The sequence below is a fragment of the Papaver somniferum genome, chromosome 4, assembly GCF_003573695.1.
Source record: "Papaver somniferum cultivar HN1 chromosome 4, ASM357369v1, whole genome shotgun sequence".
In the NCBI taxonomy this organism is placed as follows: domain Eukaryota; kingdom Viridiplantae; phylum Streptophyta; class Magnoliopsida; order Ranunculales; family Papaveraceae; genus Papaver; species Papaver somniferum.
In genome coordinates this window covers 35,298,824-35,370,912 of record NC_039361.1, presented here as the reverse complement: position 1 = coordinate 35,370,912, position 72,089 = coordinate 35,298,824, and the positions used below count along the sequence as shown (strand labels likewise).

The 72,089-nt window shown below is 36.2% G+C and overlaps 3 protein-coding genes across 3 annotated transcripts; all 3 read left to right on the top strand.

Annotated features, from left to right (window-relative positions):
- The first annotated feature begins 38,913 nt into the window (after positions 1-38,913).
- On the top strand, positions 38,914-41,856 carry LOC113273724 (peptidyl-prolyl cis-trans isomerase FKBP53-like). Its single transcript, XM_026523354.1, has 10 exons — positions 38,914-38,980; positions 39,103-39,204; positions 39,324-39,397; positions 39,665-39,899; positions 40,059-40,113; positions 40,641-40,794; positions 40,956-41,043; positions 41,143-41,184; positions 41,338-41,386; positions 41,517-41,856. The coding sequence occupies exons 2-10, from the start codon at positions 39,192-39,194 to the stop codon at positions 41,614-41,616; spliced, it is 810 nt and encodes a 269-aa protein (XP_026379139.1). The 5' UTR covers positions 38,914-38,980; positions 39,103-39,191; the 3' UTR covers positions 41,617-41,856.
- Positions 41,857-43,129: 1,273 nt separating this feature from the next.
- LOC113275138 (alkane hydroxylase MAH1-like) lies at positions 43,130-44,750 on the top strand. Its single transcript, XM_026524580.1, has 2 exons — positions 43,130-43,314; positions 43,519-44,750. The coding sequence occupies exons 1-2, from the start codon at positions 43,138-43,140 to the stop codon at positions 44,686-44,688; spliced, it is 1,347 nt and encodes a 448-aa protein (XP_026380365.1). The 5' UTR covers positions 43,130-43,137; the 3' UTR covers positions 44,689-44,750.
- Positions 44,751-50,607: 5,857 nt separating this feature from the next.
- Positions 50,608-52,462, top strand: LOC113273723 (alkane hydroxylase MAH1-like). The gene has a single exon (XM_026523353.1). It carries the CDS (start codon positions 50,608-50,610, stop codon positions 52,162-52,164), a length of 1,557 nt encoding a protein of 518 aa, XP_026379138.1. The 3' UTR covers positions 52,165-52,462.
- Positions 52,463-72,089: the final 19,627 nt, after the last annotated feature.

The window sequence follows — 72,089 nt, the reverse complement described above, 5'->3', positions numbered from 1 at the left end:
AATTAACGACTCTAGATGACCTAAAAGATGGAGTCGTCATCTTTTTCGTACTAGATTAACGATTTTTCATAACTGAAGATTGGAGTCGTCAATTGTTTCAAACTTGGTTGACGATTTTTCATATCCTGCACATTGGAGTCATTTATTTGGGTGCTAAGTCACTGACGACTCTACAGAGTCGTTAGTTAATTATACTCTCGACCTAACGACCCTCACACTGAACTGTTGCATATTGACCATGAATCGACCACTTGGAGCACCATTCATGCGATTTGAAGAGTATAGGAAGTTTACCTGATTGTTTTGAGCTCCGGGTTCTTCATATGGAGAATTGGTTCCTTCATTTTGACCAAAGAGATCTTCATTTCCACCATTATTCAAGGCTTCCTCTATTAACATCTCTTCATCAAACATCCAATCCATAGGATTAGTTGAGACAATCTCACCATCAACACAATCATGTATGTTGTTTGAATCTTCACCTACCCATTTCAAATAACCCTAAATTTTCCCCCAAAACTCACTTTCTTCCTCTCTCCAACACAAAAACACAAAATTTCTATTATCAAAATTGAACCCTTAAAACTGATTTTAATCTAACTAAATTAATTACCAATTAATTAACTTAATTACTAATTACCACTAATTATTAGGGATAGTTTAGCCATTTAAAAAAATGGGGATAAGGGATAACCCCCAATTACTATTTCATGACCTTTTTTGTCCTGTAGCTAGGGGCCCCCAATTATTTTTCAGGGCCCCCAATTAAGCGTTCTTAAAGAAGTATAAGAGATCTCCTAACGATTGTCCTTTCCATATGTTCTCGATCGATAATCTATTACAAATAACAGAAACATTTGCAGCCCATATTATCTCTAATCTATTAATCAAGTAAAGAGCTTATATTTTGAAGTTACAAAAACTTATAGCATTTCCGAAATCATGGCTAATGGCGTATCTTTGTTCCTTTGCTTTTGAATACATTTCTTTGATCAGCAAGAGAGTTGGTTTCGAATCACTTTGAAAGCTAAATATATGTCCACTCCATTCGGTTGCCCACGAAAAGCAGCTTCATCCGCCATCATCTCAAGTTCCTCTCTTGTTGATCAATTCTCATGTGTTCCCCTGGCTTCAATTGTGTAACCTACACAATTCACTAAAGTTAAACCAATACCTGAACTTGTTTTATGATCCGACATTGACAAGGCAATGTTAATCTTATAACTTAAGAAAGGAATATCAGTTTGTATCTGAATGCTGGTTATCTGCAGGTTATTATCAGACATAGGATTATAGTAAAGAGATTGAGTACCACTGTAACCAGACTTGTATACATTTGTCATACTGTTAACGTATCTTACTATATTGTTTGTCGTTACTGCACTGTTTTGTGATTCTTTTCTAAAGGTTAGGTTACATCGTGCTTTCCACACATGTCATGTAATAACACTGCAATATTCTGCCCAACCTATTTCAATATTGTCTCTATTTGATTCTTAAAACCAATTTGTTAACCATTCATGAAAATTTGTTCTACCATTTATCAGATAATCCATATTGAAGTTCAAGTGCATCCAATCCTGTTTAGTAAAATTGCATTGCATAAACAAGTGTGTAAGAGATTCTTCTCCCATGTTACACAACTTACAAGTAGTATTTATATTTGGAATAACAACAGCTACTCTCACACTGTTTGGGAGAATGGTATGAGATGTTTTCCAAATAAAAATTTTGATTGTTGGAATTAGTTTCAAGTTCCATACTTTCTCCCAATCCTGTTTTCATTTCCACCATTTGAATTAATAGCATTATAAAGCGAATTGACAGTAAAATTACCCTTCGTTGTAATATTCCATTGTGCATAGTCATTCTCATTTGCAACTGGAATTTGAATCTTTAGAATATGGTTGATAACATATTGCTCAAAGAAAACTATTATCTTGTCCATGTCCCAAGTCTTGTTTTCTGTTAAAAGGTGACTGACCTTTTTAATGGTGTTTGTTCCGATTTCAGGCTTATTGATTGGTGGTGTGACTTCTGGAATCCAGTAGTCATCCCAAACATTGATGCATTCTCCATTACCTATTCTCCAAAAGCAATTCTTTTTTATTTGTTCAATACCAGATAACATACCTTTCCATACTCAGCTGTCTGTTTCATTTGATTTTGTATTTATGTGCATAATATCTGTGTCCGGGTAGTACCTAGATTTAAGTATGGAAGCACAAAGAGAGTTTGGATTTTCCTTTAGTCGCCACCCCATTTTTGCTACCATGGCCAAATTAAACTTTTCTAGGTTTTGAAATCCTAATCCTCTTTCCTTAATTGGTTTATAGAAGAAGTCTCATGCTTTCAGGTAAACTCCTTTTTTACCTTTATTTTTTCCGTTCTCATCCTTACCCCAACAGTAATCTCCTTGAAGTTTAGTCAACTTACGACAAACTTCCTTTGGGATTTTAAAGCAATTCATTTGGTAAACACAAAGGGAAGAGGTCACATTTTTTATCATCACAGTATTACCAGTAAGAGATAAATTCTTACCGTCCCAGCTTAAAAGTCTACTGCTCATTTTCTGGACAAGAGGTTCAAATTTTTTTATTTTAGATCTATTGGTAAAAAGAGGGGCTCCTAAATATCTACTCCCTCCGTTCCTTTTTAATAGGTTGGTTTTGTTTTAAGAGAAATTTAAGGAAATTAAGAGAACTAATCATTAAAAGTGGTCCTCATGACACTTGTCAATAAAAGAAGTGAAGTGAAATGGTCCCCATGCCACTTGTCAGCAAAAGAAGTAAGTGAAATGGTCCACATGACGCTTGTCATCAAAAGAAGTTAAGAGAAAAGTGGTCCCAGAGAATTAAAGTAACATTTGACTTTCCCAATTAGGAACCAGCCTATTTTTTTAAAACATTTATTTATAGAAACCAGCCTATTAAAAAGGAACGGATGGAGTATCATTTAGAGGAATCGCTTTTACTCCTAAAATTTGTTTTATTTCATATCTTACTCTTCCATCAGTTTTGGGGCTAAAGAAAACCCCTGATTTGCTTAAGTTTATAAACTGACCCGAGGACACACTAAAATCAATAAAAAGCTTAACTAAATTGTTACTGGTGAAAGTGTTAGCTTCACAGAAAATCAAACGATCGTTGGCAAACAGTAAATGACTCACAGAAGGCGCATTGTTACAAATTTTTATACCTTTAATGAGGCCACTAGACTCCGCATGGGTAATGGTTCTAGAAAAGGCTTCAATGCATAACAAAAAAATATAGGGGGAAAGAGGATCCCCCTGTCTTAAACCCCTCGTTGGTTTAAAGAAATCAGTGGGAGAACCATTTATTAACACTGCCAAAGAAGTAGTTGAAATACATTCAAAAACCAGGTTACACCATTTTTCTGAAAAAACCCATTTTTTTCATAATTGTCATAAGGAAATTCCATTCCACCTTATCAAATGCTTTAGACATATCGATTTTTAAACCCGTAAACCATTTTTTCCTTTCTTTCTCCTCATTTTGTTAATTTCATGAGCTACAGTTATGTTGTCCGCAATCTTCCTTCCCGGAATGAAGGCAGATTGAAATGGGGAAATAATCTTGTTTAGAAGTCCCTTCTTTCTACTGGCCATTAACTTAGATATAATTTTATAGACCGTATTTCCTAAAACAATAAGTCTAAACTCTGCCGGGGTTGTAGGATTAATGGTCTTAGGAATTAGAGAGATAAAAGTAGCATTTATTTCTTTTAGAATGTGCCCTAAGTTAAAAAAAGATTGTATCATTTCAGTTAAGTCTGGACCTATTACATCCCAATTCTGTTGAAAGAATATGGGAGGGAATCCATCCGGACCAGGATTCTTATTGGGTTCCATAGTAAAAAAAGATTTTTCTAATCTCAATCATAGTAGGAATTTCACACAACATTTCATTCTCAGTATCAGTTATGCTCGCACGGATTAAATCAATCATTCCATCATCAATGTAAGGATGCACAGTTGAAGCAATATCATGACACTGTTTAGTTATGCAATTTGCAATATCATTTCTACTATGAAGCCATTCACCATCATGATTTCTTATTGTTTCTATTCGGTTTCTTTTAAACCTCTGTTTTGCTTTGCTATGAAAGTATCTAGTATTTCGATCTCCTAACAAAATGTTTAGGACTCTACTCTTATCCATCCAGAATTTTTCATGGATATTATACCATTTAGTAAGCTCAGCAGTCAAAGTTCTTAAATCTAAGGACTTTTCTGGATAACTGTCTCTTTTATTTGTTTTCTTTAGTCTTTGTTTTACATTTTCAATATTTGTTCTAATATTTCCAAAAATTGTCTTATTCCACAGCCTAAGAGTATGTTTCGCATTTTTTAATTTCTTTGTCACAGTGAAAGCCGAAGATCCCTATATTTGGGTGTCCCAACATTCTATAATCAAAGGTTTACATTCATCGTGTTCCATCCATTCTCCAAAGTATTTGAAATGCGTAGGCCCGTCATCCCAATTATTATGTGTATTCAAACAAATTGGCACATGATCAGAAGTTAAAGGATTCATATGCCTAATATTAGAGTTTGGGAAAGCACAGTTCCAAGCATCATTTATTAGGCTACGATCTAACCTTTGTCCGGTAAAGTGACTGCCATTTATACGATTGTTCCAAGTAAAGGTATAGCCAACAAATCCAAGATCTAAAAGGCCACAATCGTCTATTAATTCACTAAATATCCTAGTTTCTCTGTGGTTAAAGGTATGAGAACTCTTTTTTTCCTGTTCATGTAAGACAACATTACAATCTGCTAACACTACCCATGATTTATCGACAGAATTTGACAAATGTCTAATAATATTCCAAGACTCTTCTTTTTGATTTCTATAGCTGTACGGACTACCGTAGAAGCAGGTAAGGATCCAATTTAAGGCATTGTTTCTATTATGTATTTCTACATTGATATAGTTGTAATTGTGATCTAGAATAGTGAGATGTATATTATTTTTTCATACGAGGCAAAGACCACCTTTAACAGATTTTGGATTGGGTATGAAATGATATCCAGTTCGTTAATGAATTCAAACCACACCAAATGTTAGTTTGGTTATAGAATCATATAAATCATTTTCAATGGGTTTGGAATCATACTCATATTTTAAAATGACTTCTCTAATTTAATGCTAGACTCGTTTTGAAATCTGAGTCATCCGACTAATGGCGATAATTGCCGGATTTGTAGAGTATTGTGGATACTGGTTAACATCTCATGAGGGTCATCAACTCTTAAGCAGCTAGCTCATCTCCGTCGGGTTGTTACAGAATATAAGCATTCAAAGCGAGTTCATGCGCTTGTCATCCAATGACACCTTATCTAAGCACCTACAGTCTAATCACGATAAATGAATGTTCGATAAATAAATAATTTTTTCCGGTCCTGATTTGGACAAAGAGGCTAGGCGAATAACCTCGCTAAATGCATTCACGAAATAATTTTTGTAAGTCCTTAAAGGCCCAACGAAAATATAAATAAATAATCACGAAGTTCCATATAAGAAATGTAAATAATAGACTGAAATATTTCAGACACTCAACAATGCTCGTATAATTAAGAAGTCATTTCTTTTCAAAAAATGCATACCATATCCTTAATTTTTTTGTAATGCATGCACGACTTTTTGGAATATTTTGTTTTGTGTTGTAAAATGTAATTTTTTAATGGCGACTACTGACTGGAAAGTTTCATTTGATGACACAGTTGGTATGACATTATCATTCTCATCGTTTACTACAGACTCGATAATCTTTTCTATAGGTGATTTCATAACTATATCATTCTCGTTAGGATAGTTTTAAAGATGTTTGATGTCTATCATATTTCTATAGCATAAACCGGAGATGAGATCAACTAATAATAAAAAAGAATCCTCTAAATGAATAAATGTGATTCTGGTCCCAAGGGTACTCGTTAAACGGATATTTTATTCTGGTCCCAAGGGTACTCATTTATCGAGGTTAGACTGTATATTATTCTTTTTTACAAAAAAAGAAAAGAAAAGAAATGCAACTCTGTGTAATACGCTGTTAAGCCATGAACTTGTATGCTTTTATAATGGCTCGGGCTAGCTTGCCAGTACAGTTTTTATCCTTCTTTTTTCTCTCTTTTCTTTTGTACCCTCTTTTCCATATTAAACTGTATGAGAAGTAGAAATCATAGTTGGATATTTGGACTATGCCATTCGGTCGAAGTTCGGCAAAGGCCCATAAAAGGGAGCTAAAATGCCCCTAGCTATCTTTTGATGAGAAGTGAAAGATTTATTAAAAAGAGGAGAATATACAAAAGTCTACAAAAGGTAGACAAAACAAAGAAAGGAAGCAAAACAAACAAGAAGAACTAGAGACTCAGTCGAACACTGTTTCCCAGTTATAAACAGAGTTTGAAAAATTCAGATGAACCCTGTTTCCAGCAGCACTAGCCCAGGACAGCACAAGAGCCTTGACATCCACTGCAATTTCAGAATCAGTCTTGAAACTAAACTTGTCCTCAAAGATGCGACAATTTCTTTCTCTCCACAGGATCCAGACTATTTCAGAGGGAATAATATCCCAGACTACCTTACCGTTACTTGATAGAGAACTATGAGACTAAGAATGAGCCAGTGAATACATAGTCTCTGGGAACACCCACGCCCAATGCGTTTTAGGCATAACAGCCATCCAAGTATTATATGCCACTTTACAGTATAGTAAGAGATGTTCCTGAGACTCATTACAATTACCACAAAGAATGCAAGAGCTATAAACTTCCATCCCTTTTCGATTTAACATATCTAAGGAGTTTAATTTACCATGAACAACACACCATAAGAGGAAAGAGACTTTTGGTGGAACTCCATTCTTATTTACGAAATGATGTGGAAAATTATGAACACCAGCAACAACAGTGAGAGTATGATAAAGAGATTTAACTGAAAAACCGCCTGAGTTGTGAAGCTGCCAACGCCTAGTATCGGGAAGAGTGTCTATAACAGGAGGATCACTACCAATAACGTTGAGTAACCCTGCTAAATGAGTCACTTCCAAGTTATTAAGAATTCTCTTGAAATCAAATCTCCATGCACCGTCAGGAGTAATGTGATCAGCCAGACTACCGAATTGATGTCTATCCAACTTGCAAAGATGGCTAAAACAAATTGCCAGGGAAGAAGTACCTATCCAGTTATCATACCAGAAGGACACTCTAGTACCAGAATGAACGCACAAAGAGGAGTTATTAGTAATCATATCTCTTGTTTCAGAGATCGTTTTCCAGCAGGAGACTCCATAAGAAGAAAAAACTGGACCTGGAACCCAATTTGAGTAGTCGCAACCATATTTATCTACTATGAGCTTATACCATAAACTGGTTTTCTCTACACCAAACCTCCAACTCCACTTCGCTAAAAGAGCCATATTCATAAGCTTCAAGTTAATAACTCCTAACCCTCCTCTATCTTTATCAGCATAAATCATTTCCCATTTTATCAAGTGAGAACAACTATTATTTCCCCAAAGAAAATTCCTCATTTTCTTAAGGTATGAGGAATCTATCTCCATGTCTGTGGGTGAGTTAACAGCTAATGACAACTTATCAATCTTCTTCCATATGAGGTTTTGTCGCAGAGAGGTATGTGAACTTTTCTTTTTGGGCTTACTTTTCCTCCGTTTTTTGTTTACAGATCCATGATGACCCGTTTTACGTAAACCCTGCCTTGCTGGATAAGGCAAAGACATATTCGTTGAGTTCGGAGAATTTGAAACTTTCCTGGGAGAGTTTACAAAGTTACTAGAATTAGGGAGGATATCTGTAGATGCTCTTTGAATATCCTCCGAACCCGGCATGTGATTTGACCCCGAGAAAATTGCCCCTCTCATCAACGGTTCCCGATCTTTCGCCTGCTTTCTTTCTGGAGCAATGAAGCTAGCAACAGAGACGTAAGCCGTGAAGATACCATAATCTGTGATCAGATTAAGAACTCTCGGAATAGAGTTGATCCCATTGACATTACGTATCTTCATACGCATTGCCCTTAAATCTTCAAGCCTTAGTGTAACAGGATCAATCAGCAGAACTTCACCACATAGTTTTCCTATTTGATGCATAACACCCACTGACCATAATTGATAAGGGACTCCGATAATCTCTAAATTGAAATCTGTCGCTGATAAGCGAGATGTACTCCAAAATTTAGAATCCCATCTAAAAACTGAATAGGTAATATTTCCTGCAGAAAAGGTAAACTCGAAATCTGTAGATGATAGATCTTTGTCTGCATGAAAAATACCTTGTGAAGAATTCACGGGATAAACAGTACATAGGGTATGGAGCTGTAATTCATGACTGAGGGCTGAGGTCACCTCTGACCAATTTGTAATTGGGATAGGTGATGATACGACAAAGGCATCATGCCACTTTCCTAATAGATTTGAAGTAGTCTGTAGGTCGATCTGAATGTCAGCCCTACCAATACTTTTGAAAGACACTGGTGCTGCAAAACTGTCACAAATGAATGGTGAATGAAGCATTATTTTAGGATATATTGAACTAGATTTAGGATCTGGAAAAGATGGTTTGGGGTGAGTTGGGATGAACTTAGGATTTGGAAATGATGTTGATGGATTTGGAATAGATGGATTGGTTTTCAATACTGTAGCATAGGAAAGTTTGTGATTTGTGTACTGATTGGATAGAGATTTAGATGTTGTAGAACCTAAAGAGATAGAAAAAGCAATGATCTCTTCCAAGGCTAAATCCATTTTGAACCAGCCCTCAAAACACTCACCTGCAGGAATGAAGAAAGTTATCGGATCAGCTTTGGGATTTGGCTGAGAAAGGGTGATGTTTAGATAGAAACCATGTGTGTTTGATTGTTTTATTTCCATGAACCATTGCTGATTCACAGCATACTTCCATACACGACGACCTACATCACCATTTTTTGCAGTTTCAAATAAGACATACTGCAGATGTTTTGCTAAGGCTACAGGAAATGAACCATGTGTAGATCCAGAGGAATAGAATTCTGTTAAGATAATTGGAGAGGAACGAATGAATCTGTTGCAAGAAAATCTGAAAAATTTTCTATCAACTTGGATTAATCTATGTTCAGAGGACATGGTGCTAATGAAGATGTGATCTAACAAACTGATGATGCTAAAGGATAGGAACTAGGAAACCTAAGGAACTAGGAAAGCCTAAGAGAGCTAATGCTGAGGAAAATACTAATTAGGGATGAGATTGAAGGTTTCTGGAGATGATGAAATTTTCCTTGGAGAGAGAAAGTCCATCATGCATTATACCAAGAACCATGAAAATGCTTTCTAAAGGCATTGCCCCTAGCTATCTTAATCGAACACACTTCTCTGAGTTTCTCATTTCTCAAACTTTTATTTGTGTTCGAAGTGAAATTTCATTTTGGGGTAAATTATGCACCAACTTAGTCACTTGGTAGTTAGCAATGGAGCATTTGATTATCTTCTAAGGTTTGGAATTTTTTAGCAAACTAATGAAACGACGCTGTCTTGAGAGGTCAAATTTATTTTTTTGAAGTCGCTACATCATGATTTCTCACCTTAAATTTACGGATGACGATACTCTCATCTTTCTAGACGCAAATGCTGGAAAGGAGAATACTTCTTATAATTCTTGCTACCCTTCAAACTCTTACAGGTTTGAAGTTGTACCTTGAGAAAAGTTCAATGATTAAAGAATTGGATTATGCCAGTGGGAGCTCCATTTAGATGCAGTGGCGGATCTACAACCAGACTTGGGATGGCTTAAGCCACCCCTAAACTTAGAAATATTTTTAAAATAGGTAGTGGAGATTAGCCAACTCCAATGCAAACCCAGTTGAAGTTGTTATCAAGCCACTCCAAGCATGCATAAAAAATTTCCACTCCTAGTTCCGCTCCTGTCTAGATCTATTTCAATATGGGATTTAGTAATTGAGATAATGGAAGTCGAACTTGCTTCTTGGAAGAAGAATTGTTTTGATAAAGAGTTGTCTCAAAAGCTTACTGCTTACTTGTTTACTATCTTTCTCTTTTCCATCTTCCTGTTAGTGTAGAGAAAATGCTAAATAATCTAGTGAGGAGATTCATATAGGGATCTACGGGTAGCAAGATTAAAATAATATGCTGAAACTCTGGTTTAAATTGATACATTTAAATGTATCCTCACCAGAGAACCAAAGAATTATGGTTTGTTTAATAAGAACAACAGCTTCTGAAACACTTTTATGCGTAGAAATTGGACCATGAAAACAACTGGATTGTGCCACTCTATCTTAAGTTATACTGTAGTGACAATGGCCTAAATCTATAAAAAAAACATTGGAAGATGACAATTAGCAAGAGTCATTACTCAAGGTGATGCCACAAACATTCCTACAGCTGTAAATGGAACCTTACATGATATCCCTGGTGGAAGAATCAGAGTTATAATTCAAAGAAACAGAGATATTAGATTACACAATAAACTAATTGGGGAAAGAATTTCGGTTTGTATCCGGTGAAGAAGTTGGATCTGATGGACCTAGTGAAAATGGTGAAGAATTTGATGTTGAAGGAGAAGTATTGTATGATGATCTTCCATGTACTTGTTGTTTAGTTTTTAAGGCTGAGTGTAGTGGAGAGATTTTAGGTAATAACAATGACATATTTTCGTGGCTAAAACATCAAAAAGTTTAAATCCCCTTTCTCTCTACTCGAAAGCAGATAAGGTGAGCGGGGATTTAAAAATAGGCGAGAAAAGGATCCACGCTAGAAAATAAAAAAGCGAGGAAACGAACATCGCTTTAAGAAATTCAGCGAGGTCACCATCTCGTTTTCGTTGAGCGAGGTCCTGGATAACGCTGAAATCTTAAAGCGAGGATCGGCTACTCACTTAATATAAATACTTGTTTGAAATTTTTAGTCCTACACCCTGATTACACCCTACGACATAATTCACACTCTTACGTTCTAATTCGTGCTCTCCTTGTAAACCTTGATATTATAGTCGAGAATTAATGGTTCACCATGGGGATCAATGTGAACAAGCTTAACAAGGACGTCCAGGTGTTTTTATTAATTTCAGAGAGCTAAAATAATGGTACATGTATTGATTATAAAATTGTAAACGCCACTCATTCTGGAACATAATAATCTTCTTCGTTAGCAAAAAAACATTTTTTTTTAGACAACGTTAATTGTGGAGTGTTATTTTTAGTGAACTCAAATAAGATTTAACTTATTTCATTAATTTCAAACTTCGATACAAGATAATACATTGATCCAATATAATCACCAATTCTAATCCTAAGTCACTTTCGCCGGCACCGCAGATGCACTGAGCACGTGCAACAAGCCTTTAAACTGATAGGCGTCCTTGCCGGCCGAGTGGTGTCTGGGGGGATTTACAAGACATTAACCCACAAAACCTTTACTCTGTGTGTAGTGGAATTAATCATCTCCATCGCGAGCTTCATCTAGGTCACGAAATATTTGATCCGGATTGAACTCGGATATCATTTCTTTGAGCAGTAAATAGCACTCATAAAAGTTGAATTCTTTGTTGGTGGCGTCTAAGTATCTTTGTTTCGCCGCAATTTCGTACAAAAAAACAAACAATAACTTATAAGTGTTTCATTTAAATAGTTTTTTTTAACATAATTTGGTCCAAATTTTAAACCACTTACACAATCGTTGAGAATCCAACCGCTAGGTAAGTTTCTCAAATTTTTCATTGGGTCATATCACTTTTCAACACCATTATTTTCTTACATGTTTTGCTGCCATGTATTGTCATAATTTTTCATGCATTATTTCGAGTCATCAAATCATGTAGTCATTGATATGTGTTGGTATCTTATCATTTTCTTCTCGTCATATTGTGTTGGCATGACATTTCATTACATCTGTTTCTGACACAAAAATAAATAAATTACATTTTATAAATTTAACACAACTAAGGGGCATTATAATATCTTGTCGTATACATTAAGGGTTTTTCGAAAACAACAAGGGGCGATTGTAAATAGTTGGGGTCATTTTTCAAATTATCAAGGGCGGTCACTAACGGTAATTTAAAGAAACAAATTGATCAAGAGAACAATAAAGTTCCGCTATATTTTACTTAATAGCCGATTACACAAACGTATTCATTCTACATTGTAGGCCGGGACTACGTCCTTTAAGAGCTTGTATAATTGATTATACTTAAATGGCCTCTTTGAGTCAGCACGATATTCGATCCGAGCTCTTGTTTTCTGTAGCAAAAAAAAAAGAAAAGTATTAATAGTTTTTTTGGTTAGACCAAGTAATTATTAAGGTGATTTGTTTACTTACGCGAGCTTCGTAGAACACTGCAGGATGACCTATGTTTACGTCAAGCAAAAATGTAACAAAAGTATCGAATTCGGTGGTGATTAAAGCGAATATTTTTTTAACAGACATCTTTGTTCGGCCGTTTTCGTTTGCGGTAAGATCTTCGAAAGATTGAAAAACACGGCGCCAAAAAATAGATTGTTCATTTTTACCTTCTCCCGATGGACCTTCTTTTGTAACTGAAATCCATTCCCCCACAACCCCCAAATCTTCTTCACTACTAAAGCGCATGATTAATTTTATACAAAGTATAAATCTCTTTGTCTTACTAGTTATTGAAGAGAACTTATCCTTAAATAGGAAAAGTGAGTGGAAAAAAAACATTGACATAAAGTATGTGATTAAGCTGATCAAAAATGGACTGAGTGGTATTCTAGTGCGGAATTCAAATCCCCGACTGATAAATTTTATCTTCTCGAGTTGGATACTTTTCGGTAAAGAGTTAGGGTTGCTAGTTAACAGTAAACGGCTTTTGACAAAAGTTTATGTTATTTCAATAAGGGTTGTTCGTAAATAGTCAGGGGTGTTTTTGAACAGTTATGGATTTTTGAAATTATTAAGGGTCGTTTATATACAGTATAGGGTATTTCTCAATAATAAAGGCTATTCGAAATTGGTAAGGGTTGTTAGAGCACTGCTCGGTCAGACTCGCAAGCATTGATATCTCAAGATTTTTTGTTAAGTTTAGTTGCCAAAACTATAAGTCCTGATTTCTAGTCTACTTATAACTATGTCTCGGATTAGAATAGAATGTGTAGTTGAGATTTAAACTTCACGGCGTTCATCGATTGAAGAAGAAGAACTACCAAGGAGAGCCTATGGAACTTCATCAACAAAAGGTATGTGGAGATTTGAACTCATCTATCACTCAAAAGACTATCTACTCTATATCCTATTTGAGACAAAAGTCGTATAGCTATATAGACTTTGGTTATACACATTTGATATTTCGAGCTGAGTTTAACTCGCTTACATATTTCTCGAAATATGTGTTGGTAAGCTTTTGCTTTAACTAAGTTCATCTTATATTCTTGACGAAAGTCAAAAGGTGATCATGTGAAATCGCTTGGTAACATCTTACATGATTTGTGTGAGACAGTCATTTTATGTAGACTCGGAATGTTTCGTATTGATCATTTGATCACTTGAAAATTGCTTTGAAGCTAAGAGTTTGTGTGAGACAACTATTATCATCTTCTAAGAATGTTTCAATGATTAAAATGGGAGTTTAGAACACCTGACCATTGATTGGATATAGCACAGTATGCGTACTTGTATGCTAACTGTTGTAGATATATTCCAAGTCTGGGAATTTAGTATGCATACCCGTATGCGTACTAATTCAACAGTTGAAGTCCGGGAACCATAGTATGCATACCCAAATGCGTACTGATTTCAACTGAGATTGGTCGTGAAAGAAAGTATGCGTACCCGTTTACATACTGGCGAACAAACCAGGTCCGGGAACTCTAGGTATACGTACCCGTTTGCATACCTGAGTGGGTTAAGTTCTAAAATCGGTTTGTTCATGAAAAAATACATTTATATAATAAGGAGTGAAATCTTTGAAAACCGTGGCTATGATGTTCATGAATAGATTCGAGTGAATCAAAATCGATTTTTCTTCAATTGTGTCTTGTATACTTCTATGAGAATATAAAAAGTTGAATAACTCTATAACTAGTTTCATTTGAGTCATTTGAACTAGTTGTGATTAAGATGAAAAAGGTTGATATGAAAGTGTTCATATGGCTAACTTCGGTTAACTACTGTTGAGCCAACTAAATGTACACGTTTATGTACAGTTACCCATATCTAAATATAGGTACATTTCTTTTGTGTGTAACAAGCTAAGTTAAATCTAACGGTTGAAAGATATTAGCTTGAATATAATCAGGTTTTCATCTAACAGTGAATATTGAATGTTTTGTTACCAAGGTAAAATTGATTGCAAATCCTGATTTGAAGATTATATTAGGGAGAACTATAGCAACTGGGAAACTCAATTCCCACACCTCCTGTGTGATACTAGTTGCGACTATAGTCGATTCTCCTTTAACCTAGGTTTTTCTAAAACCATTATAGGTTAACGACTTAAAGACTTCATTGGGATTCCGAAGCCAGACCCAACTATTTTCTCTGTATTTGCGTGTTCTGATCTTACTGTGTTCTATCGTATTGAGTACTATCTTCTCTATGATTTGCTCGAGATTCAATCTCCGATAGGTGAGATAAAAAAATAATCACAAAGCTCTTCGTCTCATTCTTTGTGATTCCACAATGTCTTGTTCTACTACCATACGATTAAGATTATTGTGAGGTGATTTATATTACTAGGAATTTCTTCGGGAATATAAGTCTTGTGTATCAATTGGTTCATGTTCACCTTGATTTATCAAAAGACAGAACAAAAACTCGTAGGTATTTCTGTGTGACACGGATTTATATATTCAATAGACTTTTCTGTGTGAGACAGATTTGTTTATCAAGTCTTCGACTTTGGTTCGTAGCAACTCTTAGTTGTGGGTGAGATCAGCTAAGGGAATCAAGTGCGTAGAGTCCTGCTGGGATTCAGATGCGTAAGGAACGCGATTGTACCTAAATCAGAGTGAGATTTGTTAGGGCTCAACTACATTCCAGTCCGAAGTTAACTTGTAGTAGGCTAGAGTCTATAGCGTCTTAATACAGTGTGGTGTTGAAGTCTGGACTAGGTCCCTAGGTTTTTCTGCATCTGTATTTTTCTCGTTAACAAAATTTCCGGTGTATGTGTTATTTTTTTTCCGCATTATATTTTATATATAAATGAAATATCATAGGTTTTGCGTAGTTCTATCAATTAGATAATCCAACCTTTGGTTGTTGATATAAATTGATTGACACTTGAACATTGGTGTTTGGTACCGTTCAAGTTGTTTCTCATAATAATCAGGCTCGCGGATTTATATATGTTTGGTTTGCTTATTACATTGAGAAACAAATATATAACTCTTGGATGTATTTTCCTTGATTGAGTCTGACTGTCTAGTTGATTCTCTTGGAAATATATTGGAGTTAGTCCATATAGATTTGCGAAACGAAATATTGGGTGTGGTTGTTAGACCCCCGCTTTTTCAATTGGTATCAGAGCATGCAAACATGTTTAAGACCTCATAAGTCTATGCTTGTAGCAATCTGAATCTGGGGACAGAAGATTATCTCATTTTTTATGCATACAAAAAATGTCTTCCTTTTGATTATGCCAAATATCTTGGGCTTACCTCAAAGGATAACTCCTTAGATGATTCTTCTGAATCCCGAGGTAGAAAATTTGTTTTTATCAAATTCTGATGACATTCCCTCTGATGAGACATTTGACACTATGTCAGAAGCTGAAATGGAACTCACCAGACTGTTAAAAAAATCTGCTGAGATTATTGATATTAAAGATTCTAAAATAAAGTCTCTTGAAGAAAAACATGCTCAACTCATTGATGAACTTGAGAAGTTTCTTAATCAAAAGCGGGAACTCTACAGTATCGTTGAGTCATTCTCTAATAATATCGAAAACCTTGTTCAAGAAACTACCCTGCAGCGTGAAAATATTAGTGTTCTTGAATATATTGTTAAAGAGGATTCAATTAGAGAAAAACGTTTGATCGAGACTCATTCATCAGATCTGAACAACTTTCGTGTTGAAATAGAGAAACTGGTTGCGTACCTGCTTTTAGCCCAGGGACAGTACAAATCCTTGGAAAGGAAAAACTCTGTTTTAATGAGTAAACCTTCTTTTGTGCCAATCTCTAATTATCATAAGGGATTTCAATATATTAAGAAAAATGTTCCAAATGAAGCATCTACTAAGAAATGTTCACATGACTTGCAGTCTTCTAATAGGGCTACTAATTTAAAATAGGTTCCTTCCGATGTTTCTCTTCCACGAACATGTTCCTTCTGTGGGAAAAGAATTCATTATGATTCACATTGTTTTGCTAGAAAGAAACATATTTCTGATCTTCAAAATCTACTTCTTTTTGTTGTTGACAGAGTGAATTATCTAACGACATCTACAATGGATTTCATTCCTACAGAAAACCAGAATTCTCATGCACAAGGTTTCTAAAGTCATTCTTCTAGAAGTCTTTATAGGAATCTTGTCCCTCTTAATGGTGCTAATATTTACACTACAAATGTACACATTCTAAGTGCTAATGAGAAGAAGTCTGGTAGACCTAAGTCTAGAAGATGGAATTTTCTCAATTCTGACCCTTAGAACCAATCTCTAGAGGTCCTAGATTTAATCCTAAGAAAAATCCTTCTGATGGATACTTAAAAATGTTTATGTCTTATTTCTCTGGAATAAGAAATAACCGAAGGAAGGTAAGGAATACGAGGCTCAAACATTTAGATGGTATTGACAACTCATCTCTCAATGTTCATGGTGGGATTACATCTCACTTAACTACCTATCTCTAGGTAATTTCATCCTTGTATGCAGGATGACATTTGTGAGATACTCAAGTCTACTATAGGTTATCATCCGTCTTGTGTTTGAGTTAGTTGTTTTCTTCGTTTGTGAAGGTTGGGTCATTTCTTGACTCCTAGTAACTAATGTATCTTTTCCTTATGTTCTGATTAAATCTTTTGATTATTGAGCTATGAAGGTAAGATATATCTGAAAACAGAGAGTATTTCCTTATTCTTGGATCTTTTTTGATCCATTAATCTTTCATAACAGGTCCACTAACGTTCGTGTCTTTCTTGGGAGTTTTAGGGTTTCCATAACAAGGGTGTCCTTCTCTTGTTCGTAAACATATATATATATACATATATATATATGTTTATATATATATATATATATATATTCTATATTGTTTTGCCTTCCCTAATAAAAAAAATGGAAAACTCCTAAAGACCTCAGGAAGTGGTGAATCTTGAGATGGAAGACGACATTAAAGGATGTGATTTTATTCAAGAACTTGTCTTGAAAAAGATGATTGAAAGGAAAGAGTACAAATCCTGGATTGGAGAATCTGTCAAGGATTTAATTCTTTTTCAGAATGACTCTAGGGTCGAATTTGCAAATCTTCAACTGCAAATAAATCAACTCTTTGATGTTCAGACCAAAATCCTTGAAAATCAAAAGATCTTGATTCGGAATCAGAAGAAACTCATCCTGGATTGTGTCAAAGCTAGGAAGCTTGCCCGCATTGTTGATCGAAAAATTAATGTTCTAACCCACGAACATGGAGTCTCTACTGGTCAAAAGAATCAAGGATATCAGTGATACCTTTTATGATGGAGCCTTTCAAAGGTATGAAGCTATCGAAGAAACTTGATTTTGTCTAGGAAATTTCTTATGAGAATTTATTTTGTGTTTTAAGAAGGATAATTACGGTTTGGAATAACATATATTGTGATAATTACGATGAGTTCGTGTTCTCTTGTCTGTTCGACGAAGGAGTGTCTTGTTTTTCAATCATGATTCAGAGACTTATTTATATTGCAAGAATTGTAAACACCTTGATCCCATGAAGTGTGAAAGTTGCTGGAGTCGAAGAGTGGGGAAGCGGAAATCGTGTTAAAACCAGTTGCTCATCGTGCAGAGACTTGGTTGATTTTCTACCCACTAATTTGCTAACTCCTCTAACTGCTTGCACGACTTGCTCACATTCTCATCGTGTATGAACACGTGTTGTAGACCTCCAGACCAAAACCCTAGTTGATATCCCCCATGTGACACAATTGATATCTTGTGATTTTAGTTAGTCAGTTGCTGACGTGATGAAACGATGAGTCTTTGTATTCTTCAGTTCAACAAATGTTCTGGGACTCATGAATTGAATGTGTTTGTTGAGACAGAGGTATAATTGTCAAATAAGTGTTGATTATTAAGGTGACCAAATATTGTTCACTTTATGAATTGTTGAATATTGATAGTTGAACCAATATTCCTTAGTCTGAGCAAATATTGCTCATTTGAGCGAATGTTGCTCGTTTGATGAATTATTGGTAACATGACCAAATAAAATATTAATTTAAAATGCTGGCAACTGAACCGAGTACAATAATTAAAATGTCGATCACGGGATCAACGTAAAATTATTAGTGTTTGAATCTGCTCAGAATTATGTTTTGCAGAGCTTTGGGTTTGAAACCCTAACTTTTGATCAATTGCTGATTAATTGATGATTTATTGAAAATCAACCATGGAGTGAAGGAGGGACCGGCTACATGGGATGATGATTCTACCATGTAACGCCCAGATGTTCGAATGAGCAAAATACCAAAGTCTCTTTAAGACCAGTTGGTGAAAAGATGATGAAATGCTGGTTTAATCATTCATTAAAATAATGTTCGTTTGAACCTTAGGTGATAAAACCTAATTAATTATGAAGAGATGAAGGAACGACCAAGGGGTCATAAAACCGGCCCTGGTTGGTCATGGGACCGACTGACGGTCGTTTTATGAAATTCCAAATTGTTTGGAAGAGTTTGAACCTAATGTGAACAAATTAGGTCAAATGATGAAAAAGTGTGGGACCGGCCTCTTGCAAGCCAAAGAGCCAACCTTGGTCGGTCAAGGTAACATGCTTATGTCACCAAAGTGTTCGTGTCTCAGTCCTGAGAATTTTGATATTTTCCGATGCGCGTTTGAGCAACATTTTGAGGAAATATGAAGAAATCGAGGTTTTCGCTCAAACTGAGGAAACTTCATAAGATGAAGGAAATAATAATAAAATAAGGAATCATTAAGTGTGGGACCGTCTATGGCCAAGGCATGGCCGGCCAGCCAATGAGCCCAGTCCCAATGCACTTTTCCTAATTTTATATTATTTTCATGATTTTAGGAAAATACCATGAAATCAAGGAGTTTGTTGAAATAAAGGAGTTTTCCTTAAAGTGAAGGAGTTTCCATGAGATGCAGGAAACAATGATAATAAAATAATAAAATAAGGGGCGTGTGGGACCGACCACGGCTAGGGCATGATCGGTCGGTGATAGACGCATTTATGTGTCTATTATAGCTCATTTGTATATATTGTTAGTGCTCGATATCGTACTTATTTGGTTATTTTATTTATTTGTAGGTGTTTTTGGAAGAATAAGGCTTTGTGGCGAAATTGGCTAAAAATGCGGCATTTGGACCTCCGTTGATAACTACCAGAAGCACCCCAGAAATATCCCGGAGGAACCCCGAAAAAGTGCGGAAAACATCCCAGAAGAATTGTTAAAGGCACCCCTAAGTTGGATAAGGGGCACCCATTTCAGGGCATGTACTAAGGGGACATCAGGATTGGATAAGGGGGACACCTTCTTCACGGTTTAAAAGAAAAATTGGCGGGAAATGTTGCTGCAGTGAAGAACAACGAAGAGTTCGAATCATTGGGTTGCTTTTATCGTGGGAATCAACTGGGCTGGACTTCATAGAGGATAAAAGACCATGTACATGTGTTTGGACCCAGCCAACTGGGTGGAATAGCCGGAGAAACAAAACAGAACCCAAACATGTCACGTACGCTGCTGTTCAAGTTTCAAAGATTTGTGAGAGATATTTGGGAGAGTTTGACGCTGGAAATTCATGTATTTAGTCTTGTTCACGTCTTAAGAAGAGTTTGGTACCGATTTAATAGCTAACAGAGCGTGAAAAAGCAAAACAGAACGGATTATCGTTTCAACTGGCAGATAAGAGAAATCAGAGATTTGATCGAATTTAAGGGACTCTGTTGAGCTATAAATAGGTGGTTTCGAGTCTTAGTGAAAAAAAGAGAGTTTTGGAGAGAGTTTAGATGTCAGGAGAGACGAGAGAATCGAGTTACAGAGAGATATTGTTGTTGCTGCTGCCGCCATTGAAGACCTTCAAGAACACGAAGAACAGACAAGCTAAGGCAGTCGTTTTTCAATAGTCTTAAAAGAGAAACAGAGTGTCGTTGTTTTATAGCAACAAAAATATATCGTTTACAGCTACACTTATCTTTGTAACAGTGACGCTGTAACACCATTACAGCGTTGCAAACTTCTTTTTACACTATTTCATCAATAAAAACACCTTTTAAGTCATGAACACATCTTTTGATTATGTTTTTGGGATGAGGAGCTAAACCTTTTAGCCGAGGCAACGGAGGAAGCCATTGTCCCAGATTATTTGGTATAATTCTATTTTTATTATTTATTTACAATATTTTTTATATGATTATTTGCATGTAATTGAAATAGATAAATTGATTTTTATTGAGTAGTTGTGAATTATTTTGATGAAGCATGCTGGGTTTTTTAAAACTTTTGATGTTTCATACTCTGTGATTACAATTATTACTTCAAAAATTTATTATAGGCAAATATTAGAATCACTTGAAAAGGAAAAAATTGCATGAATATTGAATAGAATTTATCATTTAATGGGACAATGGTGGAATCCAGAGTCTTGGTGTTTTTCTCTATAACTTTGAAAAACTTTATTTAATTGTCTAGTTTAATTTAAATCTAAAAATTATTTTCTTCACAAGTCTGAAAAGAACCTTTTTACCACTACTACAATCACTTTTGAAACACCATCAGTCGGCTAGTGGCCCGGTCCCGTGAACTTTTCCTAATTTTATATTATTTCCTTGGTGTGAAGGAAACACCATGAAATTGAGGAGTTTCCTTAAAACGAAGGAATTTTGTTCAAATGAAGGAATTTTCATGGGATCAAGGAAAAATAATAAAATATGATAAAATAAAGGATTAGGCGTGGGACTGGCCACGACATGACTGGTCGGCCGGTGGGCGCAGTCCCCTAGCGCCTTAGCTAATATTTTATTATTAGTATTTTTCTTCCTATTTTGCATAGGTTCATCGTTCCTTCGTATTTTTGAATGTTCGTTCGTGTATTCAGGTGCTCGTTAGTGCATTATTGTTGAATACACTTGTACCATTTTGGTCGGGACTTACTCGATAGTGGCTCAGATGCCCGTACGTTGAATATTTATCACTAACCCATGGAATTCTGTTGGGAAGAACCACAGATTGAAGTAATGAAATATTATGAAGAACGCAAGATATTTCCGAATATTCAGTTAATGAATTTAAAGATTACAGATAATTAACTGATGGCTCTGTACTAGCAGGCATGCTGTCTAGGAGCATTAATTATCTGAGAGTCGAGTGATATGAGCTTGTTGAAGCGTCATATTTATTTTATATAGTCAGGGAAAACATTGTTACATCCTGAATACGTTATTGCTCTATACTAGCAGGCGAGCTGTCTAGGAGCCGTCCAATCTTTCGATTCTATATAAAAATAATTACTGAAATTGCTCAGTATTCATGAGATATGTTGTTGCCTCAGTTGAGAGACTGTACATCTACATATGCTCTGAGAGACAATATTCTCAGTCAGAGGTTCTTGCGGCATGAGCTTTCATTATTTAAGGATTAAAGATAATTAATTGATGGATCTATACTAGCAGGCATGCTGTCTAGGAGCATAAATTATCTGAGAGTCGAGTAATATTAGCTTGTTGAAGCGTCATATTTCTTTTATATAGTCAGGGAAAACATTGTTACATCCTGAAGACGTTATTAGTCTATACTAGCAGGCAAACTGTCTAGGAGCCGTCCAGTCTTTCGATTCTATATAGAAATAATTACTGAAATTGCTCAGTATTCATGAGATATGTCGTTGCCTCAGTTGAGAGACTGCACATCGACATATGCTCTGAGAGACAGTAGTCTCAGTCAGAGGTTCTTGCGACATGAGCTTTCATGCTTCGATGAGAGGCAGGAGCCTCAATACTCATCTGATTGCTGGATCAGGAGTATGTACAATTATGGTTTTACGATTTTAGCCTTTGTTGAAAATCCACCATCTACACAAATTCATGTTTCATGTAATTTGTTAATGTCGCTCTTGTTGTTCTTTCGGGAATGAAATTTTATGGGGGAGAGTTCTTAATTGAACTTGTGCTTAATTGCCAAATCTTTGTGGGGAGTGCGGCTGTGGAATATTATAGGAGTTATCTTGTATCTTTATAAACTCCTTGATGAATACACTAAGTTTCAACTATGTGAAATCATCGAAACAAAGTTGATAAGTTCTCTTTTAGTCATGAAGTATCTCTATGAGAATTTCGTTATGATCCCGTTAGTTTTCGTACCTTTGCCAATTTATATTTACAAAAAGGGGGGAGAATTATTGTGCAGTTCACACTACAAATACATATGGTTTACGGATCATTATGTAAGAGGGAGTGGTTTCATTGTGAGATGAAGTATTGACTAGGGGTGGGGGGGGGGATACATATTACCATAGTATTATTGTCAAATTTGTGATACAATTGACCTTTGATGCTGTGTAATAATACTATGGCATTGTATAACAACGATTGAGAACAACTGTTTTCTTATTGTTATGGCTACAGATCTTCAACAACTATGATGCTGAGTTGCACACGTTCAGAATCACTAGAGTACTTGGAAGTGACGAAGATTTCGAGTAATGTTGAAGAACCAAGGAAATCAAGCATTTGGATGAGAATCTACAAAGTTTATTTATTTTGTAATCCATATATATTGATAGTTTTGTCACTAAAATTGACAAAGGGGGAGATTGTTAGAACACTGCTCGGTCGAACTCGCAGTCGTTGCTATCTCAAGCTTGTTTGTCAAGTTTAGTTGCCAAAACTATAAGTCTTGGTTTCTAGTCTACTTATAACTATGTCTCGAATTAAGATAGAATGTGTAGTTGAGCTTTAGACTTCACGACGTTCATCGATTGAAGACGAAGAACTACTAAAGGGAGCTTGTGTAACTTTATCAACAAAAGGTATGTAGAGACTTGAACTCATCTATCACTCAGAAGTCTATATCTATTCTATCTCCTATTGAGACAAAAGTCGTATATCCATTTAGACTTTACTTTATACACATTTGATATTTCAAGTTGTGTTTAACTCTCTTACATATTTCTCGAAATATGTGTTTGTAAGCTTTCGCTTTAACCAAGTTCATTTTTTATTCTTGACGAAATTCAAAAGGTGATCATGTGAAAATCGGCTGGTAACATCTTACATGATTTGTGTGAGACAATCATTTGATGTAGACTCGGAATGTTTCGTATTGATCATTTGATCACTTGAAAATTCCTTTGAAGATAATAGTTTGTGTGAGACAGCTATTCCCGTCTTCTAAGAATGTTTCATTGATTAAATGGGTGTTTAGAACAACTAACCATTGATTGGATATAACACAATATGCGTACTTGTATGCTAACTGTTGCAGATATATTCCAAGTCCGGGAATTTAGTATGCATACCCATATGCGTACTGATTCAACAGTTGAAGCCCGGGAACCATAGTATGCATACCCGTATGCGTACTGATTTCAACTGAGGTTGGTCGTGAATGACAGTATGCGTACCCGTTTGCATACTGGCAAACAGACCAGGTCTGGGAACTCTAGGTATGCGTACCCATTTGCATACCTGAATGGGTTAAGTTCTAAAATCGGTTTGTTCATGAACAAATACATTTGTATAATAAGGAATGCAATCTTTGCAAACCGTGGCTATAATGTTCATGAATTGATTCAAGTGAATCAAAATCGAATTTGCTTCAATTTTGTCTTGTATACTTCTATGAGAATATAAACAATTGAAAAACTCTAAAACTAGTTTCATTTGAGTCATTTGAACTAGTTGTGATTAAGATGAACAAGGTTGATATGAAAGTGTTCATATGGATATCTTCGGTTAACTAATGTTGAGCCAACTAAGTGTACACGTTTAGGCACGGTTACCCATATCTAAATATAGGTACATTTCATTTGTATGTAACAAGCTAAGTTCAATCTAACGGTTGAAAGATATTAGCTTTAATCTAATCAGGTTTTCATCTAACAGTGAATATTGAATGCTTTATTGCCAAGGTAATATTGATTGCAAACCATGATTTGAAGACTATATAAGGGAGAACTCTAGCAACTGGGAAACCCAATCCACACACCTCTTGTGTGATACTAGTTGCGACTAGAGTCGATTCTCCTTTAACCTAGGTTTTTGTAAAACCATTATAGGTAACGACTTAAAGACTTCATTGGGATTCTTAAGCCAGACCCAACTATTTTATCTGTAGTTTCATGTTCTGATCTTACTTTGTTCTATCGTATTGAGTACTATCTTCTCTAAGATTTGCTCGAGATTCAATCTCCGATAGGTAAGATAAAAAGTAATCACAAAGCTCTTCGTCTCATTCTTTGTGATTCCACAATATCTTGTTCCGCTACCATACGGTTAAGATTATTGTGAGGTGATTGATATTACTAGGCTATTCTTCGGGAATATAAGTCTGGTGTATCAATTGGTTCCTGTTCACCTTGATTTATCAAAAGACGGAACAAAAACTCGTAGGTATTTCTGTGGGAGACAGATTTATCTATTTAATAGACTTTTCTGTGTGAGATAGATTTGTTTATCAAGTCTTCAACTTTGGGTCGTAGAAACTCTTAGTTGTGGGTGAGATCAACTAAGGGAATCAAGTGCGTAGAGTCCTGCTGGTATTCAGAGACGTAAGGAACGCGACTGTACCTTGGTCAGTGTGAGATTGGTTAGGGATCAACTACATTCTAGTCCGAAGTTAACTTGGAGTAGGCTAGTGTCTGTAGTGTCTCAATACAGTATGGTGTCAAATCTGGACTAGATCCCGGGGGTTTTACGCATTTGCGGTTTGCTCATTAACAACATTTCTGGTGTTTGTGTTATTTCTTTTCCGCATTATATTTTATATATAATTGAAATACCACAGGTTGTGCGTAGTTCAATCAATTAGATAATCGAACCTTTGGTTGTTGATATCAATTGATTGACACTTGAACATTGGTCTTTGGTACTGTTCAAGTTATTTCTCATAATATTCAGGCTCGTGGGATTTATGTCTGTTTGATTTGCTGATTACATTGGGAAACAGAGATATAACTCTTGGATGTATTTTCCTTGATTGAGTCTGACTGTCTAGTTGATTCTCTTGGAAATATATTGGATTCAGTCCATATAGATTGCCGAAACGAAATATTGGGTGTGGTTGTTAGACCCCCCCTTTTTCAATGGTTAATCGTAAAAAGTAACTTGCGGGTGTAAACAATAATAATACTTGAAGGTTGAGTGTATGTGAGATTTTAAACATTAGTCCCCACCAAAGAATAAGTATGATCCTATAAATGAAGGGTTACCAATAGGTATTTCACACACCAATATCTTTTGTTTCCTTATACATCTTCTGTAAAAAAGTAAAAATCTTTTGTTCGTTTGGAATCATTTAAAAATAAATTCAAATATAAAATGACTGCATTTGATTCTGCGGAAGATTTAGTTATAATGAAAACTTGGTTGGCCCAAAGCTCTCGTGAAGACGCTGAACGAGGCTTCGTAACTGATGCAGCTTTCTGGAAATGGGTTTTGCACTATTAAAAAAGAGAGTTCGAAACTGATTGCGTAACCTAACATGTGGTTTATAGTGAAACAGTTAGGGAAGTTTGTGAATAGTTTTGGTCGATTATAAAAATTTTGGGACGTTTTTGAATGTTAGGGGACATTTGTCTACAGTATTAGCCTCTGCCAAAAAGTTATAGGCATTTAGTGTTACTGGATGTGTTAAATTTTACCTATAAATAAGCTTCATCGTCCACCATTCTAGACACTTTCTTTTAAAAGTTATATATTCTCGTTTTGATAACTTTTATCGTTTAAGTATTATTTTGGTTTAATTATACATATTTTATCTATGTAGCATGGCATCCCGGTACTCCTTACAAGAAGATAAAACTCTAACACGGGCGTACTGCAACGTTTCGACCTATCCAGGCGTATTAACAGACGAAAAATCAAATGAGTTTTGGAACTGTGCCGCACAGCTATTTACCGATATAATTGGCAATAAGAACCGTCGGACATGCAAATCATTTCGGTCCCGGTTCTTCACCATAAAACGGGAGGTGAACATTTTTGTTGCGCTTCAGATACCGATGTATCGCAATGTGCCCGAAGGGTGGTCTGAAGAAATGATTGTAGGTGAAACTCTGTAAATGTAAACATGATTTAAAATTAATTTAACCTTTAAACACTAACCTTATATTTGTTTGTTTATTTCAGGATACACATGCGCGCCAGTTACACCTCCAAAATAAGGGAAAAAGATTTATGTTTCACAACTGCTACCTTAGCATGAGGCATCATTTTTATTATATGGACCCACAATTGTTATTCCGCCGTGAAGGATGATTACATCAAAGAGTTTGGATTTATGGGGACGCCTTTATGTAATCCTTCATGAAACAAAACTCGTCAATTAGGGCCACCTACCGGTTTAAAGGCTTGTTGCACATGCTAAGTGCAACCGTTGGTCATTCGAAAATGACATAGCTTTTTTAATATTTCAAGTAATTTTATTTTTATCATTTAAATTTCAATCAATCTTTGTCGGCACTACCTCATCAAAGTAATAAAAAGTTATTGTTTCATCATAAATATCTTAATCTTAAACAGTGATACAATAGTTTTGTGTTGTCACTTCCTTCCATCTGAGCTCTTTAACCACTTACTCAAAAAAATAATTCAAATTTAAAGGCACAACAGACTTCCTGTTAGAAATGACCAATCAATGACAATCACAGTATGGGATGCCTACTTGAATTATTAAAGCGATAACAATGAATAACATGATGGGTCTTGAACAATGTCGGGCACTATGAGCAAAAAAAAAATCTGAATCTTAAACAGGGAGCTCCATCAATATTATACATTGGTTTTGTGTTGTCACTTCCTTCCATCCGAGGTCCCTAACCATTTATTCCAAATAATAATTCAAATTCATAGGGATAACAGACTTACATTTTGAAATGACCAATCGATGACAATGACGGTACAAGACGCCTACTTGAAATATTAAGGTGATAACAATGAATGGAATGGTGGGTCCTGTAAAATGTCGGGCACTTTGATCCATATAATATCCGGATCTTAAACAGTGACCTCCATCAATGTTATACAGGGGTTTTATGTTGTCCCTTCCCTCGCATCCGCGGCGCCTTCGAAATAATAATTCAGTTTCATATGGACAAAATAGTTCCTGTTAGAAATGACAGGACGATGACATTCACCTAGTGGGGAGACATGTTGCACCTTTAACAAAAATAACATTGAATGAGACTACATATCTGTGAAGAGTGACAGGAAAGAAAGGACGACACATCCTTTATTTTTTTCCTATAAATAGAGTCTCTTGTACCAATATGGATTACACAACCTAACTGTGAACATCTTATTTTCCCAATATGAATGTTACATTCACCGTTGAAGAAGATACGACAATCGTAGCTGCATGGGTTAGTGTAATGAGAGTTCCGGTTGTAGTTGATGTTGTTGGACCCCCCAATAACTTCTGGGATCTGGTCCATATCCACTTTCTAGAAAACTTTCTGAATCCAAAACATAGATCGAAGCAAGCTATAAGATACATGGTTGGGAGTATAAAAAGAGAGGTGAAAACGTATGCTATCATCCAAGTTACGCCAATTAGAGACATTCAATCGGCATTCATTACAACGAAATCGGATATCATAAGTAATTTTAGTTTTAAACACTTTTTATTTAAAAAAGAATAAAATAAGACATACCAATTTGATTATTTGTTTACTTCATGTAGGAAACAATGACGAAAGCATATTTTCATGAAAAGCATGGACGCCATTTCAGGTTTTATGAATGCTACGTCCTCATGAATGGCGCAATGGATGACTACAATCCAAAGAGGTTGTTTAGGCACGAATAATCTATGAGTCAGCACCGGTTGTAATGGTTTTGTTGGTAAACCTCTTGTAAACCACCCCGAGACACCACTCGGCCCGCATGGACACCTACTGGTTTAAAGGCTTGTTGCACGTGCTAAGTGTAACCGTGATTCCTACGAAAGTGAGTTAGATTTAATAGTCGATAACTAATCACTGTACTATCTTCTCTCGCGTTTGAAATTAACAGACTTTGTCATTAATATTGTATATAAATTTTGTGCTTCATAGATGTTAACGGGCTTAATTCATTAATTTGAAAAGAGGATACACCAATTAAAGCCTCGAAAAAAAACTAATACAAGTAGGCACTTTTAAAATTAAAATCATAACAATAACATAGTTATCCACCTATTATTTCACTAAACAACGTCTTACATGGTTTTTTAACATTGGTGGAATTAAAAAGTAAGCTAATCCAAATTAAAAGAAAATTACAACTCTTGAAGTGTCATGAGTAACCTCCATAATTATCTTCATCTTCATCATCATCGTCATCTTCTGGAACTTGTTATGAATGTGTTGGTCAAGGTTTTTAAAATCGCACGATTCACGATTTGAATCATGTGATTCGCTTCAAATTTTTCTAATTCGCTTCAAAGCGTATCTTAAATCGGATCTTCCCAAGAATCGTAAAGATTCCATTTTATGATGCGATCCTTGACTTAAGAAAAGTTTGACCGCTCAAATTTCTTACATATAGAAAGTCCCAAAAATTGAAAAACTAGGAATATTTGAACCCCAACCCTTCCTTTTGTATATAGCTAACATCATCCACTGTTCTGTGACTTGTTTTTGCGATGCTCGCCAGTTTATAATATATTTATAAGGTTTTTTCAGTATATAAATTTACATTCCAACCATATTTCATTGAATAGTGCATATTCACTCAACTTAAATTTTATATACACATTCCTATTTTTAATTTATAATGTAAAGATAGCGATTTAATAATCACCCATGAATCTACGATTCACGATTCAATATACGTTTCGATTCTCAAAATTGAGAAACCGATTCGCGTTGCGATTTCGCAATCTTGGTGTTGGTAGTCCGAGTCAGGTCAAAATAGGATTCTGGAGTTTCTTCAATGCAACTCTTTGTAACGGATGCAGCTTCCTCATGTTATTCTCCACAAGGCGGACTTCTGTTTTTGTGCTTTTGTAAACCCAAATATTCACGAAACATTAAGTCACCTTCGGCTATCTTGGCCAATTTTGCGGTGTTGTTGTCCCTCATAACATCAGCGATTCTAATGGCTCCCCTGTCAACAACGTTAGCTTGTGAAAACGATCTCTTCAACTTGTCCCTGCCTGGAAAATCTCTCCGGTCGTCTTCTTCATAGAATCTCTGACGTATACCTTGGCTACTTGTTCCAGAACCATCATTCAAATCAACCATGGACTCCTAAGCTGAGCTGGGAAAAGGATCCGGTCGAGACTCAGGACGGTTTTCATTGCAAGTCTCTGGGTTCATATCCTCCATTGTGTTTTTCCATACTTGGAATACTTTCTCATGCTTCCAAACTTTGGTGGGCGGACCTAGCTCATATTGCCTTCGACCTTCCAAATACTGTAACACATATGTAAATCCCATTAGTAATAAATTTTGCAATAAAAAAAATATATAAATACAATAATCTATGTATGGTTTCCTAGACATTTTACCTTATCTACACATGCAACATAAAACTTAACCTCTTTTTTAAGGACACCCGCTCTGTGCTGGAGAGAAGTTATGTTTCGTGTGGTTGGAGTTGGAAATTTTTTGTTGTATTCTACTAAATTCCGATGCCAAAATCTCACACCCTTTTGTTGATGCCCAACAATCCCATCTCTTGTGATAGAGACTATGGCTCTAGCTAGGGAAACATCTTCTCTGGTGGAAAAATTAACCATTTTTGATGAAGACCAGTGGTGTCGGGAGATAGTAGGATATAGAGAGTTAGGTGCGAGTATTCCTTCACCAAAACATGCGTATATATAGTTTTTTTAAATTTCAAAAAGAGTCGTTGGTCGGTGTTTATGATAATCACATGATGCTTCCGTCCGTTGAGATCTTACGTCTGAAAACTTAAGAGAGGATTCAAACCTCTCCCGGCGAGAATGCAATCCTCGCCCAAGTATTCGAACGCTGGAGCCTGTAATTGCTGACTGACCGATTTTTCTTCCCATTGAGCATCTAACGACTCTTGAAAAAAAAAGCGAGGAAAGAATTCTCGACTAAGCGAGTAAGCAATCCTCGCTCAAATTTAGGCCACTGGATTTTCAACCGATCAAAAAATCGAACGACTTGAGATTCGTCCAAACTTTAATAGGAAACTTGAACAAAAAACCCTGCTCCTTTGTGAAGAAATGCATATAAATATTGAGCACATAACTTCAAATAAACCACACCCGATCAGTTTTCTTCAATCCTTTAATTATCATATTTCATATTTCAATTTTCAATATTCAATCATCATCAAAACTTCTTTATTCGAAATTCGGAGCTCAATGGTTTATTTCAGAACACTTATGAAAATGAAATTGGGGCTAATTACGAAATGGATGACTCAGACATCGATGATTCCGTATCAGCGTATCAACAAATTGTACAAGATGCTCACGATTATATCAATCGGTACCGGCTCAAGTCACGTCTAGGGAAATAGTACATAGGTACCGTGTCACTGCCGATGCCAGGATGATGCAAGACTACTTCAACTTCAATTGTGTTTACGGGAAGAAAAAATTCCATTGTCGTTTTGTTATGTACCGACCATTATTTCTCCGTATCTTAATCACAATTATAGATATAGACCCAGATTTCGAACAATGTCCCGATGCTGTTGGAATTATGGGTCACTCACCACACATGAAAATGATTGCCATAATGAAGTGCTTGTGCAAGGTAGTTCCTCCGGATAGCGTTGACGATTATACTGCAATGGGTGCCGCAACCATCTACAGATATCCGAAGAAGTTTCTTGATGCCCTCGTGTATGATTTTAACGAAATATAAATGCGTAGTCCCTCCCATGATGATACATAAAGGTTGTTGAGAGAGAATGCGGCTCGGGGTTTTCCTAGGATGTTGGGAAGTATTGATTGTCTGTAGTGGAAATGGAGGTCCTACCCAACGTATCGGTCGGGTCAACATCATTCGGGACATACAAAAGCACCCACGGTCATCTTAGAGGCGGTTGTTTCTTTCGATAGATGGTTTTGGAATGGATATTTTGGAAAGCCTGGGTCAAACAATGATATCAATGTTTTGAACCATTCAGATGTGTTTGACGACGTCAATAATGGTGTTGTTGCTCGTTGCGAATACTTTGTAAATGGTCACAAATATGTTGAAGGTTATTATATGGATGATGGTATATATCCAAAGTATAAAGTACTCGTGGCTGCTTACAGTGAAGCGACCCTAAGTCGAAGAAAGAATCTTTTCAACACATACCAAGATCCAAAGAGGAAAGATGTGGAAAGAGCTTTTAGGACTATGAAACGTATCTATTGGAAAAAATCAGATATGAAGTCAATAATGAGAGGATGCATGATAATGCACAACATGGTTGTGTAGAATGAGTATCACGCAGAGGATTGGGGAATGATGGTGGAAGAACCAACTCAATCGGTTGAGGGTAAGCTGAGAATTCCTGCCGGTGCTCTTGCGGACGTTATTGCATGGGAAAGGATGAGGTTGGATCTCACAAGGCACATTTGGGAGCGTCACGGGACAGGTTTTCAAGAAAACGCTCTGATTCATATAGACAATCCTGAAGACGTCCACAATGATTCAGAAGACATTGACGTAGATTATGATGCATATCCGCCCGAAGATGTAGTGGAGGGATATGTGAACCTTTTGAGGATGGACAATAATAACATGATTTAATTATGATGATTTTTTTATGTAATGTGGTTGGGTGCCTTTGTAATATTTCTTTTAATTTAGGATGTACCAGGAATCAGTTTGTAACGTTTGGGTTGGAATATTAATTACAAAAAATGTTGCATGTTTGTTAACACACTGGCTTATTTATTATTATTTCAAAACAAAGCACATGGGTTGAGGTATAAATAACAAAAGAAGTCCATGGTAACACTACACTGAACCCTAACCTTTTTTTGCAGGTAATGAGATTTCACTTAGCATGTGCAACAAGCCTTTAAACCGGTAGGTGACCCTAACTGACGAGTTTAGTCTCGTGAGAGTATAGAAAGAGGTGTACCCACAAAACCTAAACTTATATAACTACTCCTCATCCGAATTTGGGGGGTGGGGGGTTCATGCCTTCGTGTTAGCTCAGGATTGAAATCTGGGAAGTTGGCCTTAAAAGTTAAATAGCATTTCAAAAAATTAAATCGATTCATATTTGGATACGACAAGTTTAACCTTAAAAGTCCTTTTTGTTGCTCATAAATTACTTTTGCCATTAGTTCCTGCAACGTCGGATCAAAATATCAAATTATTGTGGACATGGAGGTAATATAAAAAAGATGTACTCGAAAAACTAATAATCACGAAGACTCTATATTGAAAGTTGAGGGGATCCAGTCCGATAAATATTTTTCTTTGAATTGCCACATATTCTCTTATTTCTTTTTTAATCACGAAGACTCTATATTGAATGGAAACATTACTTCGTCGGTGGTTTAGGATTGACTCTGCAAATCCAGCCATGAATCGGGCCCATAACACGTTTGCGTTAATTAAAAGCCTTATGTAATCTTCTTGTTGTGCTTTGTTGATCCACGAACTGATCACGGCTAAGTCTTCTTTCTCTGTAAAATTCACCATCATTGAACAAGGAAAATAAAAGCTAAACCAATATAATAATAAAGAGGAGAGAAAATATGAATTTAATCTTTAATTCGAGAAGAAGACTAGATTCGTTGGATGTGTGTTATTGTGAAAATAAGGATCCTATTTATAAGGGTTTATGAATTATTGTTGTCACTGTTTGGTGTCATACAAAGAAGTGACAACACAATAGGTCATTACACGATAAATTGTTTGGAAGTAATTGTTTCCTAGTTTAAAGATTAGTACACTACACCATAAGGATCCAAATCAACTACTTTTTATTAAACCAAAAAAAGCTAGTACACTTATTGAAAAAAATTCTGAAAAAAGAAACATGACAAAATGATAACTCTGCCATTTTCGTAGGGAACACGGTTATACTTAACCCGTGCAACAATCCTTTAAACCCCTACGTGACCCTAGAGGACGAGTTGTGTCTCGTGATGGCTTACTTAGAGGTACACCCACAAAACCTATGATTAAACTAATACAACGAAAGAAAAAAATAAACAAAAAAAAGACGTATTACATTATTTAGTTTGCGCTGAAATTTCTAAAAGGATGCATCCTTTCTGCTTCATATAGGAATAGCGCCTCCTCTTGGTCACCATTTGCGGGTAACATACAACGTCTGAATAGCTTACAATTTGTATTCAGCATTGAAATGCGATGCATGATAGATTTTACTGGCCTCTGGTTCTAGTTCCCATTTACAAGAACAAACTCGTCCTTGACTTGATTCCAGAACTGGCTTGTAGTTTCACTCATTTCTGTCGTTGGGACCAAATCTAGCACTTTGCAAAAACTTCTAACGAGTTCATTATCATCCTCATTTGAGTATGACATTGCGGTGAATGTTATTGCAGAAATAATATATGAAACTGCACAAGCTTGGGGTGGGGAAGTATGGTTGAGTGTTTGGGTTTATATAGCATTAGTAACTGATAAGGTTACTGGGAAAACTGTATAAAGTTGTCATTCCCCTGTTACGGACATCATGCAAAGAAATAATAGAGGGAAAAAACATAAGGCAAATGACAAAACAAGATAGCGTTGAATAGGAAATAGTTTGGTGGTGTTAGAAAACCAATAAATGTTGTCTGAATTATTGAGTACATATATGTGATGGATAAGCTGCATTATTAAATTGATGGTCATACATTGAAGTGACAACACAATTGCACACTGTACCATAAATATACCATTTTCGCAGGGCACATGGTTACACTTATCCCGTGCAACAAGCCTTTAAACCCCCAGGTGACCCTAGAGGACGAGTTGTGCCTCGTGAAGGCTTACATAGAGGTACACCCACAAAACCTACGGTTATACAAATAGAATGAAAAAATAAAATAAAAAAGCAGACAACCACGTTATTCGGCTTTATATGCGAGTACCAAATATTTCGTTTGAGACGGAATGTTTAAATGGACGCATATGTTCCGCTTTATACAGGGCCATCGCCATAAGCTGATCACCGTTTGTAAGAACAAGATACTGCCTAAAGAACTACAATACCTCTTTAGTATGCTAAGCCGATGCTAGAGTTGTTTGTTCACCCTATGGGTATCATTGACATTTATATGATTAAAATCGTCAGTAACTTGACACCAAAATCGCCTTCCAGATGGATCGTTTCCTGGAGGCGGTGCCTCATCTAAAACTTTGCAATAGGTTCGGACAATGGCATAATCCTCCACAAGTGAAAAGGCGGGAATTTTGGTGATTATTCTAGCAGGTATAAAATATGGAACTGTACAAGTTCGGGATGAGGAGGTTAGATTGACTGGTTGGGATTATATAGCTGTCATGCTATAGAGGTTATTAGGAATACAACAAGTTGGAATAATTTAAAGCCCTCCCATGTGACCGACATCCTTCCCAACTTTTAAATAATAAAGATACGCTACGAAACTAACAAAAATGGTGGACCAAAATTTTTATTGGGAAAATAAAAAAGATTTATAAATTAGTGGATCCTCTGTTACGGACAACCTACAAAGCAACATGAGAAGAAAAGACACAACACAAATTACAACTCCTATAAGCGTTGATCAAAAATAAAAATGGTTGAGTCAGAAATGCACCAAAGGATATATCCATTATTGAGTGAATAACTGTTATGGATAACCTGCAGACATCATAAAGGAAGAGAGAAACAATATGGAAAAGACTATACGATGCAAGGTTTGAACAAAATAGTTATTGATGTCCTCCTACCACACAAGATATAATAATGATGGGAAAACAAAAGTTGTATGACATGATCCCACTTATACATCCACAAAAGTCTTGTCAATATATATCAAAGACAGATACTCATTAAATACTCATATAAAAAACTTTTCTCTTAAAAACATATTAGTTCTCCTCAAATCTTTTTGACAATCCGAGCTCATAACTCTAGTGGGGTTTTTAAACTAGAACGGTACTAGACTACCATGCACATTGATCTTTTAACTGCATGAAATTAAATTTCTCTATTTCTTAGTGCGAGATTCAACTATCAATGCGGCTTCGAAATGATAAAACGGCTCTCCTCTCCACTTGGTATAAGCATCATGTGCCGCAAACCTGTCACCTATGTGCCTAGCGAGAAACTCATTGTACTTGGTGCACAATTTCTTAACGTGAATCGTCCTAGAACAAACGTGGGATGCATCATATTGATAGCGTGGGTTTATGCGCTTATCATCCAACTTTGGAACGAAAGGAACCGATGATACCTGAAGTTAAAATATACTCTCATGTTGATGTTCTTTGGGAAGATCCTTGACTATGTAATAATTTTTAACCCATTCGGTCTCTTCCTCTACATCGTTTAACCTTTCCGTCAGTTGGAACTGTTCTTGACCTCGTTTCTTTGCCTTGAGTTTCACTTCATATTTTATCGCATCCGATGACGATGATATGATTTTTGTTGTAGTTATTTGTTTGCTTAACACTTCATCCATTATATTAATATATTTGTTAGGTGATGAAGACGAAGTTGCGTTGTAGTTGCTTGTTTGCTTATTTTGTGTATCTCTTCTTCCATTGCGGCAATTGATTTGGTTATTCGCTTGCATCTTCTAAGTATGATCAGTTTATCTTGTTTTAGATTAGAAGAATGGTGGAAGATTTAGAAATTCTGGTGTGACTTGCACTGGATTTGAAGTTGAGTATTTATAGGGGGAATTCCCGACTATTGGATGATAAATAACTGAACAATGATGACATAGTCGAGCGATATAAAGACTATCGTTGGCGCTCTAGTAACCGTCGAATAATAGAATCTCTATCGCTCGGTAGAATCTCTCCATCGCATATGCCTAAGTGATATATTTGACATTTTAGCAGTTACATTTGCCACTTTACCATACCCATAGTGAGTGCAAAAATGGTAAACTATGCCTTTTGACTGATGCATAGGAACATGCCTAAGTCCTAGTTAGGAATGCGCCGTATTATTCGTGAAAACGCACGTATTACTCCAACCCCGAACAGAGTATGCGGTTTGTATGGCCTTCACGAATAATCCGCGAACTTTACGTATTTGCGAATAATCCGGTTGTTCGCTTCGCCAGATTTTATGTTCAAATAGTTTTACACGTCCATACTTAAGCCCATCCAACTTTGTAGACCCGCTATAACTCATTTCCATTCTAGTTTTAAAATGATTTTTTAGGGACCATGGTTTTTTGAGGAGACCATGGTTTTATTAGACCACTTTCCCTATAGTAATAAGGGGTGTCCTAAAACGTTGAAATGACTAACCTACCCTTGATCTAATTTAATTTGAAACCAACATAATAACCACCTATATATATAACCACCACCTCCTCCCACCACCACGCCCACCACCGCCGATTACCACCACCACCACCACCAACCACCACCACCACCACCACCACCGCCCACCGCCGCCGATTACCACCACCACCGCCTCCGATTATCACCACCACCAACCACCGATTACCACCACCACCTCCTCCCACCACCACCGCCACCGCCTATTTAAGAAATGTAACAACATCAGTGCAATCACAATTAAGTTCGGTTACATAATAATTTTATCGAGTATAAAAGACGCCAGCCGCAACTTGATTCTGCCATGGGACCACTCCGGAGGTATTTTCCAACAAACCCTTCACTTTAATTTGATTTTGATTGCTTCAATCGAATAGATATCATCAAAATAGGATTTTATTAGGAGTTACAGAGCCATGTTCGGTTAGGCCGATTTTCCAAAAAAACCTAGTTTACTAACCGAACTTCTTGAAAATGAAGAACACGAAGAACAGTTCGGTTCTATTGGATTTAAAACTAAGTCACCGAACTCTCTGTTTGGTTGTTTCGAAAAAAATTTTAAAACTACAAAGTAACCGAACTCCACCCTTAGAACCGAAAAAAAACAAATCCAGTCTAACCGAACTGTGTTGTTGTGGGCACTATGTTGAGTTCCAAAATAACCGAACTTAGCCAATAGAGTTCGGTTTGTTCGCAAAAACTTTTAAAACTACAAAGTAACCGAACTTAGCCAATAGACGCTGGAACTTCACATTTTTTTTGTTTGTTAAGTTCGGTAACTTCACAATTTTATCGCAGAAACCGAACTCAGAGTTCGGTTGGTTAGCTGTTAGGTTCAAGTTTGCGAAAGAACCGAACTTCGTAAACTTATATACTCTTATATTACGTAAAGTTCGGTTAGATCAAAAGTGCATGCAGTTTGCGAACCAACCGAACATAACACTGTAACTCCTAGAAATTCTATTATTTGAGAGTTTGGTAACCTGTGTGTTTGGAACAAGTAACCGGACTACACTTTCAGATGAGTTCGGTTACTTGTTCATCTCACGGGGCAACCGAACTACAGCTTCAGATGAGTTCGGTTACTTGTTCTTCATATAAAGTAACCGAACTGTTCAAAATCCAGTTCAAATCCGGATCATTTTGAAGATTAACAAATATTCTAGGAGAGGATGGAGATGAAGAATCAGATGAGTTTTCATCATTTGAATACTCAAACTTAGTGAATTGGATTTTTTTTATTTTCCATGTTTTTCTCCTTCATCTTCTCTAACTCTACTCTCTCAATAATTCTACTCAACTAATAATAAACCCATCTTTTAATTTAATCTCACTAATTGTTTTTAACTAAATCATTCACTAATCATAACCTAAAATTAATTAAGAGGGTAGATTAGGTATTAAATAAATAACTAGATACGGGGTACATAAAATTACTTCTAATGCCTTTATCCAAAATAAAACCATGGTCCCCAAAAAAATCATGGTCCCCAAAATATCATTCTAATTTTACACGTCCATACTTAAGCCCATCCAACTTTGTAGACCCGCTATAACTCATTTCCGTTCTTTTTCACAAAAATTGAAGACAGGGGGAATCGATACCATCACCTAAAGATTAAGTACAGAGCACTCCAACCATTGAGCTACGCCTTAATGAGATATTATAAACATTTAACATTTTATCTTATTTTCTATGTATTATTATACCCGGAAGCTATTTTAATATGGCCGAATTTTGAGCACCGCACTAATATCTCAAAAATGAATTACACACGTACGTATGCCGTTCCGAATTATTTTCGAATCACGAAACGTTAATCGAAATTCTGACCGAATTTAATTTCTACCAATCCATATAACACCCGTACGTTTGCCATTCCGTACGTATGCCGAATACCGAATTGCTAACTAAGACCTAACCGCTTAAATTATAGTATCAGGAAAACCACGTGGAAAATGGATTAGATTATCGAAGGAAAGGAAGAAGTAGGTTTTCATTACCTACGTCAATTAGGTTACCTTTTTCTTTTTTTTGAATTTGTCTTCCGGTTTCCAATGCTTCTGACCCAAGTACTTACTTTATCAGAGGAAAGGAGACGTGATGTTTTCCATCTGTACACTCAAACACAGTAGAGTTGTCTGCTACCGTCGTCCGAGTGGTCTTTTCAATAACAGGACTCAAAGGTGCTTGCATGATATCACTAGGTAGTTTTTAATATTAAATGGTGTTTCATTTTTCAAGGAAAATAATTTGAACGGGAAATATGACGAAATATGAAAGGGTGTTTGAGATAAATGCAGTTTTAACCCTTTGTATTTGAACACAGACTAGTCTTCGGGAACCTATTCCTTAAACTTTTCGTTCTTTCTATTTTTCGAACTACTGGAGATATCTGTTGCAGAAGAAAGAAGGGAAATGGCATTTTGGGGTTAGTTTCATTTCTCAATCTTAGAACTGTATCAACTGAATATCATATAATCAGTTTGTTCCATGGAATTTTTATTTCTTACCAAGTGTTTTTTCTTTCTGGATGTTTGAAATTCTCAGGAGTCGAACTAGAACCAGGGAAACCTTACACCCATAGTTACAATAGCTCTCTGGGAAGGCTTCGTATTTCTCAGGTTGGATGAAGTTAAATTATCTAATTATGTTTTAGTTTCTTTTTGTCTAGTAGATTATTTGTACGAGCATTTCTCTATAAACTTGAAGTGTTACTATTTGATCTGTCTCTTAGGCTTCTATTTTTGGAGTTTTTCATTGATTTTGATGCTGTAGAATCAAAAAGATTGTCTCTCTGAATGCTCCACATTCAATTGATTAGAAATTTATCTTGCTCCTCTACTCCGTACCCTTACTGACTGTATCTTGTGCATAAATTAATTTTGCAGGCTATTTTGGACCCTTTTAGTCCTAACAGTGGGTATGTTGCTGTTCACTGTATAGTAGGGAACAAGAGTCCTGTTTTGATATGCTTATTGCGCGGTGGTACCAATAATGAATCATGTATGTTGGATATTGAATTGGAGGAGAAGGAAGAGGATGTCGTTCTTGCAAATCGAGGCAATATCAGTGTGCATTTAAGTGGTTTCTATAGTAGGAATAATGATCAATCTGCTGGAAACGGTGATTATGACTTCCTCTAATTTATATGTTCTCAATTGATCAATTGTGTTCTTTATTTAAGCATAGATTTTAGTTGTTTTTTTAACTTGATTGGTCTCTTAGATTCAGCTGGCAACATAGTGGTATAACAAAATCTCGTGTTTCTTCTGATTATAACAGGAACAATGGGAAACCATGGAGCTCGTTCAACATCTCAAGTTGCTCATGTGAAAACGTTAGTCCTTAATTATTATCCCTTTTGCTTTTGTTATGTTTAAAGTGAGCAAATACCCAGCAGTCAACTCATTTTACATATGATAGAAAATCCTAAAATGCGCATAGGGGTTATTAGTTACAAGACTGATTGAATTGATCGAACAAAAAGATTTGATTTAGTGGCCAGTGAATTTGTTGTGTTACTGAAGAATTTGTCCCACAACCTAATGCTTTGGGACCGAGATGCATTTGTCCTTTGTATCTTCTAACTTATTTGAACTAACTGATGCTGCTAGTTGTCGCTAGCTGCTTGTGTTTGACAGTGAACACCTAGTTTATTTTTTTTCTATGATGTTTCTTCAAATTATCTTACTTCCTAGAAGCTCAAATTTCTCTATTGTTTGCAAAATTTTCAATTGTGTGCGTTTGTATTTATGTTTCACTTGGATGTCTAATTAGCGTCCCCTTGAAAATTTTCCAAACATCTTTTTCATTGTTATTGTTGTTGAAAATGATGCTGATCAATGCTGAAAATTTTATCTGCAGTGAGTTTAAAGCATTAGAGATGGGTAGTGACCCCGAATACAAGGACATACAAGTAAATGGACGCCGTGTAAGAACAATGGCTAGTGGTTTGGTTATTGAAAACATACGTACGAGCGGGAACTCCGAAACCAAAGTAGCTTATCATGGATGTTATGTACACCCTCTCTCTCTCTCACTCTCCCTCTTTCTGTTTTTTTGTGTGTTTGTGTTTGGGATCTTAGTAAGTTGTTGATTGAGAGATTGAAATATGATGATGTCCAAAATGGAATTTATGAACTCATTCAAGTGATTCAAATAACTTAAGCCTTGTTTCAGGTGCAAGTCCGTTTCTTTGGTCAAATAAAGAGCACTGGTTTTGTCTTTGAATCCAATTATGGCACTTGTGGTTTAAGTTTCACATTGGGTAATAATTCTTTAGCAGCTATTACGCAATTCATGCATTCCACATCCATACATATGAATATTGTTTATTACTTTAAACGATTTATTTTTCTCCATGCAGGCAATGGAGATGTTATAAAAGGATTGGAGGATGGGATTAACGGTATGTACACATAGGGTAAAACGTTTCATGCAATGAGCTATCCAATAAAAAACAATGAGCGTTTTTGGTTTTCGTTTTAACCTGTTTTGTTTTCGTTGTAAACGTTTTTTTTTCTTTCTTGTTAACATGAGTTCTGTGGTTCTAACTTTGAAGGTATGCAAGTTGGTGACAAAAGAAGACTCACAATTCCACCATCCATGGGGTATGTCATTAACATAACTGGGATCGAAGATGCTAGTTCAAAAATAAAACCTCACGGGACATCTCCCATTTTGATTTTCTGCCACTTTTTGATGTATTGTTTACCTTGTATTTAAATTCTTCTATTTCAGTTACTGTGGATCTAAAGCACGGAGTGATGTACCAGCAGATTCATGGCTTGTTTTCGAGGTTGAACTTATTTCAGCACGTCTCAGCACACTGACATATTAGAAGATAGTGCTCAATTGAATTTTTTTTGGATATGATGGTCGACTTCAAGTTAAAAAAAAAGTAAGTAGTAATATGCTATTATGCTCAATTAGAAATCAGTTCAGTACCTTTCATTTAACGTGACATGATTAGGTTTTGTCGACAGACAGTTGTACAACTTGCTTCCAACATTAGTTTGGAAATTGCTTCTGTCTAAGCAAACTTTGGATTATATGCAAACTTTTAATTTATTTTTCTCCAGTCTAAATATGCAAATCTCTCAGCCCCTTTGGTGCATTCGTGGTACTGATTACTTGTTATATTTCTGGTTTATGAACTATTGGAGTTTGGCAATTTACATGTACCTACTGATGGATGATCATATTGGCTAGAGTTTTAGTTTGAGAATGCTTTTGAATTAAAAGGGCATACAAATTTGGAGTCCCTAATTAGATGACCTAGTTAAAATTTAATAGTAAATTTAGAAATGATTTATCTCTCAAACTATACAACAGATTTTCGTAAACTTTGTATCATCGGAAAGCATTTTAAAGCACCTATCTAATGAATATAAATATGGCTATGAAATTTTACATATTTCTTATAATAATACTAATTTATCACTCCACTTATTTATGGTATATGTCATCTAATTAGGGACAGAGGGAGTATACGAATGCCATTTAAATTTTCAAATATGGAGATACTGGTCTTTTCTTTTTACCAGACTACCAAAAAATCAGTGCCGATTTTGAGATTAGACATGAAATTTATACAAATTTTGGATTGGGTATGATATGATACATCAATCTAAAATGGGTTCAGACCATTATTGATTTTAATTAGTTTGGGTATGGAATCATATTGTTGTGAGATTAGGTTCGATTATAAAATGAGTTAGGCCTAAATTTAATGTTAGTATACTCATTTTGTATCACTATCATACAGTTTCTCAGAATCTGTATGCACTTTTATATACTGCACAGTTATAAGTGGCAAACTTGCCGTAAAGCCAAATTTTGGCAACTGCCTTGTGATCGGAAATAGGGCGATCATTGCTGAATTTGAATGGTATCGTAGACGCTCTTACTAGTTAACATCTCATGTGGGTCATCACCCGAAAGCAGGTATCTCATCTCTGCCTAATTAGTATATATATACCGTTTCCTTGAGTGCACCGACAAATAATATCAGTGCTCCATTTATTGGGCCGAGCGAAGCGAAGCGACATGATACCGGATATTTCCATGTTTCAAACGAGCACAAAAGCTGTGTACGAACTACGATCAAGTGTTAAATGTCATTATGGATTTGAACTGCATTTGTACCATGGATTTGGACTGCGTTTAATGTCTCATTTAAATTGGGTAGATTTAGATCCATGTTCCTCGTTAATTGGATTTGTAACATGGGGCATTCCCAACTGCATTATCGAGTTGTCAATTCCTATTGATGCGATATGCATCATTATTGTATTGAGGTAAGCTTATAAAATTCAATTCCAAGGAAGCAAATTGTCATCTGAACACCAAAGCAAGCAAAATGGATGACTTGTCAAACTCTTTTCTTCCTGCAATTTTCATACTCTTCCTCATCTGTTTCCTCTCTCTAGGTTTGTTTCTTAAGAAAACTAGTCAAGCCATTGATTACCGGCTTTTCCTTGGATCCTTTCCATCTCTGGCAAGAAACTCCAACCGTTTACCTGAATGGTTTACTGAGGTATTTTGTTCACTTGGTAGAGGTTCTTTCTTTATTGATGGACCTATCTTCTCAAATCTTAAATACTTTGTAACTTGTGACCACAAAAACATTGAATATATTCTTAAATCTCATTTCAACAATTTTCCAAAAGGTTCAGATTTCAAGCAAATTTTCGATGCACTAGGTGATGGAATCTTTAATGTTGATTCTGATTCTTGGAAGGTACAAAGAAGAATGGCTCATGCAGCGCTTATCTCTGTCGAGTTCAAAGATTTACTTTCTAACATGAGCCACAGGGTTGTAGAAGATCAATTAGTTCCATTACTAGTTCATGCAGCTAAAACGGGAACAACCATTGATTTGCAGGAGGTGTGTTCGAGATTTGCTTTCGATGTTAACATGAATACCATATTTGGAATCCATGCAAATTACCTCTCTATTGAACTTCCTTCAAATGATCTGGCTGAAGCTATTGGAACCGTACAAGAAGCCGGCCTTTATAGACATATTATGCCAATGTTTTTGTGGAAGTTAATGCGCTTGTTCGGAGTTGGTAGGGAGGGAGAGTTGATTAAAGCTCTTAAAACAATTAACACACACTTCTTTGAATATATTTCCGAAAAACAAACAAACATGATTAATGAGGTAAAAACTTTTGATCTCTTGTCGGCATACGTAAATAGTATTCAAAAGCATAAGAGAACTACTACTGATCCTTCGCCGCACAAAAATGACGAAAAATTTCTTAGAGATTCCATGTTTAGTCTGTTCGTAGCTGGAAAAGATACCATAGGGTCTGGTCTCATTTGGTTCTTTTGGTTGGTTTCCAAAACACCTTCGGTCGAGAAAAAGATCTTAGAAGAATTGAAAGGGTTAGTGTCATGCTTAAAAAAGGGAAAAGTAATCGAGTGGCCATGGGTGTTTGATGCAGATGATATAAATGGGTTGGTTTATTTGCATGCGGCATTATGTGAGTCGCTGAGATTATACCCACCGGTACCTATTAATAGCAAAACCGTGCTGAACGAAGTTGTGCTGCCAGATGGGAGTCTAATACAACCAGGGATGCAGATATTAATTCCATTCTATTCTGTTGGAAGAATGCCATGGATATGGGGTGAAGATTGCCTGGAATTTAGGCCGGAAAGATGGATAGATGATGATGGGAAGCTTAACCGTCACGAGTCTAAGTTCTTTACATTCAATCTAGGACCAAGGACTTGTTTAGGTAAGGACATGTCATTTAGTCAGATGAAAGCTGTTGTTGCAGCCGTTCTGTTCAACTTTCAAGTTCAAGTGTTGGAAGGTCAGCAAGTTCGCCCTAAACCAGCTATTACTCTTCACATGGAGAAAGGATTGGAAGTCAAAATACAAAAGAGAGCAGTCACTTAGATATACTAAAATTGAAGCATGTTATGTTTTCTCTTCAAAATATGATGCATGTTTAACTATCATCGCTAATATTCTTGCCAATTCAGTTCGACTGGGTTACTATATCCACTATCCAGTGAATAAAAGTAGATATTCTATATCTATTCTAAATTAAGATATCCGTTCAGAATCTTCATATATTAGACCCAGAAATTCCTAATGAACCGTGAAAAAACACGGCAAAAACCTCCGCTCTCACACAACTTAACATGGTGGGCCCAAAGGGAACCCGTGCTAGCTCCCAGGGACGTGGGGCCCTCTTTCATGTGAAACAGGCGGCTTTTACCGTGTTTTTTTCACGATTCGCGCAGAAGCACTGAAACACAAGATATTGTAAAAGGTTAATAATAATGCTGATTTGGATTCTGATGCACGCCAGTAACATTTTTGTGGCCTTCATTTTGCAAAAATCCAACGGAAATGCTAACCTTACCGATTCCTGGTCCGGACGAAAATCCCACCCCTCACAACACATAGGCCCCACTTTCAGCCACTAATAATCCCAATACAGAGAACGTGATTCTAAACAGTCCGATCCTCTATCGGGATATTTTGCGGGAGGAAGACGTGGTAGGTGCAGCACTCCTAAAAATCTAATACCACCAGGGAGTGGGTGAATCAGGGCCTCCTAGAGTGGATAACTGTTGTCTTTAATAACACCTATAAATGTCAAATAAAATGTACTGTACAATTTTAGTTAAGTAGTTTTCATGAAGAACTGATAAGTATTTGCTGTTGATAATTTTTTTTTTCTTCCTGTGATTGTCTTTATTTGCTGTTAAATATCATCATGTGGACCTGAAATTACTGTAAACGGACATTCTTACATAACTAAAATATCGGATCATTATACCATGAAAGAGAGTCATTGACAATTTGCCTTGGTTTCCATGAACTTATATGCTTTTAGACCGTTTTTATTCTCCTTTCTTTTCTCTCTCTATCTTCTCTTCGTGATCTAATCCTTTTTGATCATGCAATTCTTCTTTATCATTCAATTAAAAAAAAAACAAAAAAAAAAACAAAACAAACAAGAACTAAACTAATAAGATGTATAAAAAACCGACGAGATTGGGGTATACGTTGAGTATACCCAATAAGACAAAATAGGTTATTTGAAAGTAAAATCCAAAACCACTTAACCATATATTTTTGAAAATGGCTGAATTATCCTTGTTTAATTAGTACTAACCAACCTTTCTAATTTAATTAATTTAATTAGATTAATTGAGTTGAGTTGAAAGTTTTGAAATCTTGATTTGGTTAGATTGAACTTTTGGATCTTGTTGGAAGATTTTTAAGAAAAAAATTTGTTTTTGTAACAAAAATGAAAGTACACAAACCAAACACTTCTAATAAAAGAAATCAACACTTTCAAAAATCACACTATGAAAAGTCGGCATGCTCGACTGAGAAAAAGATGCCGACTAAGTACTTTCAGAACTCAGTCCATGAAAAGTCGGCATGCTCCACTGAAACAAAGCATGCCGACCAAATATTTGTTTTTTCAGATTTATAGTTGTCATGATCGAAAATGTAGTACATTGACGATTTTTTGTCAGTCGTCATGTTATTTTTTCAAAACCATGTATGACGACTAATAACAAAATTGGAACCCAAGCAAACTTGTTTTCAGGGAGTCATTAATTGGGATGCTCGACTAAAACTAAGCATGCCGACCACACATTATTTTTTTTCGCATTTATAGTCGTCATGTTCGAAAATTCAGCACAGTGACGACTGTTTATTAGTCGTCATATTATTTTTACAAAATCATGACGACCAATAACAAAATTGGATACAGGAAAACTTGTTTTCTAGGAGTTATTAACCATCATGATTAAGCTTTTCGAACCATAACGACTCTGTGAATGTTACTTTCAGAAACAAAACTCTTTGAAAAGTCGTCACGCTATTCATCCTACAACCTTGACGACTACAAATAAAAATGAAAAGTCGTCATGCTCGACCGAAAAATATCATGACGACTGTGCAACTGCAATTCAACAATTTCAAATTTTTTGATCTAATTTATCATTCAAATAACAAAACAAAGTACCAGATAGAGTTTGAAAGAGCCAATCGACAACAAAAATAATATAACCGACGAAATTTTTTTCATTTGAAAACGATAAAATATAGAGTAGGAAAAAAGAATTAATCATTAGATTGATGATGAAGGACAAGGAAAGAATAAGGCTTTGATCTCAAACCAAAATCGATAGTTTTAGTTAGTATTAGGGGAAGGGTAATTGAGTAACTTTACACACATTAGACACCCCTTAACCCACTGTCTTAGTTGGGAACAAAATAAGTATACCCCAATTATACCACAATCCCACCGGTTATCAAAACCCCATAATATTAATTTGTCTGTGGTATATAATATTGGCCGTGCCATTCGGTCAAAGTTTTTTTTTTGAGCAGAAAGGTTGAACTTATATTAAAGAAAAGATTGTTTTGTTACATTGGATAGAGCTCCTTACAATACTATAAATTCTAACCCACTTTACACTCTACAGTCTATAATTACTTTCTAGTGGGTTATTAGATCCCTAAAAGTATCAAATTTGAACCAGCCCTCAGCTGCCCCCCATTTATAAATTGTACCTTTTACTTCATTGATGATTGTTGATGAGGATCTGGATCTTTTCCCTGCCATGGTTCTTCTATTTCTTTCATTCCAAAGCTCCCATGTAATAGCAAAGGCAAGCAATGGCCAAATCTTCCTGCCTCTATTCCTTCCTCTTCTTAGCTTCCAAGCTTGCAAAAGTGATATTATTTCTTTAGGTTGAGACCATCTCACATTGTACCATTTACGAAGTAGTTCCAGAGTTGTACAGAGAATGGACAATGAATTAATAAGTGACTTATTGTTTCTTCTTCTAAGGAGCATAATGCGCAATATGCGTTGTTGATGTTACATCCTCTTCTGTTTAGATTGTCTTTTGTAGGTATGGCATTTTGAGCTGCAGACCATAGAAATATTTGAACTTTAGGTGGAACATTCTTTATCCAGATGCATGAATATGGAACTTGAGATGATGGAGTATTAGCTCTCTCTATGAGCCAGTTGTAGCAGATTTTTGTTTAAAAACTATTTGAGCTTGTGCATTGTATAGACTATGCAGTCTCTGTAAATTCTGGAAGATCTTCTAAAAGCTGCAGTAAAGCAGCAATTTCTGTGATCTCTGCATTGTTGAGATTTCTTTTCAGCTGACAGTTCCATGAGCCATTAATTACCATATCTCTAAGTGATGCATCTTTGAATTGAGCTATCTTGAATACTCTTGGAAATTGGTCTTTTAGGGGAACATTTTTCTTCCATTTGTCCCACAAGAACTTGATTGCTTTCCCATCTCCAATATGTAATTCAGTCATGTCTTCAATAATATTTTTTTGTTTTTGGATTCCTTGCCAAATTCCTCTTCCTTGTGGTTGAGATGAAGTCTTGACACATATATCATCTTGAGCTCATTTCATTTTATTTTGAACCACTCTCCTCCACAAATGTGTTTTTTCATGAGCATATCTCCATGTCCACTTGGAAAGCAAAGCTTTATTTGTTAGTTTCAGACATCTAATCCCCAAACCTCCTAGCTTCTTTGGCTTACTGATTTTATCAAAACCTATCCAATTTATTTTCCTGTTCTCATTTGAAGACCCCCATAGAAAAGCTCTCATAATTTGAGTTAGTTTCTGCTCCACCTTAACTAGCATTGGGAAAATTGATAGGAAGTATATTGGTAAACTGGACAATGTTGATTTTATTAAAGTAACTCTGCCAACTTTTGTAAAGAATCTTCTTTTCCATAGTGCCAATTTTTTTGGAATTTTTCTATAATGACATCCCATATAGAGATGTTTCTGCTTGTATCCCCCACTGGAAGACCAAGATATTTCAGAGGTAATTGTTCAATATTGCAATTTAGAATTTCAGCCATCTCCACTATTTTATCATCTCCTCCCACACTAAGAAGAGAACTTTTAGTTAGATTGACCTGTAACCCTGTCATTGCTTCAAATATCTGAAGTATTATGAGTAAGTTTTCTGCTTCTTCTTCTTTGGCATCTAGAAAGACCAGAGTATCATCAGCATATTGTAGTTGTGAGACACTCAATCCATTAATTGAAAATCCTGAGATCATATGGAGTTCTACTGCTTTATTCATTAGTTTTGTGAAAATTTCTGCAACTAAGATGAACAAGAATGGTGATAAAGAGTCTCCCTGTCTTAGTCCTTTTTGGGGTTTAAATCTCTCTGTGGAGGAGCCATTTATGAGAACTGAATGTTGAACAGAATTTATACACCAATCAATCCAGTTAATCCATTTCTCTCCAAAACCAGAAGCTTTGAGCACATGCAGTATTGTGTGCCAACTTACATTATCAAATGCTTTGTGTAGATCAAGTTTGCATAATATTCCTGGAACTCCACTTTTTAATCTAGCATCAATTACTTCTCCAGCCACTAGAGTCCCATCCAAGATTTGTTTGTCTTTGATAAATGCACCTTGATTTTCAGATATCAACTTTGGCATAACTTTCTTCAATCTATGTGTGAGAACTTTTGAGATCACCTTATACATGCTGCTGACCAAACTTATAGGTCTAAAATCTTTAGGAGAGCCTACTTGTTCTTTTTTTTGGTATTAGACTAATGAATGAGCAATTGGTCCTCCAATCAAGTGTTTCTTTCTTATGGAATTCTTCCACCACTTTCATTAGATCATCTTTAGTGATATCCCAAACTTCTTTATAAAACTCCATGCAGTATCCATCAGGCCCAGGTGACTTGTTGTTTTTGAAATTTTTAATTACATTTATCACCTCTTCTTCATCTATCTTCCTTTCCATCCATGCTTTATCTTCTTAAGAGATTTTTGTAAAGTGAATGTCTTCCATTCGGTCAAAGTTTGAGAAAGGCCAAGAATGCCCCTAGCTAGTTTTAAATCAACAGACTTCTCTGAATTTCTCATTTCTCAGACTTGTTTGTGATCCAAGTGAAATGTCATTTTGGAGTGGTTATGTACTGACTTGGTAGTTAGCAGCAGTGTGTTATCATTAAATTTGTGACTCCACCTCAACTCCTCTCTATGTACTTCGTACCAACAAAAATTTAACGTATGGTCTACTTTTCAGGAACTGAATTAGGTCCAGTAAAAGCTTTCATCCATATGGCTAAGCATTCCCATTAAAAGAACTTGTTTCTTCTTTTGTTGGGGGTATTTGGGTAGTTCTAATAATTGGGTTTCATTTATCAACGCGAGGAAATTTGAGCGGAAAATAGATATGGAACTTTTGCATCTCTTAATTTTTTGGTACTTGGACAGAACCAGATCATGAAGACCATCATTCCTGTGTGTAGTTTCTATAATGAAATTTGGATTTTGTTTTTTTTGTTTTTGTTTTTGTTTTGGTCATTTCGATGCATGATTGGCTCTTGCAATTACCAATTTCACTCAGCCCCTTTGAAATGGCTTTGATCATTCGACGTTTTGGTTATGTAAGAATGTCAGTTCGTTATGATGAGGTCTACATGAAACAACTTAAAATTGCCATTTCGTTACAAGTGATATGTAAAGACAATAAGAGTACTTATGAGAAGGATGGTCACTATGAATGCGGATCAGTGGCCCTTTTTGAATGTGGATCCTACATGCTTCATATTTACCGATAGAGAGTAATAAAATGTACGGTATGGATTGTTGGGGTAGCTAGGATGTTGATTTATGTCTCTTTCACCAACTATTAATAGTATGTGGGTGCAACCACTAATCACTATTGATCGTGTATGCCATTGATGCATCATATATTTTGAGTCCAAATAAGCTTATAAATTCAACCCTAAGGCAATACATTGTCATCTGAAAAACCAAAATGGATGACTTATCCAAGTCATTTGTGCCTGCAATTTTCATACTCTTCCTTATCTGTTTCCTCTCTATAGGTTTATTTCTTAAGAAAACTAGTCAAGCCATTGACTACTGGCTTTTCCTTGGATCCCTTCCATCCCTGGCGAGGAACTCTAACCGTTTACCTGAATGGTTTACTGAGGTATTTTGTTCGCTCAGCAAAGGTTCTTTCTTTCTTGATGGACCTATCTTCTCAAATCTCAAATACTTCGTAACTTGTCACGACAAAAACATTGAATATATTCTTAAATCCCATTCCAACAATTTCCCCAAAGGTCCAGATTTCAAGCAAGTTTTCGATCCACTAGGTGATGGAATCTTCAATGTTGATGCTGATGCTTGGAAAGTACAGAGAAGAATGGCTCACGCAGCGTTTATATCTAGTGAGTACAAAGATCTAGTGTCTAACATCTGTCGTAGGGTTGTAGAAGATCAGGTAGTTCCCTTATTAGTTCGATTAGCTAAAACGGGAACAACCATTGATTTACAGGAGGTCTGTTCAAGATTCGCTTTCGATGTTAACATGAATACCATATTTGGAAAGCATGCAAATTACCTCTCTGTCGAACTTCCTTCTAATGATTTGGCTGAAGCAATTGATGCCGCACAAGAAGGCGTGTTTTATAGGCATACAATGCCAATGTTCATGTGGAAGTTAATGCGCTTGTTTGGAAGTGGTAGGGAGGGAGAGGTGACTAAAGCTGTCAAAACAGTAAACACGCACTTCTATGAATATATTTCCCAAAAGCGAACAAATTTGACTAAGGGGGTAAAAACTTTTGATCTCTTGTCATTATACATAAATAGAACTCAAGATCATAAGAAAACTTTTGCTCCTTCGCTACACAAAAATGACGACAAGTTCCTTAGAGATTCCATGTTTAGTCTGTTTTTAGCCGGAAAGGATACCATAGCTTCGGGTCTCATTTGGTTCTTTTGGTTGGTCTCCAAAACACCTTCCGTCGAGAAAAAGATAATAGAAGAATTGAAAGTGTTAATGTCCTCAAAAACGGGAAAACTATTTGAGTACGGTGAGTGGCCATGGGTTTTTGATTCAGATGATATAAATGGGCTGGTTTATTTGCATGCAGCATTATGTGAATCGATGAGAATATACCCACCGGTATCTTATAGCAGGAAAACCGTGTTGAGTGAAGCTGTGCTCCCAGATGGAAGTTTAGTAAAGCCAGGGATGGAGATAATAATTCCTTTCTATTCCGTCGGAAGAATGCCATGGATTTGGGGAGAAGATTGCCTAGAATTTAGGCCGGAGAGATGGATAGATGATGACGGGAAGCTAAACCGTCATGAAAACGTTTCTAAGTTCGTTGCGTTCAGTTTAGGACCAAGGAGTTGTTTAGGTAAGGATATTTCATTTACACAAATGAAGGCTCTTGTTGCAGCTGTGCTCTTCAACTTTCAAATTGAAGTACTGGAAGGCCAGCATGTTCGTCCTAAACCAGCTATTTCTCTTCATATGGAGAAAGGACTGGAAGTGAAGATACAAAAGAGAGTTATTTAGATATATGATATTGCATACGTGCCATGTCGAAGAGGATTGAATGTCCTTTTCTAAAAAATGATGCATGCATGTGATGCATGTTTCGTAATTAATATTATTGCCAAATTCAGTAATGGTTGTAGCTGGTCGTAGATGGTGGTATTTAATATCTGTGTGGCTACTTTCACTGTTGTCTGTTATTTTCCGTTTCTGTTTGTGTACGTCTCACACATGTCCTCTTGTCTAGCTTATGTTTTTGGCACTCTTGTTAGGCGTTGTTCTTTCATTAGTGGTCAAGCAGAATCTCATTTTGTTTTTACCTCTTTACTGTGTTCCTACTACTCAGTGTGCCCGGGTTACTTACTACACACAGTGAATGCAAGTGACGGTTGCTCAATTTTATGCCATCTCGTCTATATCCTTAAATTATATCTTATGTTGAACATGCGCAGGTTCGGATTTCAGCAGTCCGATAAATATCCTTTCAAATATTGCATTCACGAAAAATGTTTTATATTTATTTGTTTTGAAGCAAAGAAAAAATGTTTTTAAGACGTCTGATTTGTGAAACACAAAATTGGTCAATTAACTCAATAACGACAATTTTTGGGTGAAAAAGACATGTAAAATTTGATACTGCTTAAATGGACGAGAATGTAAAAATAGCCAAGACGTGAACAGTTTCATCCTACCCATTTTCAAATACTTTTCCTTATTTTTAATTTATATCAGGATGCATCCAGTTTCATCCTCGCTATTTTTTAAGTTTAAGCCAGGATGAATCCATATTCATTGTTACTATTTTTTTTGGTGTCCATTTCACCCACACTAATTTTTACTCGTTTATTAGAACCATGTTTTAAAAATATTTGGACGATTGACCCAATTTCTATTTGTGAAAAATCTAGTTTTAGTTCTAATAAAAAACAATAGGGTGGTTCGTTTGAAAGTTACCGAAGATATTAATCTCATAGCTCATGTTTTATGACGTCAATTCCGACTTAGCGAAAATGTACAACTAGGATTTGGTCTTCTCTCATTACCCTATACTTATAACCCGTATAACTGTATTTTACCTTTGGGAAAATTGGGAAAATGTCCCAATACGGGGTGCAATGTAGGAAATCTGTCCCCAACATTTAAAGATTTGGAAAAATGTTTCATTCCGTCAAAAACTCAGTTAAGTCACATGTGTAAGCTCTCACACGCGAAAAAAACCCCTTCAGAATTCAAGTTTCAGGGTTTAAAATTCAGGATTCAGGTTGAGGGTTCAGGGTTTAAGGTTCAAGCGGTGGCGACGGTGGTTTTTGTAGTGGTTCTGGTGGTGATCGTGGCCTTACACATATGACTTAACTGTGTTGGATGTTAAAGTTAACGGAATGAGACATTTTTATCCATTTTTTTTTAACGTTGGGCAGATTTCCAACATTGTATCTCATATTGGGACATCTCCCCAATTTTCCCTTTATCTTTTCGTTCTCAACTACAATTGAGAGGTAAAGATCCATTCGTAACCTGTATTTTGTTATCTATTTTTCTTCAAGAAACAGATAACAAAAAAAAATTACACCACCAACATTGCAGCCACCCCACACACACCCCCAAACCAACCCGAAAGAGAAAAACTCGCAATCACAAAAATAAAGAAAAAACACTGCCATGACATTTTTTATTTAATTGTGTTATTTCGTCGATGGTGGCTGTGTAAAAGATAACTGGCGGCATTGGCAGTCCAGAAAAAGAAAAAACTACACCAATTTTATATTTTAAAATTATATTTTTAGGTTATAATTTGAAAGAATTATAATTACAATATGGAATGTTAAAAATAAAAATGGTAATTGGCTAGAGTATAACTTAAACCAAAAAACTAAAACACCTTATAATCAAATTTGGATTCCGATGCATACCAATAAGCATCCGTTCTCACCCCTTACACATTTAAGGATTTGGAATAAGAGCAAGCACCACCGTTAACAAATGCATGGTTCATGGGGTTAATGTTGGAGCCTAGCTAGTTTATAGAACACGGACTTTTGGAGGAGTTCAAATCCGTGTGGAACTCCCAAACCGTGTGTCTAAGGTCGGTTCCTTTGTGTTTATCAACACAGTCGGTCATTAATTCCGAACTTGTAGGAATTCTATTGGATTCGGCCAAGTAAACGGCGTATAGAAAACCTAGCTAGCTAATTAGTATAAATAGCCTATTAGAGAAAGAAAAGAAACACACTAAACACACCAAAAAAAAATCTTCTTTCTCTCTTAGGGTTTATATGTTTTCTCCTAAACGATAATATATAAAATCTCTTATTTTTCCTGAGGATTCAACCTCGTTAAATTCTCATCTCTTTTCTTTTCTAGCTAGTATTCTTTGCAATATTTATAGTACCATTGTGTAGCTTTGCAAATCGCTTCCGCAGGGTTTTAGCGCAACAATTGGCATCAAGAGCTCGGTAGGTTCTTGGAATTTTGGGTATTCGTAATATTGCAGTAGGGTTTTTTTTTTCCCTGAAGTTATTAGAGGTAATTATGATCTCATCAAAGTTTAGTTTTTTATCTATATTTGGTTGTTTGTGAACAATGGTTGATCCGAATAAACTAGTTGATCCGTTAGGAGAACATTCATAGTCCACAAGTAAAGATAAAGAAATAAAAGAAGAAATACTTCATTCACATAGATCACAACTGAAGGCTGAAAAGTTCACCGGAACCAATAACTTTGTAATGTAGAATTTGTTGAGATGAATACAACACGGAGGTTGTAGGGGATGCGAAGGAAGAAAAGGATGTGAAGTAGACGAATATTCTTGAGCAGGTTTAAAAGAAAATAAAGAAAGGATAGGTTCTCTGTAAAAGAGTTGTTTTCATAAAATTTGATAATAATAAGATGTGTCTAACAAACGAAAACAAGCCTGTATATACAGACGAGAGTCTAAAAATAGTAAAAGACTAAAAGAAGAAATAACAAAGACTAAAAACAGGAAACGCTTAACTTGATACGCAAGTTGAGAAGGTTCTAGAAAGAATGTAGAGATGTTCTACATCAGTCCCTCCCTCTTGAAAGAACTCGTCCACGAGTGTATTATCACTGATCTTCGTTAAAATCTTGAAATGACCATACTTCTTCATCTTAGTCTTGTTGTATGTTCCAGTAGGAAAACGTTCTTTTCGAAGATGAATCATAACCAAGTCTCCTTCTTGAAAAAGCTTAAGTCTCATGTGTTGATTTGCTATTTATTTATACTTGGCATTTGAAACTTCAAGCCTAGTCTTCACTTCTTGATGAATTTGAGCAGCTTTGTCTATCAACTTATCAGCTTGAACATTAGTTTTTGAAATCCTTGGTAGAACCACTAAATCAAGTACATGATTTGGTACCTTAGAATAAAAAATTTCAAATGAAGTCTTACCTATGGACCTATTAACTGAAGTATTGAAGGCAAATTCCATGTGAGGTAGCAATATATCCCATTGCTTTTCTCTATTGTCAGCTGGTAGGCCATGGATTGTATAAGAAACAAGAGCAAAGGATAAGGGGAGACAGAAAGGCCTACATGTTAAACTGCAAGTGCACAATTGTCATTGTAGTGTGTATGTGCAAGAACAGGTCATCTCCACAGGGACTAGAGTGTATAGTTGAAGTTTTTAAGCTAGTTATCTAAATGAAAAATAGTGAAAATGGACTAAAACAATGGCAATGTGAAGGTGGCAGTGAACAAAGTGAAGCAGTGAGTAACAGTGGCAAAAGAAACAAAGAAACAGTGAAACAAAGACAAACAAACCAAGGCAGTGAGCCAAGGGCAATGAGCAAAGATGACATCTACAGATACAATGTGAAACAAGGAAACACTAGGTTTTGAATCCACATCTTGATCCTAAACTAAGGAAGTTCTTATGCAAGCTATGTCTTGTTCTTTCATGGAAGACTACAATGAGTGATTTACTAACTAATCTCACTAACTTACCCCTAGCATCAACTGTCTTCTTACAACACAGCTGATCACAGGCTTGTTTGGTCAACCAGTTAACTATCAATTCTAAGGCAATTAAGCACAACCCTTCAAATGGACTGAATTCTTAACCACTATCACTAACTTCACCCCTAGCATCAACTGTCTTCTTACAGCACAGCTGATCATAGGTGAATTAGCTCAAATGGCTAATTATCAGTCCTACTTCAGTTTAAACATCACAAGAACAACAACATGTATATTAACTATCCTAGCATGCAATCAAGAGTTTCATCTAAGCCCTAGCAAGTGATAAATTAAAACATGATGAATATGTGAAAATAAAACTGAATTTGAAAGTGAAACAAAAACAGAACATGAACAATTGAGGAACTGGCTAGTCCAGTCCTCTTGGTGGTGCACTGGCTTGTCCAGGCATGCCCCAACACAACACGCAAGCCTTCTATTTATACCCAATTTCAATTCCCCCAAAATACCTAATTTCTAAAATTAGGGTTTACAAATTAAATCAAAAATTCTTACCAACTACTTCTGATATCCACTCAATTATCTTGACCCACGCTTCCTCTTCCTCTTCTGCTCACTCTTCTGGTACAATTGCCCTAGCTCGAGCTATTCCATCATTTTCTCTCCTAGGGTTTCAGGAACTGTGAAGAGGAGAAAGTGATAGAATAGTAGGCTAGAATGATGGGGGATTAGGCGGTAGTGATGGGTTCGAGTGTTTGGGGATTTGACGGCTCGTGGAGGGGAGTGGTGGTGGTTGAGGCGACAGAGAGGGTGGAGTTGGCAGGAGCAGAGCTCGACTGCTCGAAGGAGGAAGATGAGAATTTGGGTAAGGTGCGTTTGGCTGAAGGGTATAGGTGTCAGGTGTTGTAGTGTTGAGCGGAACATCAAAATATGATGCACATCGAAGCGAAAGCGTTGGATTATCAATTCTAGATTGATTCTAACGGCAAGATGGAAGCAGGTCTTGAGAGACCGTTGGATGCGTGACACAACAAAACTGACGTCTCAAGATGGAGTTAGGTGCTATAGTGTTTGACAGGATCTTCAGATTTTGATGCACTATGATGAAGCGACCGTAGGATGCTGAGATGATCCAATCTGACGGCTGAAGATGGAGGCGGGTATGGATATTAGAAATGGGTTTGGGTAAGGGTTTTGGACCTTGGGTATGCCAAGCCCATATCTTCTTTAAGAACAATTCTTCCTTGTTAAGCCAATTTCTAGCCTTTTGGTCTTGTGCACAACATTCCTCGCGACTTCCTTGCGTAATTCCTCCCGACTTTTTCACTACTTTTTTGCTCTTTTCGCTCCGCAATTCATCCAAACTTTATTTACAACCTAAAAATGCAAAATTAATTAATAAAAATATTTATTCTTGAAAACAATGAAAATACAGAATATGGGATAAAATGTAGAATTAATGCACAAAAGATGAGTTAAATGCCAAGAAAAATATATAGAAATATGCACTTTTTAGCACTCATCATCAGCTATCTTTGCTCTTATTAGATTTCCAAGCAAACGATTAACAACCTCAGTTTGACCATCAATTTGTGGATGAGCAGTTGTGTTATACTGCAATTTAGTTCCAAGTCTTATCCAAAGAAATTTCCAGAAATAACTTAGAAACTTAGTATCTCTGTCAGAGGTTATAGTCTTAGGCACACCATGTAGACGTACTACTTCCTTGAAGAATAAGTAAGCCACGTTAGAAGCATCTGTTGTTTTTTTACAAGCAACGAAATGAGCCATTTTGGAATGTCTATCTACGATAACCATAAAAGAATCATGCCCCCAGCTGTACGAGGTAAGCCCAATATGAAGTCCATACTAACATCAACCCAAGGAGCTTCAGGAATTGGTAAAGGAGTATATAAACCTGTGTTCTGAATTGTACCTTTAGAACGCTGACAAACCATACACTTTTGAACAAATTTATGCACATCTCGCTTTAAAGAGGGCCAAAAATATCTTTCCTCCACCAGAGCAATTGTCTTATCTTTGCCAAAATGTCCACCTAGACCACTGCCATGCAACTCTTGCATTAAATGAAGACGCATTGATCCTTGAGGAATACATAGTCGATTATCTTTAAAAACAAAACCATCTTGTATCAAAAATCCAGCTGTTACTCCTGTTTGTGTTCCACAAGATTCCCAAATCTCTTTAAAGTCTTCATCATCTGGATAAACTTCTTTAATAAAATCAAAAGCTATACTTTCATTGTTAAGAGTAACAAGAAGATGGGTACGTCGACTTAGAGCATCAGCTATTGTATTTAGTTTTCCACTTTTATGTCGAATAGAGAATGTGTACTGGTTGATGGTGGACAACCATATATCATGCATTCTATTCACTTTTGATGAAGTTTGAAGGTACTTGAGAGCCTGATGGTCTGTGTTGACGACAAATTCTTTATGATCAAGATAAATATGCCATTGCTTTAAAGCTTGAACTAAAGCAATCAATTCAAGTTCATATATCGACCATTTCTTTCTTGTTTCAGAATTCTTCTCACTATGATATGCAATTGGATGCTCCTCTTGAGACAAAAAAGCGCCAACGCCAATCACTGAAGCATCACAATCAATCTCAAAAGTTTTGTTGAAATCAGGCATAACAAGTACATGTGTACTGCACAACCTTTCTTTAAGAGCATTGAAACTCTCGTCTGCTTCTTCAGTCCAGATTTTTTTTTCTCCTTTTAAGCAATCTGTGAGACCAGCAGCAATGGAACTAAAGTTCTTCACAAAACGTCTATAAAACGATGTTAATCCATGGAAACTTCTAACATCCTTAATACATGTTGGTGTAGGCCATTCTCGAATTGCTTATACCTTTGTTTCATCAACTGCAATACCGGCATCAGAAATAATATAACCCAAGAATGTGACCTTTCTCGAAAGAAATGTACACTTCTTTAGGTTTGCATATAACATATTTTCAGCAAGTACTTCGAAAACCTTAGAGAGATGTATAAGGTGTTCATCTTCACTACGAATGTAGATTAAGATATCATCGAAGTAAACAATAACAAAATGCCCAAGAAAGGGTTGTAATACCTAGTTCATTAGACGCATGAAAGTAATAGGAGCATTTGATAATACGAAAGGCATTACTAGCCATTCATACATACCTTCTCGCGTCTTAAAAGCTGTTTTCCATTCGTTACCAATGCGTATGCGAATCTGATGATATCCACTCCTTAAATCAAGGTTAGTGAAAATTTTCGCACCTACTAACATATCAATCATGTCATCAAGTCTAGGGATTGGAAATCTATATGGAATAGTAATTTTATTAATAGCTCTGCAGTCGATGCACATTCTCCATCCACCATCTTTCTTGCTCACCAAAAAGGCAGGACTTGAACAAGGGATCTTACTTAGCCTGATTAACCCTTTTTGTAACAATTCATTCACCTGTCCATGAAGAATTTCATGCTCAGTAAGACTTAAACGGTAATGAGCAACATTTGGTAGAGAAGATCCTGGGATGAAATCAATTGAATGCTAAAGATCTCTTAATGGAGGTAAAAAAGTAGGCAATTCATCAGGAAATAAAACCTTGTACTGACGAAGTAATGGTTGTACCCCTTTTGGAATGTACACTTCAGGCTTAAGGGCTTCATGAGAATTTAGCGTATGAGAATGTAGATTCTTGACAATAGAAGCCACTAATGCACTGGTTTTCCCATCACTGTGTTCTTTATAAACAGCCGCATATTTGGAAGGAATCAAAATCTTCTTTTTTCCATCCTTATAAAAGGTATAAGTGTTCTCAAAACAGTTATGAACTGCACATATATCATATTTCCATGGTCTTCCAAGAAGTAAATGTGTTGTAGTCATACTGATCACATCGCATAAGACTTCATCTTCATATCCAACGAATGCAAACTTAACAAGACACTGATGTGTTATTTCTTGAGATGAAGAGCTATTTACCCATCCAACAGAATATGGATGAGGATGTGGAGTCACAGGTAAGCCCAAATTCTTAACTACATCAGCTGCAATGTAGTTATCCATACTTCCATTATCGATAATCAAATCAACTACCTTTCCTCCAAGTGAACATTTAGTTCTGAAAATATTGTTACGCTGTGAGTAAGAAGGCTGAGATAATAGTAGTGGTTTAATCATTCCCACATAATGATCTCCAGTCACTTCACTAATTTCATGTTCATCTATACTATCATCATCTTCAGATTCTTCAAGCTCGCGTCTACTCTCATCAACCAAACCATGGTACTTGTGTAACTCCTTTTGAGTATCTTGAACCAATCCATGAAACCTTCGACATTCAGAAGATGTATGCCCAGGTAGATGGCATTTGTTACACTTTTCTCCCCTAAACTTAGCATAAGGGTTTTGTGGCTTAGTTAAAGGTGGAAAAGATATATGATCCTTAGTGGGAAATCGAGTATTTTGATTGTAGTTTGGACGAGAAGTAATGGGTGTTGATTCTATGGATTGAATTTCAACAGGATTTGGAAGTATGGGTGAGCCATTCTTAGGCAAAGGATTTTGAGAATTAGTAAAATTTGGTGAACCATATTGTTTCCTAGAAACATATTGTGTACTGTCGTCCTTATTGTATGAATTCTCATGATAACCATTAACTGAAGAATAAGGTTTGAAATTACCTTGGAACCGACTAAACTGCTTAGTTGAAGTCTTTTGAGAACGAAAAACACGATGCTCTACCTTGATGGCTTGTTGTATAGCTTCTTCCATGGTATAAACAGATTGGGTTATTCCTTCTTGAATCACTCGGTTCAAACCTCCTATGAACCTAGCTATGAGTTGATCTGCACTTTCATTAATTTCATTTCGAGCAATTAGATTGTAAAACTCGGAGACATATTCCTCCACTAATCTTGCGCCTTGCTCGCAAGTCTGTAGCTTAACAAATAGTTGTTTCCTGTAATCTCGAGGGAGAAATTTATTTCCTAAAAGATCACTCATTCGTTGCCATATACGTCTTGGTTGTTTTCCACAGTTTCTGCGATCTTCACTAAGTTTAGTCCACCAAGAAGCAGCTCCTCCTTTTAGCTTGTAGGCTACTAGTTTCACCTTAGAATGATCTGGTACTTCCATGAATTCAAAAAAAGATTCAACTTCATCAAACCAGTCTAATAATTCCTCTATTTTGAACTTCCCACTGAAAGTAGGAATATCAGCTTTAAGCTTGTACTCTGGTAGAGACCCATAAGAGTTTTGACCTGAGTGTAAACGCTTTTCTTCTGTCCAATTTTTATCTAAAAATTTTCGGCTTCATCTTCTTCATCATTGTTAATATGAGGATTTGCAATTTTTTTGTAAGGTTGACAGACGAATCCTTCATATTGACTAGTTTTGTTAAACTTTTTTTGAACACCTTCTGGAGTACGAGTGTCTTGGACGAAGTTATGTTTATGTCCATTCTTATCGATGTATCTCGAATGTGAATGCTTTCCTTCACCTGTAGATTTATTCTCAGCATCTGAGTCTTCTTTATCATCCAAATTCAATTTCGCTAGTATTTTTTCAATCTTTAGATCTAACAGTTCAAACTTCTTATTGGATGACTTTGTTGCTTTTGTAAACTCATCTTTGGTAACGTAGTCTCCCATTGAAAATTAAACTGTATTAGACTTTAAAGGTTAGAGTTTGGGTTGCTGAAGCGTTTTAAGGATCGAGTTTTAGATAAGGATCTAAAACCTATGGATGTGGTACCAACTAATGTAAAACTTGTTGAGATGAATACAACACGGAGGTTGTAGGGGATGCGAAGGAAGAAAAGGATGTGAAGTAGACGAATATTCTTGAGAAGGTTTAAAAGAAAATAAAGAAAGGATAGGTTCTCTGTAAAAGAGTTATTTTCATAAAATTTGATAATAATAAGATGTGTCTAACAAACGAAAACAAGCCTGTATATATAGGCGTGAATCAAGAGTCTAAAAATAGTAAAAGACTAAAAGATGAAATAACAAAGACTAAAAACAGGAAACGCTTAACTTGATACGCAAGTTGAGAAGGTTCTAGAAAGAATATATAGATGTTCTACATCACTTTGGTTTATGGAGAACAGACGTAATGGATGTTCTTGTTCATCTTGACCTAGAGGAAGCTCTAGAAGGTCGGCCAGTGGAGATGTCTGACAAGCAGTGGAACAAGATGAATAAATTATGGTTGGGTTTGATTCGTGGTGTTTATCAACAACAATAAGAGTTAATTATCAGCACGAGACTTCAGCTAAGGATCTCTGGGAAAATCTAGAGAAAAAATATCTTGTGAAGAACGTGGCAAATATGATACATATTAAGAGGAATTTGTATCACTTTAACATGAAGAAGGGTGCCTCTCTAACTGAGCACCTAGATTCATATAATAGACTTCTTGCTGAGTTGGTTAACTATGATGAGAATATCGAGGACGAGGAACAAGTTTTGTGTCTGATAAACTCTCTTCCTGAAAGGTATGAACCCGTGATTAAGGCTTTAATGTATGGGAAGGATAAGATGACATACACTGAGGTCACTACAACATTGCGTAGTGAGGATTTCAGGAAGATGGACTATGAAGACCTGCCAAATGAAGCTAACAATGACTTGCTTCTTGCAAGAGGTCGTTCAACAGACGGGAGAAAGAAGAATGGTGCTCGTGGCAAAGGTAAAGGGCGTTCAAAGTTAAGAACGCGTCTGTGACTTTGGCCATTGGGCTAAGGATTGTACCAAGCGTAAAGATAGAGAAAGGGATAACAACAATACCGAGGTGAACATTGCTAAGGCAAGTGAAGATTCAGATGAAGCTTCAGATTTCTCGCTGAATGTGATACCATCAACTTATATCATAACTGACGGTACATGGGTATTAGATTCTGGTGCTACTTATCATATTTGTCCTCATCGGGACTGGTTCTCAAGATTTGAAGATGAAAAAGCGGGGGTCTAACAACACCACCCAATATTTCTCTTAGCAATCTGTATGGACCAACTCCGAAATACTTTGCTAGACAATCAACTAGACAGTCAGACTCAATCTAGATAAAAGTATCTCAAGGAGTTAATATCTCTCTCTTGATTTGATTTTTACTCAAGATAAAATCAATAGCGAGTCTTTATCAAATACAAGGAATAACTTGGACGGTACCAAAGACCAATGTTCAAGGATCAATCAATATCAATCTACAACAAAAGGTTGGATTTCCAATTGATGATTACGAATGCACAACCTGTATTATTTTAATTATATAAAATATAATGCGTAAAACAAATAACAAAGACACCATAAGTTTTGTTAACGAGGAAACCGCAAATGCAGAAAAACCACGTGACCTAGTTCAGATTGAATACACACTGTATTAAGCCGCTACAGACACTAGCCTACTACAAGATAACTTCGGACTGGACTATAGTTGAACCCCAATTAGTCTCTCACCGATCCAAGGTAAAGTTTTACTCCTACGCCTCTGATCCCAGCAGGATACTGCGCACTTGATTCCCTTAGCTGATCTCACCCACAACCAAGAGTTGCTGCAACCAAAAATCGCAGACTTGATAATAAACAAATATGTCTCACACAGAAAATTCTATCAAAGGATAAATATGTCTCCCACAGATGAACCCTAGGTTTTGTTCCATCTTAAGATATTAAAACAAGGTGAACATGAACCAATTTATAATCCGGTCTTATATTCCCGAAGAACAACCTAGATTAATCAATCATCTCTCTATAATCCTTCCTGAATACACAGGCGGTTTGTCGAGGAATCACAAACAGTGAGACGAAGATGTTTGTGACTTCTTTATCTTGCCTATCGGAGAACTCTCACGATCTCAAGCCAATCAAAGATTATACTCGTACGATAGAAGATGCAAGATCAGATCACACAACTACGATAAAAGTAGTATCGGTATGGCTTCACAATCTTAATGAAGTCTTTAAGTAGTTAACCTGGTTTTAAATAAGAAAACCAAAGGTTAAAGGAGAATCGACTCTAGCGAGCGCACTAGTATCACGCAGACGTGTGGGGATTATTTTTGCACAATGCTAGATGTCTCCTTTATATAGCCTTCAAATCAGGGTTTTTCCTTAGTTACAAAGCAATCCATATTCACTGTTAAATGAAAACCTGATTTAGATTCAAGCTAATATTTCTCAACCGTTAGATCGAAAACTTAGCTTGTCACACACACTTGGGTAGGCGTTTACTGGGTTTGTGAAAACCATGCCCAAACGTGTACGTGTATGTTGGTTCAACATAGTAACCCAAAAGGTTAACCATATGAGCATTTCATATTAACCTTGTTATTCTTCACCATAACTAGTTCAATTGACTTAAATGAACTAGTTAAAGAGTTGTTTAATTGCTATGAGATCTTATGTAACTACACAAGACACAATTGAAACAAAGATGATTCGATTCAATTGAATCGTCTCATGAACTTTATAGCCACGGTTTGCATCAAGCATTCCTTCTTAATTTAAGTTTCATGTTCAGAGTACATCTTTAGATCATAACCTCTTAAGCTCACAAACAAGTTCGCGGACTTAAGACAACCGGTGGAGTTTTCCAAACTCAGCAGAAAATCTCGGCAAAGAGACTTTCGCCAGTTCGCGGACTAGGTTCGCGGACTGAGTTCGCGGACGTATACGCAAACAAGTTTTTAGAAAATCCCAGCAGAAATTCTCGATACAAGAACTTCCGTCAGTTCGCGGACTGGGTTCGCGGACTTGGCAAATCCAATTCCTCCGGTTTCTCTCAATCAACAAAGTTCGAAAACTTCGGATTTAGGAATACATGGTTATGTAATCTAAACTCTCATTCCAATCATTGAGACATTCTCAGAGGACGTTATATAGTCGTTATTCACAAACCGTTTCGCGTCAGAGCAATTCTTAAAGTAATTGAAACTTTTCATGACTTTCGTCACTAGGTGAAGATAAACATGATCAAAGCGAAACGCTTTACCAACACATGATTTCAAGATATAGATAAGCGAGATATACTCGGCTCGAAATATCAAATGTGTATGATCCAGTCTATATAGCATACGACTTTTGTCTCATAAGAAGTAGGAGATAGAAGAGATAGACTTTTGAGTGATAGATAAGTTCAAGTCTCCACATACCTTTTTGTTGATGAAGTTCCACGGTTCCTTGAGTAGATCTTCGTCATTGTATGATGAATCTCCATGAAGTCCTTGAGCTCAACTACACTTTTCTATCCTAGTCCTAGACTTAGCTATGTAGGCTAGAAATCAGGACTCATAGTTTTGATCACTAACATTGACAAACATGCTTGAGATAGCAACGCATGCGAGGTCGACCGAGCTATGCTCTAACAATCTCCCCCTTTGTCAATTTTAGTGACAAAACTATTAATACATATGGAATACAAAAAAGATAAACTTTAGTGGCTCCTTGATAATATTTTTGAATGATGTTGTAGTAATGAGGTTCAAACTCTCGGACTTGTGAAGATTAAATTTAAAGATTTGATAAAATTGTATATACAAAAATATTAACAATGGGTGTGAGAGGTAACCAAGACACTAGATTCCACTATTATGCAAAATTGAATGATAAATATTTCAAAACTCTATTCAATTCTTAAGTCCTCTTTTATCTTTAATTCACTATCAATCATACAGATTCTCAAACATTATTTGTAAACCTTAAGCATAGATTATCAAGAGATTAAACCAAGCATAACATATCAAACTGAATAACAAATAATTAAGACAATCATTCAAATAATTTAAAACTCTGCAAAAGCAGCGATTAGGTGAATTATATAATTAAATGAAATAGTTACCCATTTATGTTGCGTGAATAGCTTCCTCCATTGCCTTGGTTACGAGGGAATTAGCCGCTCATCATGTTGGAAAACCTCTCAAAATATTTCATTGATGCTCAAAAATGGTTTACAAATGATGAGAATATGAGAAATACAATAAAACCGGGTTTGTAACAATTATATTTGTTACAAACCAGAGAACTACGACCCTCAGTGACAAAATAAGACTGCTTCAGCTGTGTCGCAAACGCTGTAGCAAATAAGTATGCCTGATGTACGACCCACAGGTGTGAGTCGTTATTACTGTAGAAAAACGATTGCTGGTGCAGGTCCGTTCTTCGTGTTTTTCATGTTCATCAGCAGCAGCAGCAGCAGAAACCGAGTTTGGGAAAACTCGAATTTCTTCTTCTCTGGCTCTCCTCAGCCCCCCAGACTCTTGACACCCTTCCTTGTGCCTGGAGAAACTTATTTATACTCAACAGGGCCCTAGAATCTCTCCATAACTTCAAAATATTTCCCATGACTCGGCAGTAAAGAGAAAATATTCTCGGATTGTTTTCTTTCCTTTCTTGCCTACTCACGCTGTCAACCAGTGTTTACATGCTCCAAACATGCTCCCATATCATCAAGGAATGTGTCAAGACGTTGCAAACGCATGCCATCTTTCATACAGCATCGACACAATCTCGAGTATCTTTTCTCAACCACGTATTCCCTGATTTCTTTAAAACGAGAATCAAGCCCAACTGGATCGATTCCAACAACCAAAATAGCTTCCCATATCCATATCACGTCTACCCAACAAGAATCAGAGGTTTAGTCTACCTCTAACCCCTCCAAATATCCGATTGAAATCTGCCAGGGAAGAAAAAATTTTCCCCGCCAAAATTGAAATTTGAATTTGAGAAGAAGGACACCCCTTATCCAGTGGTCGCCCCTTATCCGCTGCTGGAGTCCGAATAACACATGTCCCTTGGGGTGTCTTTAGTAATTTTTTTGGGGTGTTTCCAACATTTTTTCTGGGTTCCTCCGGTGCATTTCTGGGGTGCTTCCGGTGCATTTCTGCGGTGCCTTTAGTACTTTGTCCTGGGGTGTAAAACACTACTTTTCGAGCCCATTTCGCCGCAAGGACTTATTTCTCTAAAATTTCCTACAAAGACATAAAATAACACAATAAATACAAAATCGAGCACTAACAATACATACAAATGAAACATATTAAACACATAAATGCGTCTATCAACACCCCCAAACTTATTGTTTGCTAGTCCTCGAGCAAAAATAATATGGAAAATAAAATCTTAACTCACTAGGTGTCCCTAGTGACCGAGTTAATCTCGGGAGGGTTTACCGGAGGTGTGCCCACAAAACCATTACTCCAGACCCTAGCTATCTATGCAGAACCTTGGAAGGCACTAAAGAATCTCCTTGGTTGGCATATTTATTGACTACAGGAGGAAGTACCCTGATGCGAAATTCCAATTGTTGTACACGAGTTTGCACTCAAGCATACTAAAATTCATATAAAGTGACAGAGCTCTACTCAGATAGTTTCTGGACATCATAAACCGGAGTCAACCAATCACATGGATAGATTAAGAAGATGGATGTAGATAAAAATGTGGATGATGTTGACTAAGGTGAACCTATCCTAATGGACTGAGATACTGGTCTGGACTAATATCAACACACTGGCAAATACAAGGGAACCAGTGGTCGATAATCCTAACTCTAGGTCAACTCAGCTGGCATATACAAGGGTACCAGTGGTCGACTTTATTGTATTTATTCCGGTTGGTCTGGTGGTCTGGTCTCAATTTTTTTTTTCTTTTTTTTTTTCATCTCAGTCACTCTATTTCACCCTAGTAATGGTAAAAAGAAGAAAAAAAGAAGTGATCAGGATTCTTTCGATGTTTCCATCACGAGGATATGGCGAAACTACCATGTTTTTTTTTTTAATTCTAACACCTGAGCTCTGTGCTTTTATGAATAGACTCTTCTAGATGTTTCCATCTAATCAGATTGGTTCCTCAACTCCTACAACCAAGATGTTCCCATCCACTTAGATTGGTTAGTGCAAACCTTAATAGGCATAATATTCTAGGCTCTGGAGCTTAATAATTGCAACTAAAAAGTTTCTCCCATACCCCCAAACTTAAATCTAACATTGTCCTCAATGTTCTAAAGATGAAACTAAAAGCATGAACAAGGAGAAACGGTTACCATTTGAAGCGAAAGAGTTAAGGAAAGATATTACCGTGTTGCATGATTAAGGGGTACCTCCCAAGAAGTGCTAAGTTTAAAGTCTTCAGCCAGACTTAGGAAAGGATTAGTCAACTCGAACCATAAAGTAACAGTCGAAATAATTGTGGGTCTTCAAAACTAAATAGAGCTGACCAAAGGAAAATGCAATGAACCAAGAAAGTGAAAAAGGCTAGCATGCCCTTACTTAGTTTCCTGATTAAGAAATTTATATCTAATTGTGGTTCAGGTTCAGGTTCAGGTTCTATGAAAGGGTCTAAATAGAAAATTTTCATTGGCTGCGTTTCTTCATAGGTGGGATCCGAATCATTAGGTCCTAGAGTCTGGAAAAACTCAAATATGATTTTAGAAGCGCACAATAATAACCTAAATAACTGAGGATCCTCTAAGTCAATAAGATTTGACTTACATAATTGACCACAATGAGAGTAGTGGTCATTCTTAAGGAAATGTGTCGATTCTAATTTCCTAAAGCATTTAGGTTTAGTCTCACAACTTAATATTTGACACATTTGGAATATAAACGTTCCCACAGTTGGAAGAAAACTATTTGGTGGGAAAAAAAGTCAATCTGGGGATCATATCCTAGGCAAACCACATCAACCATAGGATGGTTTTCTAACGACTGAACTTCTTCCTGGACAGCATAGGTTCAGGAAAACGAGTATGAAGGTAATCTTGTAAAATTGTCGAGGCAGAGATATCAAGTCCTAAGTGAAGGGACTTTCTGAGAGTTAAAGATAAGGCACTAGTAAGGTGATAACCACCCCCAAACTTAGAGTTTTCAGTGTCTCTAGATAGACTAGTTACAAAAGTAATCAATTTAATTGTCAAAGGATTTGCTCGACAAAAGAAGACATTCGGAGCAAATAACTAAATAACCAACCAAGATGATTAATTTAGTTCATAATACTCAACATATAGCATCTTATGGAACAACCAACAAAGCCAATAAGAATAATCGACTTAGTTGTATCGTGCTCAACATAAGACACACAATGGAGCCTTCATGGTAAAACATAAAAAAATGGGTCAATGAAGATCAATACCGTGGATAACATACAAGGGTCTATTATATTTTCCATCATAATGACATAATAGACTTTATCCTTGTCAAACAAAAGATTTTATCCTATTTTCCATCAAACACATGACTGCATAGGCATAACTTTTGTAATTGTCAAAAGTACATTCGTCCTTTCATTAATACGAATACCAATTCATGAACGACTTTACTTTTGACAGCATATGGGACCTTCAAGTTCACGGACGCAAACAATACATATCCCATAATCAAATTGCAATATCACAAAATCATAACGATCAATACTGCAATAACATCATCCTCCAAATATTTTTAGAATATAAAAACCAATAAACCTAAAAAAATAACATAAGAAGATGAAAAAAAGCTATGTGTAGTCACAATCATCGCTATTGAAAGCACTAGTTATTCTTCCAACTAATCCAAAAAGAAGATATACTAGGCAACAATTAAGACAAGCTAGAAAGAGTCAGACTCCATTGTTTCCCTGACAGCAAATAGGGATGTGGGCAGTACAGGATCCTCTCATGATCTGGAGTCTTCGAGCTTGTGAACAACAACCTTCTCTGCATCCTCAGAGAGATGATTCTCTTTAAGAAGATCATTGATTTGAGATTTTATGAGACCAAGGTCAGACACAACCTTTTCCAACTCAGTTTTTCACCATATCAAGACCTTTGAGAGTATCAACAAGCTGTTGTTTTGCTTCCCCAAAGTACTTAAGAAAGTCATGAACAACTTCAGCAGAAATCGTATCATCCTTTTCAGCATCTTCATGAGTATAGGCAAAGAAGCATGAGGCATTGGGATGATATTAATCTACAAGTGTTCTCTTCCTCTTGGAATCAACCTCAACACCTTTGTCAAGAAATACTTTTGTGAAACCACCATAGCAAGACGAGGAGGAAGACATTCTTTGAAAATCCAAACACCACCATAGGTACACGTACATGACTTGTAACCCTAAGAGGTTGGATATTTTATCCTTGGGAAAAACAATTTAGGGTTTCAAATAAATTGTTGACTCGGGCCAGAACGGACTCCGTTCGAGTACAACAAATACCCAAGAACAAAAGTCCTTCAAACATATGAGAACAGGTCCTAAAAATAAATTTTAAGGAAGTATGCAACAATTTGACTTAACCAATACTTGATTTTAGCGGATCTGTCAACACGAGTTTAGCTATGGACGATAAGAAAATAGCTTAACTTAACAGATGCAAGCAACAAATATACTTGTTTCTAACACAACTTACTCAACAGGATTTTATATGAGTAAGTTCTCGAACCTTGTGATTAATTAGCACAAGTACGAGCCACAAGCTCATTACGAGGTTTATGTCTTTGGTTAAGTTTGTTTTTCCTCTTAGTCTTATAGAGGGATCCTGTTTGACATGAGAAATTGTCATAAAATTTATTGTCATCAAAATAAGAGACATAGTTAGAGTTCTTACCAGAAACGCCTTGACATGAGGAAGTAGATAATCTTTTGACAAGCTCTTTAATATCTTTTCTTATCTTATCAATCTTTCTTTCTTCCGGAATGACTTTCTCAACAGGAAAAATGTTGCTTTTAGAGACAAAGCATTGAACTTCCTTTGGACGATGTTTATTAAGACGTCTATTTTGCCCTTGAACATTGGAGGAACTCACTGTTCTGACTTTCCTGGTTGTATATACAGGATAGGTACGAAAACCAATTGTCTCAATCATACGGATGTCAGTCACACCTTTGAGAATCAAATCTAGGGTGTGTTGAAGTTGAACTAAGGAGTCTTTATTCAACTTGGAGTTTCTCTTTTGTCTAACAGAACACTTGGTCTCACAAACAAGAAATACCTTTTGATCATAGGAATGATTGGAGGATGCAGTCTTAATATCATCGTCAGAAGAGTTTTCTCTTTTACAGGATGTCCTAAGTTCAATATTGGAGGAAACATTAGAAACATCTGTATTTACTTCTGAAAGAAAAGCATCAGAAGTTCTTGGTGCATTAGATTTCTTTGAACATCCTTGAATGGAGAGTTTATTCAAGCGGCGTTCAATATACAAGGCATCCTTTTCGAGGCTAGCCTCAAGAGTCAATCATGAAGACTGATCTTCAGCGTTTCCATGGACTTTGCAATCTCTTACAATACCAAGAAGAACATTGACATGGTGTTTTAACTGATTTATTCTAATCGCTTGAATTCTAACAAGACTTAGAATCAATTTACTCTCTTTAGCTGTATCCCATTCATTAGAAGAGAAGGTATCTTTCGAAGGGTAGTCATGAACACTCATGTCATTGTCTGTCTGTCTCGTCGAACCACAAGGTTTCTCTATATTCGAGATTGAACTTTTATCTTTAATAGATTTAGACGAGAGAGATTATTTATTACTGGTGACGCGTTTATCAGAGATAATACTCTTGTCCATGAGTCAGATCGCTACAAACACGGACTTGTTAGGTCTTAAATGTGTATGCCTTCTCTGATACCAATTGAAAAAGCGAGGGTCTAACAACACCACCCAATATTTCTCTTAGCAATCTGTATGGACTAACTTCGAAATACTTTGCTAGAAAATCAACTAGACAGTCAGACTCAATCTAGATAAAAGTATCTCAAGGAGTTAATATCTCTCTCTTGATTTTATTTTTACTCAAGCTAAAATCAATAGCAAGTCTTTATCAAATACAAGGAATAACTTGGACGGTACCAAATACCAATGTCCAAGGATCAATCAATATCAATCAACAACCAAAGATTGGATTTCCAATTGATAATCACGAACGCACAACCTGTATTATTTCAATTATATAAAATATGATGCAGAAAAGAAATAACACAGACACCAGAAGTTTTGTTAACGAGGAAACCACAAATGCAGAAAAA

Bases quoted from the DNA above. Each gene is read 5' to 3' on its own strand.
- LOC113273724 (XM_026523354.1), top strand. The intron at 40,795-40,955 runs GTACACCCTCTC...GCCTTGTTTCAG, and splicing joins TAGCTTATCATGGATGTTAT to GTGCAAGTCCGTTTCTTTGG. The intron at 41,387-41,516 runs GTATGTCATTAA...CTTCTATTTCAG, and splicing joins ACAATTCCACCATCCATGGG to TTACTGTGGATCTAAAGCAC.
- LOC113275138 (XM_026524580.1), top strand. From the start codon at position 43,138: ATGGATGACTTGTCAAACTCTTTTCTTCCTGCAATTTTCATACTCTTC. The intron at 43,315-43,518 runs GTATTTTGTTCA...GATTCTTGGAAG, and splicing joins TACCTGAATGGTTTACTGAG to GTACAAAGAAGAATGGCTCA.
- LOC113273723 (XM_026523353.1), top strand. From the start codon at position 50,608: ATGGATGACTTATCCAAGTCATTTGTGCCTGCAATTTTCATACTCTTC.